General features: G+C 38.7%; 1 protein-coding gene across 1 annotated transcript; it reads right to left on the bottom strand.

The window, feature by feature from the left end:
• Positions 1–20,803: 20,803 nt before the first annotated feature.
• LOC111891511 (transcription factor HRS1) lies at positions 20,804–68,616 on the bottom strand. Its single transcript, XM_023887569.1, has 6 exons — positions 68,555–68,616; positions 66,204–66,409; positions 65,775–65,902; positions 65,392–65,641; positions 20,932–21,037; positions 20,804–20,822 (listed from the first exon to the last, which is right to left on the bottom strand). Exons 1-6 carry the CDS (start codon positions 68,614–68,616, stop codon positions 20,804–20,806), a joined length of 771 nt encoding a protein of 256 aa, XP_023743337.1.
• Positions 68,617–72,089: the final 3,473 nt, after the last annotated feature.

Here is a 72,089-nt window from a genome sequence, read left to right as displayed (position 1 = left end):
ATAATACCCGGTCTTCCCACACTTGTAGTAGGTCACCTCCTCGCTACATTTCCCGAAGTGCTTCTTCTTGCACCTCTCGCACCATTTTGCTTTATTTCCTACTCCGAACTTTCCTGAACCAGACATGCTCTTCTTATTGGGCCTCGTAGACCCCTCAAATTTCCTCTTTTCGCCAACCTCAATCTTGTTGGCAGCTCTTCCCTTAATCATATCCTCCACAGACTTGGCAGCCCAAATAGCTGCCTCCAGAGTACGTGCCTGACACACTGGCACCGCGTACTCCCATGGAAGTCCCTTTGCGTACTTGTCGATTTTTGTCAGTTCATCTGGGACAATATGCAAGGCAAACTCCATCTTCTCTGTGAAGTTGTTGGTGTATTCATCAATTGACATGCTTCCTTTCTTCGAGGTCAGGAACTGGTTCTCTAGCTCTAGTATGTTTTGGGCTGAGCAGTACTTGCGTTTGAACTGCACAAAAAACTCTGTCCATGTCAATTGTAGGGGCTCATTAGGGCTCAGAGTCTTCCCCAGGGTATTCCACCAGCGCACAACACCTCCTCGTAACTGACTTACTACAAAGGTGGTCTGTAACTTGCCTCTACAACCACACGTCATGAAAGCTAACTCCATCTCTGAGATCCAATCCATGAATCCGATCGGATCTTCCTTTCCAATGAAATTTGATTGTTTGCAAGTCAGAAAATCCTTGTAATTGCATCCATTCCTCTCGACTCCGTCATACTGGTTGTTTTGTCGAACTATTGGTGGGTTGGATTGACCAACGGTCCCACTATAGTTCCTTCCTTCTAACTGCCCATCGTTCAATTCGGGCTGTTCAACTAGGCATCATCAGTTCCCCTCGATGTTGTTGAAGTAAATATCTTGTTTCCTCCATTTGACGATCCAACATCATCTGGATCATCGCTTGCACTCCGGCCATCGTGATTGGCTCAGGATCGGCTACTACAATAGGTATTTGCTTTATCACTAGAGGTTGATTTCTGTTTCCATTTGCGTTCTCAACTCCACTTCGGGTTCTTTCCATTTTGATCTATACACCAGATCCGATGTTCGGTGCGAAATGATGAGAATTAAGATAGGAAAGATTTTATTCACGATTGACGTGTAAATCTCCTTATTACTCCGAAAAATTACATGCCAGTTCTAATACTGTAATTATACATTTAGAAACCTGAACACATAAAGTTTCCAGATCTGGTCGGCAATAGACCATAGATCCGTTCATATAATGCATATCATAAATCATTTAGTACATAAAAGCATGTTAAGCATTTTTCTAAATAAGCTAGTGCTTGTGTCTATTCAAGTGTATTACCTAAATCCATTAGACACACTCCTCATAATCATTGCTTAGAATTCTAAGTTTAAGTCTAGAAATAAATCCATATTCCTAGTTCGATTAAACTAATGCTCTGATACCAACTGCGACATCCCCATTTCCATGGTCAGAAAAAACCGATTTTGTTTATGCTTTATAAAAATCAAAGTACCTCTTTTAATAAAAATGTTACGGAATTTGTTCCCAGCAAAACATGATAAATACGTTATCAAAGCATTTCCGAAGAAAAGTATTTTTATTTATTTTAAAACATTTGGGATGTCATCATCAATACAGAAACATAAGCATAAACATAACTTACATTCATTATCACTAGTGATTTATATCTCCTTAATCTCTCAGTGTAATGTGACTTCATATCAACATCTGTAATATAAATAAACTGAGTGGGACAGGTTTGGAAACCTGGTTAGTACATAAGGTTTTCAACCGACAATAAACAAGTTTATTAACTTTATCAAACCAAACAAACCCGATTACCCGTTCCCGTTATCCTCACTTTACGCCCCTAAAACATCTAACACAAGGGACCTAGTCTAAGGACTTTCATCGGGGTGACAACACATGCTTCGGGGGTTCCTCAGCAATTCATGTCAAATAAGGCAACCATGTGAGGGATAGAGTACTACTGGTGAGCACACAGTTCAAGTAAGCACCTACAGTTTGCGAGCCTGCTAGCGTTCCACTGGACTGTCTAGAATAGTCCGTGGTCGTCATCTATACTCCGCTAAATGACTGGATAATCAATAACATCTATATCGAGGCTCTCATTACTTTATTTGGTCACACAACAACTATTACATCTACACATGTTTTACCCAACACGTTTTGTAGATATAAAATACATATACATTTTAAATCATTTAAAACGTGTATAAAAATATTTCACTTAGCATAGACAGCAAGTAATCAGACACTATGTACCCATAGCACGTAATTTATATTAAATACTTCATATCTATGTGTACGATGAAAGAGACCATGCACTCACCTGAAAAGGTGATGATTCCAAACTCAGACAGCGCTTCGCTTCTTAAAAATAATTTCCTTCGACGAAACCTAGTGTTATTACCACTAGAATTTAGTCTATTATTCATCGAGACTAATTAATAGTCTAGCTATTATTACTATTATATAAGCGTTAAACAATACTTATATAACCCATAATAATAGCCCAAGCACTTATTATAAGTTCCTAATAACGTTACTATAATTAAATAAAAGCTATATTAAAAATAGCGTAGGCGTAGCTCACTTACAGCGGGTTTTATAGAAAACCGGGCTTTGCTTGGAGCAGCGTTCCCAAGCCAAAAATCTCTTCTTCTCAGAGCCATCGAGCACTCCGTGGCTTCCGCCTCGTGCTAAGGGGCTTCCCTAGGCTTTTCGGGGGGTTTTGGGGCTAGAGAGAGGTTCTAAAGAGAGAGTAAAGAGAAGAAAGAATGGGAAAGGTGTGAAGAAAATGAGGGTGGGAGAGGTTCTATTTATAGGGTGAAAAATGGACGAACTTGGTACCACACGTCACCATCTAGTGGCAAGACTTGGGGAGAAAGCAATGGCCAAGATTGTGCCACATCACCCATTTTCGCACAGCACACTTCCGACTTCTAAAATCTGTAACTTTCACATACGACCTCCGTTTTTGACGTTCTTTATATCCACGCGTAGGTGAAAACAAGATCTACAACTTTCCTTTTGACTCCGTCGGCTAATTCTCGACCGATATTAAATTTAACAGTACGAGGAGATTATATTGTTAAATGTCCGCGTAAAATTCATAACTTCTACATACGGATTCTGTTTTCGTCTGTCTTTTTACTGTTGAGTTCCTATTAATGACATCCTCAATTCTCATTTAGGTCGCATAGGCCAAAAACCGCTCGATCTAAAATTCGAGTTTCGGGCTATGCACTGCTAAGCCAAATCTTATAAAATTCATAATTTCCTGTTAGTCTTTACTGAGACGATGGTAACGACATATTTGAATAAAACGGTATCAATTACTGGTTTCTTGGTAACCTTGTGACTTTCCCTAATGCAAGCGTGAGTCCTATGCTTCCGGTAGTATAGGCCTCTACTACCTTTCACACCAACTCATACTCGTTTCAAGTATTGTCTCGCAGTTCACCCAAGTCACCATACAAGAAAATCACATAACAACTTGACACATTAGATAACAAAACAAAGGTTTTATATTATTCCTTGAAACGATTACATAGGTGTTCAAGTTCAACCTATACTATGCCTCTAATAGGCTACACCACGTGGTACTATCTACACGACTACTTCATAGATCCTTATTCCTGATCTCTTTCATTGCCATCTGCTTCGTCAAGGATCATATGGAACGCTCTTGCCTTTGGTTTTGGTGTAATGTTGGGCCTTGCCGCCTCTTTCTTCTTTGGGAAATCCTTAGCAACATGCCCTTCTTCACGACATTCATAACACACCCTTTTGCTGGCGGTGCACTCGTTGGCATAATACCCGGTCTTCCCACACTTGTAGTAGGTCACCTCCTCGCTACATTTCCCGAAGTGCTTCTTCTTGCACCTCTCGCACCATTTTGCTTTATTTCCTACTCCGAACTTTCCTGAACCAGACATGCTCTTCTTATTGGGCCTCGTAGACCCCTCAAATTTCCTCTTTTCGCCAACCTCAATCTTGTTGGCAGCTCTTCCCTTAATCATATCCTCCACAGACTTGGCAGCCCAAATAGCTGCCTCCAGAGTAGGTGTCTGACACACTGGCACCGCGTACTCCCATGGAAGTCTCTTTGCGTACTTGTCGATTTTTGTCAGTTCATCTGGGACAATACGCAAGGCAAACTCCATCTTCTCTGTGAAGTTGTTGGTGTATTCATCAATTGACACGCTTCTTTTCTTCGAGGTCAGGAACTGGTTCTCTAGCTCTAGTATGTTTTGGGCTGAGCAGTACTTGCGTTTGAACTGCACAAAAAACTCTGTCCATGTCAATTGTAAGGGCTCATTGGGGCTCAGAGTCTTCCCCAGGGTATTCCACCAGCGCACAACACCTCCTCGTAACTGACTTACTACAAAGGTGGTCTGTAACTTGCCTCTACAACCACACGTCATGAAAGCTAACTCCATCTCTGAGATCCAATCCATGACTCCGATCGGATCTTCCTTTCCAGTGAAATTCGATGGTTTGCAAGTCAGAAAATCCTTGTAATTGCATCCATTCCTCTCGACTCCGTCATACTGGTTGTTTTGTCGAACTATTGGTGGGTTGGATTAACCAACGGTCCCACTGTAGTTCCCTCCTTCTAACTGCCCATCGTTCAATTTGGGTTGTTCAACTAGGCATCGTCAGTTCCTCTCGATGTTGTTGAAGTAAACGTCTTGTTTCCTCCATTTGACGATCCAACATCATCTTGATCATTGCTTGCACTCCGGCCATCGTGATTGGCTCGGGAATGGCTACTACAATAGGTATTTGCTTAATCGATCACTGGAGGTTGATTCCTGTTTCCATTCGTGTTCTCGACTCCACTTCGGTTTCTTTCCATTTTGATCTATACACCAGATCCGATATTCGGTGCGAAATGACGAGGATTAAGATAGGAAAGATTTTATTAACGATTGACGTGTAAATCTCCTTATTACTCCGAAAAATTACATGCCAGTTCTAATACTGTAGTTATACATTTAGAAACCTGAACACATAAAGTTTCTAGATCTGGTTGACAACAGACCATAGATCCGTTCATATAATGCATATCATAAATCATTTAGTACATAAAAGCATGTTAGGCATTTTCCTGAATAAGCTAGTGCTTGTGTCTATTCAGGTGTATTACCTAAATCCATTAGACACACTCCTCATAATCATTGCTTAGAATTCTAAGTTTAAGTCTAGACATAAATCTGTATTCCTAGTTCGCTTAAACTAATGCTCTGATACCAATTGTGACATCCCCATTTTCACGGCCAGAAAAGACCGATTTTGTTTATGCTTTATAAAAATCAGAGTACCTCTTTTAATAAAAATCTTACGGAATCTGTTCCCAGCAAAACATGATAAATACGTTATCAAAGCATTTCCGAACAAAAGTATTTTTATTTATTTTAAAACATTTGGGATGTCATCTTCAATACAGAAACATAAGCATAAACATAACTTACATTCATTATCACTAGTGATTTAGATCTCCTTAATCTCTCAGTGTAATGTGACTTCATATCAACACCTATGATATAAATAAACTGAGTGGGTCAGGTTGGTAAACCTGGTGAGTACATAGGGTTTTAAATCCACAATAAATAAGTTTATTAACTTTATCAAACAAAACAAACCCGATTACCCATTCCCGTTATCCTCACTTTACGCCCCTAAAACATCTAACACAAGGGACCTAGTTTAAGGACTTTCATCGGGGTGACAACACATGATTCGGGAGTTCCTCAGCAATTCATGTAAAATAAGGCAACCTTATAGGGGATGGAGTATTACTGGTGAGCACACAGTTCAAATAAACACCTATAGTTTGCGAGTCCGCTAGCATTCCACTGGACTGTCTAGAATAGTTCGTGGTCGTCATCTATACTCCGCTGGATGAATGGATCATCAATAACATCTATATCGAGGCTTCTCATTATTTTATTTGGTCACTCAACAACTATTACATCTACCCATGTTTTACCCAACACGTTTTGTAGATATAAAATACATATACAGTTTAAATCATTTAAAACGTGTATAAAAATATTTCACCCAACATAGACAGCAAGTATTCAGACAATATGTACACATAGCACGTAATTTATATTAAATACTTCACGGATCATTGGACCATCTGGTCCGTTCTCTGTGAGGACCCTCCGGTCTCACTACTTGTTGGACCCTCTGGTCCGGTCTCAGTGAGGACCTTCCGGTCTCATGGCGCGTTGGACCTTCCGGTCTGGTCTCAGGAATACATAATATATCATATATATCACACAGACAAGATGAATAATATCACATAACTTAAATAAACACATAAGTCCCTCTGATCACACAAAAGTTACCATTCTAGGTAAAGTATAGTGAGAAGACTCACCTCGACAACAAGCAAGCATCCTCGTACTCGAATCTCGAACTAGCCACCGCCTAACACATAGGGTAGTTATCTCAAAAAATACTCGATTCTCGACTCCAAGCAACCAAATGTTATTCTTCTCTCTTTAACTCTTGAATTGGGTAAAAGACCATTTTACCCCTCCATGGTCTCCATTACTCATGTTGACCAAGCCCTAAAGTCAACAAAAGTCAAACTCGAGTCAACAGTCCATGTTTGACCCGAGTCGTCGAGTGCACTCTTGCGACTCATCGAGTCCCCTTGTTTCCTCAGAAGTCTCAAGATAGTCCGGCGCAACTCGTCGAGTTGACACCCAACTCGCCGAGTTATCGCACAATCAAACCCATTGGGACAAACCCTCACCGACTCGTCGAGGCGGCTCCTTGACTCGGCGAGTCCATTCAAACTCATATCTCATTCAGTCGTTTTCAAGGCAGAGAACCTCCCCAAATTCTAGATCTACACTCCTAAGGCTCATCAATCACCTAAAGTCATAGGCTTTAAGTTCATGCATGGCCTTTTGAGCTTAAAATGCCAAAACACATCTCAAAAATGGTTTTTCACTCAAGATCACTATTTTGGTTGGATAAAGCGGGGACTTTTGGGCTCTAGGGACCTCACATGGTCCAGATCTGTAGTTTAACCCTCTCAATGAACATAAAATACTCAATGTCCTCATATTTGGGTGGAAAAACCCTAGATTCATAAAATCATGAGATCTATACAAAATAATGAGAAAATGCAAGCTCTATACATTTCCCAGAAGCTCTGAAGAGGAACAATCTCAGATCCAGTAGCACCTTCTTGACCCTTGGCTTGGAATTCTTCTCTCCTCTTCACAAGATGCACCAAACACTCACAATTAGCCAAGCACTCTCTGTCAAAGCTCAAAGGTCATCTAGGGTTGTTCTCAGGGGAGTGTAGCCGAAAATGAGGCTATAAGTGCCTTTAAATAAGGCCCAACCTCTGCCCAGCACCTACTCGGCGAGTCAGCTCTCTGACTCGTCGAGTCCACTCATTAAATCCACATGGCCAACCCGACCCTACTCGGCGAGTTGGACTCACAATTCGTCGATCAACTCCATAAATCTCAAAGATAAACACACATTAATGCATCTGAAAGTCTGGATGTTACACCGAAAAGGCCAAAAATGCACTTTACTCTAGAAAAAAATGAAATTAGGGTGCATTAATACACAAATAAATGAATGTATGTTGGTATTTCATTCATTTACTTCCATCTAAAAATCGAAAAAAAAAAATTGCAAACCTTTGAAGCCAGATTGTGAACATAATAGTTGTATACTGTGGATTATTTTGTGGAGCCTAAGACCATCATATGTACATTAAAGAAATGTTAAAATGGATATATTCATATAACAATATGAGAACATAGCATCCATATTTTGGCTAAAAAAATCTTGAAACTTTGTATATGAATTTTCACCTAATGTTACATTTGGTATCTGATTTATGTTTGTAATCCGATTCACCACCTTTCGTTGCACAGTTGCATCAAATTTCGGGTGAGGGGTAATAGAGTAATTTTACGCACCTGATGATAAAGAAATGAAACAAATCCAAATCCCCACGATCGCCAGGTTTTCTGATCCCACATAACTCTTGCATCACTTACCAACAAAAAAAGAGAATAAAATAAAAAAGTGTTCACCATATGTATCAGAAAGAGTCCTTAGTACAAACAAATTAACGATAACAAAAAAAAAATTAAAGGCCAAATTTTAAGAAAGACAAAGAGATGATTTATCTGTAAATTCAATTCCTTGTTTTTCGTTGCCATTAGGTAGAATCAAATGAGTGTCGTTAGATAGAAGATCCTAAAGCAAAGAAGTGAAAGCAACAGACGTAGAAGCAGCTATGATAAAAACTGTCAACAGTGAAGGGAAAGGTTATATTCTAGAAAGATGTTTCTCTTTGTTTAAAAAAAAATCGAGATTTAAGCAGGGTAAATGTGGCAAAGAAAGGAAAACGTCTCATTAAGAAAATAAGCCCAAAGATGTCGATGTTTTTGCCCTAAAAATATATTGAACAATCAGGTAAGGTTATAAACCCTAAATTTTGGTTACCGATTTAGGTGTAGTAGCCAAGAAACAAACCTTCAAAATGTGAGAAAGAGCAGTGCTTAAGAATTGGGAGGAAACACCTTCATCCCTTGAGTGATCGATACCGACTTAGGCGTAGTAGCCAAGAAACAGACCTTGAAAATGTGAGAAAGAGCAGTGGTTAAGAATTAGGAGGAAACACATTCATCCCATGACTGAGCCTTCCAAAAATGCGACAATTTCGGTGGAAAGAAATCACCGGTGAAGGTAGAGGTAGAGTGAATAAGGAAGGGATAGAAATTGGGAGGGTGAGAGATGGCATTGGTTGCAAAATATGGAAGTTGTCGAGGCGTCTTCGGTAGTGGGCATCTGCTTTCTCTATTGTTCGTTGAAAGAGTAAGCATACAGATGCAATAGAGGTTGATTTTAGACACATTTATGTTATATCTTATAGGCAGTGAGTCGACCAGTCAGCGGAAGCGGATGGAGTGGGGAAGCAAGACATGGGGGGATATAACCTTTGCGGGATCGATTTCCATACATAAGAGTATAAGAGAAGATAGGAAGAATGATCAGAGACACACGTATGTGTAAATCGCCGCTTATAGGGAAGAAGACACATATGTGTAAAACACCTACATGTGTAAGGGTAAATGATCGGAAAAACCCAAAGAGTAAGAGAAATACAGACAGATTAAAAAAAATTGACCAATGAACATAAAGTACTGTTAGTGTTGCAAGGACCAAATTGCAATTTCAATAAAGAGCTAGACCAATTCCAATCTACACCAAATAGGCCCAATTGTGCCAAAACCTTAGGAACTTTACTGTTCCTAAGGGTTGTCCTAGTTATATATATATATATATATATATATATATATATATATATATATTAATGCTATGAATAATTAATTTTTGGTATCTATAAAGCATAATATATAACAATATACAATATGTTAAATTTTGAATATATGAGTAGAAGATGGGCCAGAATGTACTAAACTCGTCGTCTTTCTTTACCCCGATCGTGGTCCATAACCCATTTTACTGAGAAAAACTTCCTAAACGGACTCCGTTTCCTCCAAATTTGAAATCATATTCTTATCCATCTTAGGACACCACCCACTAACAAAATTACCTCATTAAGAGCATTTGGTATGAGCAACTTGAAGTGGTGTTATAACAAGAAAAACAACAAGAAGAAGGGGTGGTGTTCATGGTGTTATAACACCCATTAAGAGGAAAGAGATAGAGATAGATAATGTGTGCAACCAATAGATGATCTTGTTTCATCTAGTCATGGCCACAACAAGAAGTAACACAACGTGATACAACAAGAAGTGGGGGGGGGGGGGGGGGGGGGAATGGTGTTTATCTTGTTATGACTAGGTTATGAGGTGACACATCAGCAATAATAGTATTTCTCGTTGCCCATACCATATGCTCTAAGGTGCATATAGTTTCGATTCCTTCGAGGTTATAATCCCATAAGGGTATTGATATTTCCAAGGAATGTTTTAATACTTCTAAGGAATAATCAGTAAATAGACTACTCTACCCTTCAATTAATTTTGAATAAAAGAAGGTAATGAATTATAAAGTGATTCACCTTTTTTACCTGCTATATAATGTCATATATATATATATATATATATATATATATATATATATATATATATATATATATATATATTGTAACGCCCGGGTTTCAGGGCTAAGCATTTTTAGACAATGTAATAGTCTAGTTCAACTCTTGTAACTCTTTTTGAAGTAATAAAGATGAAATATTTGATTATTATGTGAATTATGTGTATTTATGTGTTTACTATTTAATTATAAATGTATAATTAATAAAGAATAAAAATAAGCGACAAAATTAAAGTGTGAGATAAGCCCGATATCTTTATATAAAGTTGTAGTGGTCGAAAGAAGGATTCTGGGAATATAAAGAACGCCAAAATCCGAGTTATAACGAAGACGTTATGACCCGTCGAAGTTTCGCGACAGAACCGGCACGATACCGGGAAGCGTAAATAGTGAATTTACGATAGAGCGAGATTTAGCCTCAGCGATCTAAACAAAAGTCGTAGAATTGGTAGATGTAATAGGTGATGTGTGATAAAATGATGAGAGTCCTCGATGTTGATGTTGTTGATTCTGTCATCTAGCGGAGTATGGATGACGACCACGGACTCTTCTAGACAGTCCAGTGGAACACTAGCAGGCTCGCAACCTGTAGGTGTTTGTGAACGATGTGTTCACCGGTGTACTCCATCCCCCACATGGTTGCCTTTAGGACATTTATTGCTGAGGAATCCCCTTAGCAGTAGTGTCCATCCCGATGATTATCCTTAGGCTAGGTCCCTTATGATAGGTGTTTAGGGACGTAAAGTGAGGATAACGGGAACGGGTAATCTGGTTATTGTTGATTGATGAAATTAATAAACTTATTTATTGTGGGATGAAAACCCTATGTGCTCACTAGGCTCCCCAGCTTGACCCACTTAGTTTCTTGTATTACAGGTAGTGGCGAATGAGCATAAATGTGATGTTTTGGATGAGGGATTACGAATATAGGCCTGTAGATACGAAATAATGTAGTAAGGCTTATATTGTACTATTTATGCTTTTGATCTATATCGAACATGACATCCCAAGTCTTTTAATGAAATACATTTCCTTGGAAATGCTTTTAATAAATCTTTATCATATTTTGTTTGGGGACAAATTCCGCAACACTTTTATTTAAAATGTTACTCAGATTTTCAAACAAAGCATAAACAAAATCGGTCTTTTCTGGCCGTGATTTTGGGGATGTCACAGTTGGTATCAGAGCATTAGTTTAAGCGAACTAGGAATTTGTAGGATTTCTATACTTAAACTTAGAAATGTAAGCGATGATTGTGAGGTGTGAGCACTAGCTTATTTTAGGAATTGTGCCTAAAATGTTTTTATGTGCTAAATGATTTATGCATGATATGCTGTTATTTGTTCGGATCTATGGTCTGTTGCCGACCGGATCTGGAAACCTTATGTGTTTAGGATTCTAAATGTATGACTATGATATTAGAACTAGCATGTAAACGTTTCGGAGTGATAACGATGATTTAAACGTCTATCCTAAATAACGATCTAAATTCACCTTATTCGGTGTATAGATCAAATGGCAAGGACCTGTAGCGGAAACGTAAACTCAAATGGAGATAGGAACCAACCTCCAGTGATTGAGCAAATACCAGTTGTGGAAGCCGCTGCTGAGCCGATAACGATGGCCGGAGTACAAGCGATGATCCAGGCGATGTTGGATCGTCAAATGGAGGAAACTAGACGTTTGCTCCAGCAAAATCGAGAGGAAGCGACTATTCAAATCGAACAGCCCGAGTTGAATGAAGCGAAGACTGAGGAAGGAAACTACAGTGGGACTGTTGGTCAAGCTAACCCACCGATAGTTAGGCAAAACCACCAGGATGGAGGAAATGACGGACGTGGATGTAAATACAAGGATTTCATGGCATCCAAGCCATCGAGTCTATCCGGAAGCCCAACACCGGTGGAAGTCATGAACTGGATCTCTGAGATGGAGACGGTGTTTGAGAGTTGCAAGTGTAGCAACAGGCAGAAGAACGCTCTCGCGGTTCCTCTGTTGAAATCTGGAGTATTAAGATGGTGGAAGCTACTAGCTGATTCAATGCCCAAAAGTGAAGCAAGCAAGATGTCGTGGGAGGATTTTCTGGTACAGTTGAAGATGCAATACTGCTCTGAACAGGATCTTCTAGAGATCAACAACGAGTTCCAGAATCTGAAGATGGGAAGAATGAGCGTTACTGAATACGCTGCAAGCTTTACTGAGAAAATGAAACTTGTTCCTCACCTAGTCCCAACTGAACTCTCCAAGGTTAACAAATTTGCCCTTGGATTACCAGCGGACTTCGGTCCCATGATCACGCAAACTACCACTCTGAAAGCCGCCATCTGGGCTGCTAAGAATGTAGAGACCCAGATACGAGAGAAGGGTCTGGAGAGAGCGGAGGTGGGAGATAAAAGGAAATTTGACGGATCCTCGAGGTCCGGTAAGAAAGGTAAATTCTCGAAGTCTGGTTCGAAAGGAGGAGGAACCGAAGCAAAATGGTGCGACAAATGCAAGAAGAAGCACCAGGGGAAATGTGATGGAGGAGTCACTTGTTTTAAGTGCGGAAAGCTTGGGCACTATGCCAACGAATGCACGTTCACTAAGAAGGTATGTTATGAGTGCAATGAGGAGGGGCACATTTCAAAGGATTGCCCGAAGAAGAAGGACGTAGGAAGACCCAACATACCACCGAAGCCGAAGGCGAGAGCCTTCCAGATGATGCTCGAGGCTGCGAAGGAGGCAGTAGACATCGCTTCAGGTACCTTTCTTGTAAATGGTTTGCCTGGAAATATACTATTTGATTCCGGAGCCAACTACTCCTTCGTGTCGCATAAATTTGGTGGGAAATTAGCATTGCCTGTAGAAAAACTTGATAATGCCCTGATTGTAGAAGTTGCTAGTGGCAAATTCGTACCTGTTAGTGATCGTATTAGGAACATCGTCATCGACCTAAACGGAAACGAATTACACGAGAAGCTATTACCCATAGAATTAAACGGTTTCGAAATTGTTTTGGGTATGTATTGGCTTAGCGCCAACGATGCTGAGATTCAATGCCGAAAGAAGATAGTAAGGGTAAACCCACCCGGAAAGGAATCATTTATGGTGTACAGGGACAAACACATAGTGAATTCTGGAATCATCTCCCTCATGAAAGCCAGGAAATGTTTGTCTAAAGGATGTGCATCATACTTGGCATTCGTAATCGACGCTAAGAAAGAAAAGAAAGAGGTGCAGAATATACCGGTCATATGTGATTATCCGGAAGTCTTTCCCGAAGATCTTCCCAGATTACCACCTGATAGGCAAGTGGAGTTTCGTATAGACTTGTTACCAGGTACAACACCGATAGGAAAGGCACCATACCGACTAGCACCGACGGAGATGAAGGAGCTTATGACGCAACTTCAGGAGCTGTTGGACAACGGTTTTATTCGACCTAGTTCATCACCCTAGGGAGCTCCGGTGTTATTCGTGAAGAAAAAGGACGAAAGTATGAGAATGTGTATAGACTACCGAGAGCTGAATAAGGCAACGATGAAGAACAAGTATCCATTGCCGAGGATTGATGACATATTCGATCAGCTGCAAGGTTCGAGCTACTTCTCAAAGATCGATCTTAAGTCAGGATATCATCAGCTGAAGGTAAGAGAGCAGGATATTAAGAAGACTGCATTTAGAATGAGATATGAACACTACGAGTTCTTGGTTATGTCATTCGGACTAACCAATGCTCCAGCAACATTCATGGATTTGATGAACAGGTTTTGTAACCATTCCTCGATAAATCCGTGATAGTATTCATCGACGACATTATCATCTACTCGAAAAGCCAGGAGGAGCATGGCAAGCATCTACGAGAAGTGTTGGAAGTATTGAAGAAGGAAAAGCTTTACGCTAAGTTCTCCAAATGCGACTTTTGGATACAAGAATTCCAGTTCTTGGGTCACGTGGTTAACCAAGAAGGGATAATGGTTGACCTCGTAAAGATCGAGGCTGTGATGAAGTGGTAATGTCCAAAAAGTCCCACAGAGATTCGGAGCTTTCTAGGATTAGCCGGATATTACCGACGATTTATCCAAGGTTTTTCTTCGATAGCTGCTCCATTAACAACGTTAACCCATGAAGGAGCTACGTATACGTGGAGTGAAAAACACGATGAGGCATTCGAGAAGCTAAAGAAGAAGTTATGTTAAGCACCGATACTTTCTCTACCCGATGGAGTTGAAGACTTCGCGGTTTACAGTGACGCATCTGGAGTTGGGTTGGGTTGTGTTCTGACCCAAAGAGAAAAGGTGATAGCATACGCATCTCGACAATTGAAAGAGCACGAAAAGAACTACCCCACTCATGATTTGGAGTTGGCAGCGGTAGTTTTCGCTCTAAAGATATGGAGGCATTACCTCTATGACACCAAGTGCAAACTTTTCACTGATCAATAAGAGTCTTCAGTATCTCTTTAATCAGAAAGAATTGAACATGAGGCAACGACGCTGGCTAGAACTACTCAAGGACTACGACTGTGAGATACTTTACCACCCAGGTAAAGCCAATGTTGTCGCAGATGCTCTCAGTCGGAAAGTCTATCTTAAAAGGAAAAGGCTAAGAGCATTAAGAATTGAAGCCGTCTCGACGATTGTGGAAAGTATCAGGAAAGCTCAAGAAGAGGCTTTAGAGAAGAATGGCCGAAAGGAAGAACGTTTGGGCAAAACGTTAGTGTTCGGTACAAACAGTCGAGGACTGAAGGTATTCCAAGATCGGTTTTGGGTACCTAATATGGGAGGAATAAGAGACCTTCTGATGGAAGAAGCACACAAGACCATGTACTCAATTCATCCCGGTAGCACTAAAATGTATAGGGACTTAATACCCTACTATTGGTGGCCGACGATGAAGCTCGATGTTGCGAAGTATGTGGCCGAGTGTGTGACTTGTGCAAGGGTTAAGGCACAACATCAGAAACCATATGGGAGTTTAGAACCTTTACCTGTACCCATGGGTAAATGGGAAGACATCATCATGGATTTTGTGACTAAACTGCCCAGGACGAAGAACGGACACAACATGATTTGGGTAGTCGTGGATCGTTTCACCAAGAGTGCACACTTCATAGCAGCCAGCGAGAAGTGGTCTATGGATAAGCTCGCAAATGCTTATGTGAAGAAAATTGTAAGACTTCACAGTGTTCCTCTTACGATTGTATCAGATCGTGATAATCGTTTCACGTCGAGGTTTTGGAGGAGTCTACATGAGGAGTTGGGTACAAAGTTGTGTTTGAGTACTGCTTACCATCCGCATACCGATGGCCAGAGCGAAATAATGATTCAAACACCGGAAGATATGCTGAGAGCATGTACCCTCGAGTTCCAACGTAGCTGGGACGAGCACTTACCTCTGGTAGAATTTTCCTACAACAACAGTTTCCACTCGAGCATCAAGATGGCACCTTATCAAGCCTTGTATGGACAAAAGTGTCGTACACCGTCTTGTTGGCTTGAAGCCGGAGAGAAGCAGTTTATGGGCCCCAATATAGTCCATGAGACTGCTGAGAAGTTGAAGGTGATTAGGGAAAGAATGTTAGCAGCTCAGGATCGTCAGAAGAGCTATGCTGACAAGAAAGACGACCGATGATCTTCGAAGTTGGGGATTCGGTTTTGCTAAAAGTCTCACCGTGGAAGGGACTTATAAGATTCGGTAAACAAGGAAAGCTAAGTCCAAGGTTTATAGGATCGTTTAAAGTTCTTCAGAAGATTAGGAACCAAGCTTACAAGCTCGAATTACCCGAAGAACTAGATGGTATTCATAACACCTTCCATGTGTGTTATTTGAGGAAGTTCATGGGAGAAGTTCCCGACATAATTCCAATCTCAGAGTTAAGGATGGATGAGAATAAAAGGCTGATCGAAGAGCCTGAGGCAATTGTTGACCGTACGACTAAGAAGTTACGACGCAAGATGATCGACTTAGTGCTAGTCCAATGGAAACATTCGAATCGGGCGAATCTCACTTGGGAAACAAAGGATGACATGATGAGTCGCTATCCACATATGTTTGCTGATGCATGATTTTGGGACGGAATCATCCTAAGGGGGAGAGAATTGTAATGCCTGGGTTTCAGGGTTAAGCATTTTTAGACAATGTAATAGTCTAGGTCAACTCTTGTAACTCTTTTTGAAGTAATAAAGATGAAATATTTGAGTATTATGTGAATTATGTGTATTTATGTGCTTATTATTTAATTATAAATGTATAATTAATAAAGAATAAAAATAAGCTTCAAAATTAAAGTGTGAGATAAGCCCGATATCTTTATATAAAGTTGTAGTGGTCGAAACAAGGATTCCGGGGATATAAATAACGCCGAAATCTGAGTTATAACGAAGAAGTTATGACCCGTCGAAGTTTCGCGACAAAACCGGCACGATACCGGGAAGCGTAAATAGTGAATTTACGATAGACCGGGATTTAGCCTTAGCGATCTAAACAAAAGTCGTTGAATGCGTTAAACCGAGAGTGCCCATAAAAAGAACGCCCAAATCTGACTTCGTATGAAGAAGTTATGATTTTTTGAAGTTTCGACTTAGCAGTAAATATTAGATCGAGCGGTTTTTAGCCGACACGACCTGAACGAGAATCGAAGATCTCGTTAAGAGTAGCGTAACGAGAAAAAGATGGGCGAAAACGGACATCGAATGAAGATGTTATGAGAATTTAACAGACCAATCATGTCCCGGCCTGTTAATAATATACATTTTTAAAATAGATTCAAAATTAGCCGACGGAGTCTAAACGAAGGTTGTAGAGTACGTTCCCACCTTTGCGTGGATATAAAGAACGTCGAAAATGGAGCTCTAATGCGATAGTTACGAATTTTTAAAGATTTCATTCGAATTTGCGAAGCCTGTTGCTCAATCGATGATGTGGCAAGATCACAGCCGTCGCTTGCGGCTCACGGTGCTTGCTTCGGATGATGACACGTCGCTTCGGTACGCCCCGCGTCCGAGGCCTAGTACGCCCCGCGTACATTCGCTTCTTATCCACTTCGAGAGTAGGCGCGTGCGAGCCAGCTGGATCCGACCTAAAAGCCTTATCCGAGGACTACGCCCTGTGTAACCTCCTTACGCCCAGCGTACTTGCGAGGCCTCACACCTATAAAGGGGTGCGAAGGCAGCCAGTTTTCTTGCACCAAAACTCATTCTCTCTCTAGTTTCTTTCTCTCTCTAGGGCTCCTAACCTCCCCTAAACCCTAGATAAACCCCCTAGCTCCCGAAGGAAGCCCCGAGGCTCCCGGAGTCCCGAGAAAAAGGGTCTTTCGGTTTCGAAACGCTTCTCCAAATAAAGTTCCAGTTTTCTTTAAAATCCGCTGTAAGTGAGCTATGCTTATGCAATTTTTAATATAGCTTTCAAATAATTGTAGGAATGCTATTAGGTCCTTAAAATGATTATTTGGGCTATTATTATGAGTTATATTGAGTGTTATTTAACGCTTATATAATAACAATAATAGTCAGACTATTAATTTGTCATGGTTATCGTTAGACTAAACCCTAGTGGTATTGGTACTAGGTTTTATCGAAGGAAAAATTGTTTTGGGAGTATCGAAGCGCTGTCCGAGTACTGAGTCACCACCTTGCAAGTGAGTGCATAATTACTTTCAGCTTACACATAGATATGAAGTATTTTATATAAATTACGTGCTATGTGTGCATATTATCTGAATACTTGCTATCTATGATGGATGAACGTTTTTATACATGTTTTCAATGATTTAAACTGTATATGTATTTTATATCTACGAAAATGTTGGGGAAAAACATGGGTAGATGTAATAAGTGATGTGTGATAAAATGATGAGAGGCCTCGATGTTGATGTTGTTGATTCTGTCATCTATCGGAGTATGGATGACGACCACGAACTTTTCTAGACAGTCCAGTGGAACACTAGCAGGCTCGCAACCTGTAGGTGTTTGTGAACGATGTGTTCACCGATGTACTCCATCCCCCACATGGTTGCCTTTAGGACATTTATTGCTGAGGAATCCCCTTAGCAGTAGTGTCCATCCCGATGATGATCCTTAGGCTAGGTCCCTTATGATAGGTGTTTAGGGACGTAAAGTGAAGATAACGGGAACGGGTAATCTGGTTATTGTTGATTGATGAAATTAATAAACTTATTTATTGTGGGTTGAAAACCCTATGTGCTCACTAGGCTCCCCAACTTGACCCACTCAGTTTCTTGTATTACAGGTAGTGGCGAATGAGCATATATGTGATGTTTTGGATGAGCGATTACGGATATAGGCCTGTAGATACGAAATAATGTAGTAAGGCTTATATTGTACTATTTATGCTTTTGATCTGTATCGAACATGACATCCCAAGTCTTTTATTGAAATACATTTCCTTGGAAATGTTTTTGATAAATCTTTATCATATTTTGTTTTGGGACAAATTCCGCAACACTTTTATTTAAAATGTTACTCTGATTTTCAAACAAAGCATAAAAAAAATCGGTTTTTTCTGGCCTTGATTTTGGGGATGTCACATATATATATATATATATATATATATATATATATATATATATATATATATATATATATATAGATTATTTTATTTTCACTATCTATTGTGTGCATGTATGATTGATTATGGACCAATTATTTTAGTTATTTTAATAAAATAATTAATGCATATTACATGTTGAAGATACAATGAGTATTAATTACATCTTCAGCATTTAATATACATTAATTACTTTCTTAAAATAACTAAAATGATTGGTCTAGAATCAATCATACATGCACACAATAGATGGTGAAAACATTTGAACCTAACTCTCTCTCTCTCTCTCTCGGGCTTTTCGGTTTATATATATATATATATATATATATATATATATATATATATATATATATATATATATATATATATATATATATATATATATATATACACTTTCTTTTCATTATTATACTTACCATATACTATTATAGTAATTTATAAACTATTCATATATATTATAATTAATTTAACAAAATATCATTATTATATGATGATTTTTTTAGCAAATACAAAAGTTATTATGTTTTAAAACTAATGATTGTTTATGTAACCATATATTTTCATCGACTCAAATATTTAAGTAATCAATAGAATAAATTCATAGCATCTATTTTATTTATTTATTTATTTTTGCATAAAAAATATTATAAACATATTAATTGGAAAAAAAATATTACGCGTTAAACCAATTAAAAAAAATACTACTTCAAACTAATTCATACTAAATCAGAAAATTATAATTCTTTTATATCTTCATTTTTATGTATTCAAAATATTCTGTTGGTGTAGTTAAATAAAGTTTGTTTCTAAATTATTTTATTTACTTTGATAGCAAAAGATAACTAAATAAAAAAGAAGAATAAGTATAAGAGAAGTTAAGAAATCACATAAGATGTGTGCTAGCGTTCGAAGTTTGGAGAGATAATATATGTTAATTTAATATTGAAAAGAATAAATTATATGTTAAATTGGTAATGAAAGAAGCGTGTAATTTGGTCTCCCATCAATCAATATCAATATCTAAGAATAAAGAGTGTTAAGGGTACTATTGTCAATGTATTAATCTTTGAGTGGATGAATAAAAATTGGCAGTAGCTCCCATCCCATAAATATAACTTTATTATGAAACTAAAACAGATGTTTCCTTGTATAATACGGATAGAGATTAACTGCATGCCACCGACTGAGTCCCTCAACCTGGTTTTACATTCCTTATATAAATCTTCATCACATTAATTAATTATCTATACAAACCTTAGCTAATCGATCAGCCGTTACTAATTTTATGGATATATCTTTGTATTGCGTCGTAGTCTTGGGCTCTTTGGCTGCATGCGTTGATCATTTGTGCTATACTTGCATCTACTCGTGCTACTGCTATCAATGTTGTGGCTTCGTCTTCCAAGATATTAAAACCGGAAGAATACGATCAACAACCACCCATGTCACCCACCATCTTGTGGTGACGATACAACATGCAGACCTTGATCTTCAAACTTAAGGACGACCTTGATGAAATTGTGCCGGAGCAAATATACGATAATAGTACATGCAAGAAGAGCGACTGTGTGATATGTCTTAAGAAGTTCAAGAAGGAGGAGAAAATTGGAGTTCTGGTATCCTGCCAACATTCGTTCCATGGCCATTGCATCAACCCGTGGTTATTCGTTAATCGAAGTTGCCCAATTTGTCGAGAACCCATCATCAGATCTTAAATTTACTTTATCGATTGAGTGAATATGGACCTTTAATTTTAATGCTAAAAATAAATAATCGTGGTGGTTCTGATCATTTGTCTTCGTGGGCAAAAAATCAGCTCATAGTTAACAATTGTAAACAACAATGAACTATGGTTTTCTTTAGCTCCATAACAATGGAGCACTTAGCATTATTCATGGACATGGAAAGGGTTGGTCCTAGACAACTTGGGGCTCGGGCCAAAAAAAATAGGGGCCCTTATAATTTTTTTTTGTAAAGGAGTGTGGCACCTTTAGAAATTTTTATTAATTAATAAAAATAATACAACTGAAGGCTGGGGATTGCCCACCTATAAAAAGAAAAGACTCCGGGACAGACCCTGGAAGCCAAACAACCTAGCATCTAGTACAAAATAACTAAATTAAAAGGTGTGCTCTGAACCATAATGCATAAACATCACAAAGAAAAACTAAAGAAATAAGTGATAAAAGGCAACCAACAAACAAATAACATGCAACAAATAGAAGAAATTGTTCTTTTGTACCTCCTGTTGTTGGCTGCCTGTGATGCTGATGTTGTGAGCTTGTAAATAATTTCTAAGCACTTGCCAAATGCCAATTGAAAAACCTCCACAGTCACAGTAGAAAATTCTGAAGTTAAAAAAACCAAAAAAAAGGAAATAAACATTCTTACATTGAAAAAACTTAAATTAAACAAATGAATAACAAATTAACTCTAAAAAAATCAAGAGGCCACTTACAGTGAGAGTTACAGGGATTCACAGTCACTCGTTCAGAAGGTCATAAACTTGGATTTGGATAAGTTGGATTCTCAGATTCTATACAACATAAAATTCTGAAGATTAAAAAATATTCATAAAAGAATATCAGTATATCACAGATTCACAAAAAAATTAGAAATTTCAATTCAAATCTAGAAAGTATAACTTATAGAAACATAAGAAATTTATAGCATACCACTTAGCATAAAGCTAACTACCATACCACATATCTTTACTACAGCTAGTGTACCACATAACATAAAATGGGTCGGCCTTGGTGCCTTGGACCCATTGGTATGGTGAGAAGACTCACCTTGAATGCAGAAGCTTCCTGAGGAAATCCTTAGCTGCTGCCCCCACCAGTTACCCGAGTTGTCACTACCAGTCAACATACCCAATTAAAAATTGGGTCCCTTACCATAATCCTTGGTCCATGCATGGGGTAAAATGACCATTTTACCCCTACCCAATATGATCCAAAACTAAGGGTCCAAACCCAAAACAAAAGCCCAATATCATAAGGTTCATAAGACCATAAATGGCTCAATTTTCCAAATTGGGCCCAAACCTTTCCAATAGACTTTAAACTAAAGCCCAATACTTTCCCTAGTAAATAATCCTGACCCAAATGGCCCACTAAGGCCCCCAACAACCTAGTCCAAGAATTGGCCCAAACCTAAGCCCATAATGCGAAGTCCATTTCTATATTGGGCCACAAGGCCTAATAGGCCCAACTATTCTATTATTGGCCCAAAGATGCATTCAGGCCCACCTATCAACAATTCCAGGCCCAAAACCATTAGGGCCCAAAGGTCTGAAGTCCACAAAGGCCCAAGTCCTCCTGAGAGCGTACGCCCAGCGTACCTCGTCTGTACGCTTAGCGTACAGAGCAAATGGACTGTACGCGCAGCGTACTACATAGTACGCCCAACGTACAAGCAGTTCATGCACAACATCCATTAAGTGCTTAATACTTGATCCAATACATCCAAATCACAGATATGAGCTATACTTAACATCTAAACCCATAAAGTCACTGACTTGGTGACTTTGCATGCCCCAAACAAACCCAAAACTCCAAGAATGGCTTTCTACTTCCATAAAAGTGACCCTAACTCAAGCGTGAATCCATTAAGACCATCAAGATGGCAACTTTCTGCCTTAGGGACTCAAATATCATCAAGGGTGGCAACCCCAAGCCTAAAATCGGATTTGGAACCATAAAGCTCCAATCTTGGGACCAAAAGATCCAAAAACTCAACATAGTAGATCTAAGCATTCAATGGTCAAGTTCAGAGCTTTATACCTTCATTAAGTTGAGAATGATTCCTAAAGCCAAATCCATAAGCTCCTCCTTGATTCCCATCCTTGCATCAAACTCCAACTTCTTGAAAATGGGTTAAACACCCTAAAAATGGACTCCATAATCTCAAAATGCCACCATGGATGCTATATGACGATTTCTAATGTTTAGAGGGGTGGAGGCTGAAGATGTTAGGGTTTAGTTATGAAATAGGGGGTTTAAATAGGGTCCAAGACCCTAAAATAAGGTTCTGATCTAACGGAATTACGCCCGACATAATTCTTGTACGCCCAACGTACTCTAGAGAACCTTCGCGACCAATCCTGTTCATTACGCCCAGCGTAACCCAAAGTACGCCCAACATACTCCCTTTTTCCCTAGTACGCCCAGTGTACTCCTTGTGTACGCCCAACGTACTTGGCTAAGCATGAAACTACTTAAACTTACGAAAGCCATAACTTCTTCGTTATAAATCCATTTTCAATGATCCTTATATCCACGGAAAGGTGATGAGAAGCTCTACACTTCTAACAACTCAAACTTTCCTTAATACCTTCTGAACCAAAATCCATTATACATAAAAGCCTGAACTGACACTTTACCAAATTACCCCTAGACTCCAACACACAACTCGGACACCCGAAACACTTCTAATACATCACCCATACCCAAATGAGCCTAGATATTACCTTCTATAGAGCCATACTCCTTATGAAGACCAACCTTCGGTCCACAGCCTTAGACTAGAAGTCAATTCGGAACAGATCGTTACATGCTGCTATATATTTAATATAAGAAATATAAAACGGGGACCCTTAGGCATTTGGGGGCCCAAGGAGGTCGCCCAGCTTTCTTAGGCCCATGGGTCGGCCCTGTTCATGGAGGGAACATTTTTTACTTATATTGATTGGACAAAAATCAAATATCAAACATAATAGTGCATGCTTTCTAATTGGATGAGCTTTGTAGATTAACTAGTAAATCATGCATGTTTTAGATAAAAAAAAGGAAATGGTGTTCGAAAGAGGTAATGTTATGTCGCTTATACACCTAAAAACTTGTGTGGGAGAATTTCCATCCAAACCTTTTACTTGCCGCCGTTAATGCTACTTATATGTCACCGCTAATTTTTGTAGACCCATTCTCCTCCTCTTTTCTAGATTACACATTTTTTCTGAAAAAAAAAAACTCTTTGTCGGCGATAAATCCTTTGAACATGCAACAACATTTTCCTTTTTGGTTGTCGTTGACGACTCCCATCACTTGTGCTACCACCACCACTGGTACTGCATACCTCAACACACCATCACAATCACTTCTATGTTCTTCTCTATGTGGGAGACAAACACCAACGACGTTTGTAAAACTCGACTAAAAAATAAAAAATACAATCAGATTTTTACGATATTAAATTTTTTTTACAACCCGATGTACTTTCATATTAACAAGTAGCTTACAAGTAGTCATCAAAAGATATATAATACAATAAAAAAGGAAAATGTATCCAAGGATCTGATTCGGGCATAACAATCTATCAAAAAACAAAACTAAAAATTATACATCCAACTAGTAGCTTTTATCTGTCATTTACATCTCTTCCCCTCTCGTGGTTTCTTGATCTTGAAAAACATACAATAACAACAGGTAAGCTATACTAGCTTATTGAGAAACCAAACAACCATACAAGCATAATATGTTTTTTAAATAACATCTAATATCACATGATTATATTAAAATCAACAAAAATCACGTCGGTAAACACATAATGTATTGCATGAATAATCCAAGAACTAACAAATTCCAATGCATTCCAAGTATAACCTTCTTACATCTTTGTATAGTTTGTAACATCCCAAAATTCAGGTACATCTGTTTAACCCTTCTTCTTTACCAAGTTGTCAAGTTTAGCCCTTGAGTGGAAAATGTTGCAAATGAGTACGCTGGGCGTACTGAAGAGTACGCCACGTGTACTCATGTGCTTAATTTGGACGCGGACTCAATTAGGTACGCTGGACGTACCAAAGTTAAGTTGGGCGTAACTGGCTCAGATGCAAAACCCTAAATGAGATTTGAGGACTATAAAAGGAATGATAAGGCCCTTACCCCAACCACCATATTGCAATGAGTGAAACCCTAAGAGAGCAAAAACCCATTATAAGCTTGTGTGTGTGTTCTTAAGCTTGAAAGTGCCATTTTGTGGTGGTGAAGGAGAAGAGGAGGCCATTGTGGGAGCTAGAAGTTGGAGGACAAGTTTGGATCCAAGTTCTACAGAGTTTGGAGCTTCATTGGGAGGTAAAAAGCTCAAAGCTTTCCTTGCCATTATTGATTTGTGCTTTATGGACCCATTTTAAGGGTTTTTGGTACCAAGGTGGAGACTTTATGAGCAAAGAGTCTCCATAAGCTTAGATATGCCCTATTCCAGTGTAATATGTGTTGTAGGTTCATAAAAATCCAATCTTGGACGTGAATATTAAGTCATGCATGACATATAGGCTTAATAAGGAAAGAGGAAAGGTGTTTAGAGTGATTGGAGGCCTCTATAGCCATGCAAAGGCTTAAAGGTTTCGACTTTTTGGATTAAGTGGCCTTAGAATAGTCAGATCTGGAATTTGAGCTTATGTATTAACCGTTTAAGACCAAAAATAAAAAAGAGTATAAGACTGGAACTTACGCTAGGTGTAATCCGAGTACGCGCAGCGTAGGGGGTTGAGCTCCCCGATTCTGTGAAGTATCCGAGTACGCCCAGCGTACAGAATTGTTACGCGCCGCGTACTCCGGAGGCTGGACTTTTGTTAACTTTTAGGGTTTGGTCAATATTTGGACCTTTGAGCCAATTGAGGGGTAAAATGTTCTTTTACCCTTCTGAGGGAATTTAGAGAGGGACTAGTCTAGCCTTTGAGAGCCGTATTGATTAGGAGAATTTATTTTATGTGATTAGGCGGAGGCTAGATCAGTATTTCGAGTTCGAGATCATCCGAGTTACCCGAGGTGAGTCTTCTCACTATACTTTACCTAGAGTGGTAATTAGAGTTATGTGAGAGAGTATTTTGTATGCTTTCTGTAAGATGTGATTTCTATGTAATGTGTGCTATGTATGATTCAGAGTTTACAGAGTTAGGACAGGAAGGTCCACAGAGTTAGGACCAGAGGGTCCACAGAGCTATGGGACTAGAGGGTCCCACTGAGACACATTGACCAGAGGGTCATACAGAGTTATAGCCTCGAGTGGCTAATATGTGTTGTATGTGGTATTTTGGGGAACTCACTAAGTATTTATGCTTATATTGTTATGTGTTATGTGTTTCAGGTACTAGCGAGGATCGCGGGAAGGCGCCGACATGATTCGTACACGCTGACAGAGGATTATATTTTGATCTTGGGATATGTTTTATTATGATGACATTTTAAGAACATGATATTTGAGAATATTATATGAGTATTATGTTGTTTGAAAAATGAAAATTTGTTTTAAATTTTCATGTTGTTATAAGTTGGTATCAGAGCCTTGGTTTGAGGGATTCGGATGCACCTTCGGGCGTATCTGAACTAAAACTGAGGATTTGAGGAAATTTTTCACAAAAGAAACAAATTCTTTCTAAAAAAAAGTTAATGATTTTTTAGAAAGGCATAACGGAGCAGTGTGTACGATCAGCCAGCGCCCGAACGGTGATGTCCCAAAATACCCTTACATTATGTGTTATGATGAAATGAGTTATGCATGCTAGAGTAGGCTGGGTAATTCATATTTTAGGACTCGAGTGGCCTGATCAGTGATGCCTTAGCCTAGGAGTTCTGCTGCTGTGAGTTGCTTTGTATGCATTTAGGTATCAAAGAGTAGCTTATCAGAGGCTTGCTAGAGAGTAGACTGGATTCACAGTAGTATAGAGTACTTGTGAGTTGGGATCCTAGGAGGAGGACTTGGGGTGAATACTGATGTGGTGTGGAAGGTAGTATAGCGCCCGTACTACCGGAAACACCGAGTTAGTGCGCATTCCAAGTAATAATCCTTAGGGTACTAAGGAACAAGTAAGGTTGAGTTATCGAGTGCGAGTATACTCGAGCGAGTCTCTGATTTATTTATGTTGTATTTTAGAGGCATCATGGTTGGGACACGCAACACTCCAGAGAGTAGTGGTGTTAGCAATGAGGAGATTCGCCGATTGATTCATGAGGAGGTGGCCGGAGCCATCCGGGCGGAGATTTGGAGATGTTTAGGTCTATCAAGACAATTTTGATTGAGACGTTTGATGAGCAATATGCTGCTCTGTCGGAGGTTGCCGTTGTTGCAACCACCGCAGCTGTCACTGCCGCGAGGCCATAGGGAGGTGACTCGTTGTTGTACCGAGAGTTCAGCAACACAAAGCCACCAGAGTTTGATGGGATGCAGGATCCGATATCCGCGATGAGATGGATTTCTGACATTGAGGGTTTCTTCTACACGGGTTCATGTCCAGAGCATCTGAGGGTACGGTTCGCACTGAACCAGCTTCGCTTGGGAGCGAAAGATTAGTGGAAGTTTTTGATGGCGCATTTTACTTCTGGATATCTTACCTCGGTGACCTGGGACAGGTTCACCGCCATGTTTCGTGATGAGTACGTTCCCCCGATGGACAGGGAATGGTTGGCCCAGGAGTTCTTGTCCCTCAAGCAGGGAACAGAGTCTGTTACTGTGATCACTAGGATGTTTCACGATAGGGGGATGTTTTGCCTTGAGAATGTGTCTACTGAGCAGGCACGCATGAGTCGATATCTAAGTATACTGAGGTGAGACATTCACGAGCTCGTGGCGAACTCGACGTACCGAACATTTGTCGAGCTCCAGGAAAATGCTCGGAAGAGGGAGATTGAGCTCGAGACTCAGGCCAGGGAGGAGGCGAAGTCTCAGGGGAGGGATCGGCGACCGACACAGTCCCAGCCGACAGCCAAGCAGACAAAGCCCGCCAATTCGAGACCAGGGAACCATAGGGGCCGTACTTGTGGTTAGTGCGGCAAGAGGCATGAGTAGACTTGTCTAGCAGGGTCTTGCTACAAGTGTGGCAAGGAGGGGCACATGGCTACGGATTGCCCCAAGGGATTTGCAGTTTGCTTCCACTACAACCAGACCGGACATCGGAAGGTCGAGTGTCTGCAACTGCGGGGATCAGCATAGGGTGCACCGCAGGGATCTGCCCCTACTGCAGTACGAGCTACCGAGAGGCGCCAAAGGCTCGCGGTAGAGCCTTCCAGTTGACCGCAGAAGAGGTCCGCGCAGCACCTGACGTCGTAGCTGGTATGTGATTCTTGCTTACTCTTTTGTTTACGTATGGTGCTTATTTGTGTTATGCTTAGGTACTTTTCTCGTGAGTTCTGTACCTGCTTTGGTGTTGTTTGACTCGGGTGCGAGTCGGTCCTTTATATCGCTAGCTTTTAGTCGTCACATCAGTATCCAGCGAGAGGTGTTGAGTCGACCTATGAGAGTATCCATAGCTGATGAGCATGCAATTTTTGCGACTGATGTGATCCGAGGATGTGTGCTTGAGATATTTGGAGTCGATTTTTTGATATATTTGGTATCTATCGCTAAGGGGGATGTCAGTGTCATTGTGGGCATGGACTAGTAGAGTCGATTTGGAGCTATGATCGACTGTGAGCGTCAGCTGGTGACCATCCGAAACCCAAGTCGAGGAGTGATTATGGTGTTTGGTGAGGGTACCCGATCTAGGTTAGGATTATGTTCGGTAGCTCGCGCGAGGCAGAGCTTGCAGCAGGGTTGCATGGGTTTTCTAGCGTATGTGGTGGATATGCGAGATGTTTCAGATAGACCGAGTTCTGTTGCTGAGGTTCCGGTGGTGAGAGAATTTCCAAACGTGTTTCCTGAGGAGTTACCAGGTGTGCCTCCCGAGAGGCAAGTGGAGTTTTGCATTGATTTACTCCCGGGGGCGGCAGCTATCGCCAAGGGACCCTATCGCCTTACGCCGCCGGAGATGCAGGAGTTATTCTCGCAGCTCCAGGAGCTGTTGGGAAAGGGATTTATTCAACCGAGTAGCTCGCCGTGTGGAGCACCGATCCTTTTTGTCAAGAAAAAGGATGGTTCGCACCAGATGTGCATCGATTATCAGGATTTGAACAAGTTGACGGTCAAGAACCGTTATCCATTTCCAAGGATCGATGATCTGTTCGATCAGCTGCAGGGGGCGTCTTGGTTTTCCAAGATAGACCTGAGGTCTGGATATCATCAGATGAGGGTGCGGGAGGAGGATATCCATAAGACAGGTTTTAGGACTCGTTATGGGCATTACGATTTCATTGTGATGCCTTTTGGGTTCACCAATACACCGGCAGCGTTCTTGGACCTCATGAATAGAGTATGCAGGCCGATGTTAGATCGATCGGTGATCGTGTTCATCGACGATATTCTAGTGTACTCAAGATCCAGAGAGCAGCATGAGGAGCATTTGAGAGAGATTCTCGGAGTTTTGAGATCGGAGAGGCTTTACGCCAAATTCTCCAAGTGTGATTTCTGGTTACGAGGGGTCCAGTTCTTAGGGCATCTCGTCAACCAGAATGGGATATTGGTCGATCCGGCCAAGATTGAGGCTGTGATGAGATGAGAAGTGCCAAGATCCCCCACCAAGATCAGGAGTTTTCTGGGATTGGCCGGCTACTCTCAGAGATTTATCAAGGCTTTTTCCAAGATTGTCGTTCCTCTCACCAGGTTGACCCGGAAGGGCGTGACTTTTAGTTAGGGTCCAGAGCAGTAGGCCTCATTTGAGGCGCTTCGCTAGAGATTATGCGAAGCCCCAGTGTTAGCCCGTCCATAAGGGATGGGGGACTTTGTGGTGTATTGTGACGCATCGATATCGGCGTTGGGTGCGGTTCTTATATAGAGAGGGAACATGATAGCATATGCATTGAGGCAGCTAAAGCCTCATGAGACGAGGTATCCCACCCACGATTTAGAGTTGGGGGCAGTGGTGTTCACCCTCAAGATATGATGCCATTATTTTTATGGGGTTCGGTGTACCATATACACGGACCACAAGAGTTTGAAGTACTTGATGGATCAACCCAACCTGAACATGCGCCAGAGGAGATGGTTGGATGTGGTAAAGGATTATGACTGTGAAATCCTGTACCACCCGGGCAAGGCTAACGTTGTAGTCGATGCCCTGAGCCGCAAGGCGGAGAGTGTCCCGATACGAGACATTTGTATGAGGATGACGGTGATGACTCCGTTGTTGGATACCATACGAGAGGCCCAGGCAGAGGCTGTAAGACTGGAGAACCGCAAGAGAGAGTGGGTGATTGTGCAGGTATCTGAGTTCGTTACCAATATCCGAGGGCTTTTGACCTTTCAGGGTCAGATTTGGGTGTCGTTTGCAGGCGGGAAACGTACCATACTGATGGAGGAGGCACACAGATCGAGGTTCTCAATCCATCCCGAGGCCACTAAGATGTATTTGGACCTGAAGAGAGAGTATTGGTGGCCCTGTATAAAGAGGGATGTGGCGTGGTTTTTTGAGAGGTGCTTGACCTGTCGCAAGGTTAAGGCCGAGCACCAGCGTCCGCATGGCAAGTTTCAGCCACATGAGGTTCCCCAGTGGAAGTGGGAACAAATTTCTATGGATTTTATCACCAAATTGCTGAGAACTGCGAGGGGTGTCGATGCAATTTGGGTGATCATCGACCGGCTGACAGAGAGCACTCACTTCCTTGCTATCAATGAGAGCTCTTCCGCGGAGAGGCTGGCGGAGATATACGTGAGGGAGGTGGTGTCGAGGCTTGGGGTGCGAATCTCGATTGTGTCAGATCGAGACGTACGTTTCACTTTTAGGTTTTGGAAGAAGTTCCGTGAGGATTTGGGTACGAGATTACACTTTAGCACCGCTTACCACCCACAGACAGACGAACAAAGTGAGTGGATGATTCAGACGCTCTAGGACGTGCTTCGAGCATGTGTATTGAACTTCGGAGGAAGTTGGGACACATACTTGCTGTTGGCTGAGTTTTCCTACAACAACAACCACCATTCGAGCATTGGTATGCCTCCTTTTGAGCTTTTGTATGGGAGGAGATGTCGGACTCCCTTATGTTGGGGAGAGGTAGGGCAGCGAGTGATGGGTAGCACTGAGATAGTGCTTCAGACGACCGGGCAGATACAACAGGTCAGGTAGAGATTACTGACAGCTCAGAGTCACCAGAAGAGTTATGCAGATAGGCGATGATCCGAGTATGAGTTTCAGGTTGGAGACTTCGTACTCCTGAAGGTATCTCCTTGGAAAGGAGTGATCCGATTCAGGAAGAGAGGCAAGTTGGGGACCCGGTACATTGGTCCATTCAGGGTGATCACGAAGGTGGGTAGGGTAGCATATCGTTTAGAGCTACCCGCGGAGTTGAGCCACAAACATGATACCTTCCACGTGTCCCAGTTGAGGAAGTGTATAGCCGATGAGACGACAGTAGTGCTACTGGAGGATATTTAGATAAATGTGAACCTGAATTATGTTGAGAGGCCAGTCGCAATTGTGGATCAGAGGATCAAGGTTCTGAGGAACAAGGAGGTGCCCCTGGTTCAGGTCCAGTGGCAACATCAGAGAGGGTCCGAGCTAACTTGGGAATCGGAGTCGGAGATGCGGGAGCAGCATCCAGAGTTGTTTGCGGCTTGAGACTTCGAGGGCGTAGTCTGGTTCTATTAGGGGAGAAATGTAACATCCTAAAATTCAGGTACAACTATTTAACCCTTCTTCTTTACCAAGTTGTCAAGTTTAGCCCTTGAGTGGAAAATGTTGCAAATAAGTACGTTGAGTGTACTAAAGAGTACGTTGGGCGTACTAAAGAGTACGATGCACGTACTCATGTGCTTAATTTGGACGCGGACTCAATTAGGTACGCTCGGCATACCAAAGTTACGTTGGGCGTAACTGGCTCATATGCAAAACCCTAAATGAGACTTGAGGACTATAAAAGGAATGATAAGACCCTTACCTCAGCCACCATATTGCAGTGAGTGAAACCCTAAGAGAGCAAAAACCCATTATAAGCTTTTGTGTGTGTGTGTTCTTAAGCTTGAAAGTGCCATTTTGTGGTGGTTAACGAGAAGAGGAGGCCATTGTGGGAGCTAGAAGTTGGAGGACAAGCTTGGATCCGAGTTCTATAGAGGTTGGAGCTTCATTTGGAGGTAAAAAGCTCAAAGCTTTCCTTGCCATTGTTGATTTGTGCTTTATGGACCCATTTTAGGGTTTTTGGTACCAAGGTGGAGACTTTATGAGCAAAGAGTCTCCATAATCTTAGATCTGCCCTATTCTAGTGTAATATGTGTTGTAGGTTCATAAATATCCAATCTTGGACATGAATATTAAGTCATGCATGAGATATAGGCTTAATGAGGAAATAGGAAAGGTGTTTAGAGTGATTGGAGGCCTCTATAGCCATGAAAACGCTTAAAGGTTTCAACTTTATGGATTAAGTGGCCTTAGAATAGTCAAATCTGGAATTTGAGATTATGTCTTAACCGTTTAAGTCCAAAAATCAAAAAGAGTATAAGACTGGCACTTACGTTGGGCGTAATCCCAATACGCGCAGCGTAGGGGGTTGAGCTCCCCGATTCTATGAAGTATCCGAGTACGCCCAACGTACAAAATTGTTACGTGCTGCGTACTCCGGAGGGTTGACTTTTAGGGTGTGGTCAATATTTCGACCTTTGAGCCAATTGAGGGGTAAAATGGTCTTTTACCCTTCTAAGGGAATTTAAAGAGGGACTAGTCTATCCTTTGAGAGTCGTATTGATTAGGAGAATTTATTTTATGTGATTAGGCGGAGGCTAGATCAGTATTTCGAGTTCGAGATCATCCGAGTTACCCGAGGTGAGTCTTCTCACTATACTTTACCTAGAGTGGTAATTAGAGTTATGTGAGAGAGTATTTTGTATGCTTTCTGTAAGATGTGATTTCTATGTGATGTGTGCTATGTATGATTCAGAGTTTACAGAGTTAGGACCAGAGGGTCCACAGAGCTATGGGACTAGAGGGTCCCACTGAGACACATTGACCAGAGGGTCATACAGAGTTACAGCCTCGAGTGGCTAATATGTGTTGTATGTGGTATTTTGGGGAACTCACTAAGCATTTATGCTTATATTGTTATGTGTTATGTGTTTCAGGTACTAGCGAGGATCGCGGGAAGGCGCCGACATGATTCGTACACGCTGACAGAAGATTATATTTTGATCTTGGGATATGTTTTATTATGATGACATTTTAAGAACATGAGATTTGAGAATATTATATGAGTATTATGTTGTTTGAAAAATGAAAAATTGTTTTAAATTTTCATGTTGTTACATAGTTCATGTGGTTCTTAGCCACTATGTAACATCTTGTTTTTCTGGTATTCTATTTATGCCCTTGGTATGTAATTTGCATTTTGATCCCTTGTAGTATTTTTTTAGATGAAGCTTGTTTTCATCACATACGTTGGGCATATGTGGGTTGGAACAAACCTAAATATTTAGGGTTTCTGCACTATTTAAATATCCTTATAGCCCCAAAACACTTTCTTTCATCAGCCTCCACCCCTCATATCGACCCTTGCAAAGCCTAATCCATTTTAGAGCATATTTGAGCCTTAAGTGTGTATTTTGGTGATCTTGAAGGAGGGAGAACGAAGAGAATACCATCTTAGAAGAGTGAATCACTTTGGATCCAGGAGCACATAACTATTTTGCAGTTTTACTTAGATCTTGTCTAGCCATGGTTTGTGTTCATTTTGGTCCCACGAGCTTGATGTATTTGAGTATAGGTTACTCTAATCCATTTGAGCTGTCATTTCAGATTTTTTGGAGTGTTTAAAATCATAAAAATACAATCTTGGTCCCAAGCTTTCCTCCATGCATTAATTAGGATGTCTAAATGAGTTAAGAAGTTAGAGTTTTTGGTATTGAACACTTAATAGCCATGCAAGATCATAAAGTTGGAAACTTTATGATTAAGAACAACATTTCAGGACTAGATCCGGATTCTGGACAAAAGGGCTTAAGGGATTAAGCTCTTATTATAAAGGAAGGGTGGTAGACGCATACATCATGCATACAAATGGGGACGTTGTGCGTATGTTTTCCGCTCCCCAATTTTTGGTTAATGCATAGTATGCCATGCGTACGAGTTGAGTATGGCCAGCATACTCCGCTGAGTTGACCTAGTTGACTTTTGACTTTGGCCAAAATTTGACTAAGTTTGAACTAGGGGTATTTTTGGTATTTTGAGCTATAGTCTAACTATTACTGTTTTATGTAAAGGTTATCAGTAGAGTCGGTATTTAGAGCAACGTGTTGTTGCAACTATTTTGTTTATCCGTGAGGTGAGTCTCCTCACTATATCCATGGGTCGAAGACACCAATGTCGATCCGTTATTCAGTTACGTAGAATGCTAGATGTTATGTGGCATATATGTTTGTGTTGGTGTGATAGGGTTGAAATATACCCAGGGCTAGGCCCATTATGGAATTTCGGGTTGAATATACCCCAAGGCAGGGCCCATTATGGCATGTTAGGTTGAAATATACCCTAGGGCGGAAACCATTATGGCATGTCGGGTTGAAATATACCCAAGGGCGGGGCCCATTATGGCATGTTCGGGTTGAAATATACCCAAGAGTGGGGCCCACTATCGTATGATCGAGTTGAAATATACCCCATGGCGGGGTCCATATGTGCTTATTGGGTTGGAATATACCCTATGGCTTGGCCCAACAGTATGTTTGGTATGTTGTACTTTGGGGTATTTCACTAAGCCATGTGCTTACAGTTTATGTTTTGTTTTCAAGTACTTTCGGTACTAAGGGGAAGAGCCCGATGTGATGGCACAACATCCTCCCTCATGATTTTCGCCCTTTTTGGATACTATTACTTTGATGATTTTGATATTGTACTTTGTGAATGTTTTGGAACAATTTGATGATCAGAACTATTGATTTTAAAATGAAAAATTTTATCACTATTTTTGGGTTGTTACAAGTTGGTATCAGAGCCTTGGTTTGAGGGATTCAGACACAATTTCAGGTGTGTTAGGACTCAAACTGAGGAAATGATAATTTTTTCAAAAGAAAAAGAAATTATATTTTAAAAAGACTTTCACTAAGTGAAAAAGGGGTATGATGTGTGCAATCAGCCGAGCTCTGGTAAGTGGTTCCCAAATTACCCATACCTATGTATTATGATTAGTATGCTTGATATGAGGATTTCATGCTAGCTTAGAGCTAAGGATACCTTCAGGAATCATATGATAGAATTACATAATTTGTGTGATACCTTATAGCCTAGGAAGATTGGGTGTTATACTATTATGTATTACATGGAATTGATATTAGCGCAGTTAATTGCCAAGTGTATGTTTCAAAGTTGTATACGATTAGAATCGTATAGCCCTACAATGATCGATTTAGCCTCATTTCATGTTCCTTGTTTGGTTGTGGACTTATGGTAGAATCATCATTTGACATTCTATGTGATTCCATTTTGTGTATAACTTGCATGCATAAGGTAACTTGCGGTGTTGATTGAGGTTCTCGGTATTGCGAGAGGTGGGAGTTGAGGATTTCTAGGAAAGTGTAGGATATATATGATTTTTAGCATAGAATTGGTGTAGTTCTAGTGTGGTGACTTAGAGGAATCAGGATAGCTCTTGAGGAAGGTATAGATAGGTGTAAAATGTGGTATTGGGCCCGTACTACTAGAAGCACAGGATATGTACTTGAGACAAGAGCATTTCTGGACACTCTAAGGAGACATTTTAGTGAAAATTCCCTCGAGTCATATGTTGATTGTTTATATGTTTGTGTTTCCATTTGAGGATTGTGGTGATTACTCGAGGAGGAGGTTCCGATTTAGGTTCAGGTTCAGGTTCTGCTTCTGGCTCTGGTGTAGAACTAGATTATCAGAAGCGGCGAGAGCTCATAGCAACTGAGGTTACTCACGGTGTTTTGGATGCCACCCCCATGATGTTCGGTACCATCTAGGAGGGTATCATGGAACTAGATTATCACTAGCACACGACTTGAGGTTTATAACCTATTGTGTTGACATATTCTTGTTTTTGTGCCCATTCCAGTTAAAGTTGACTATGCATGTGAGTTTTATGAGTGCTCAATTGGTTGCATAACAACTTGGAAGCAATGGTAGGCCCTTGAGCTGCCAGGTGGCAAGAAATTAAGATGGAACAAGTTCAGTCCACATGAGTTTGGATTTTTCACTAACCTTGTCTTGTGATTATGGTTTTGACAAATTCACATGGATAGGAACACATATACCATAAAATCTAAGTGCCATAAGGTTTCTCTCCGATTCATGAAAATGATTGTGAGGAAACGCTTTCACTAAGTAGATTTTAAATAGTTAGCAATTGTGATATTTTCATTCTCAAATTCGATTATGATTACGACATCCCTTTCATAGTTCGAATTGTGAGAAATGGCAAAGGTCTAAACATTTGAGACTTATTGTTGTAAGTTCTAAAATTGTTTAGACACACATGTGAGCTATCTAAGGAAAGGTGTACGAATTTGACAAGCCTTGATAAAGTCTTATCAAAGAATCTCATATTAGAAATCTGAACTTTTGTAAGAAAATCAATAAGTATTGATTTCTAGAAGTCCAACTGATTTTTGGATACATGTAAAAGCTAGTGGGAGCATAAGTGTTATGCCAATAAGAATGTAATTATTATGCTAATGGGAGCACAATTATTATGTTAAGTGTTGTGAGTTAGCAATGTTAATTATAGAAAAAAAAAGTTTCAATTTGTAAAGTTGCAGGGTTTGAAAAGTTGTTTTGCTATAATCAAGGGAGAGGAATTTATACTTCATTTCAAATCTAAAATCTTAGATTGAGACTTTAATAAAATTTAGTCAAGGATATATATGAATGTTATGTTGAAAAGATTTGACATTAGGAAATTCTATATATGGAAATGTTATAGCAAGAGACTGGTAAAGTATTACGTCTTTGTGCAATACATTATGTATCGTATCGCATATGCTTCGGGTATAGGATCGATTACGTATGCTATAACATTAATCTGTTCTAATTTTCCAAATGCTTAAGGCATTAAGAGGAAAAAGGGACTAGAACGAGATATGACTAAAATGGTTAAGCAATTGTCGAGGACAATCTGAGGTTTACCAAAGATTGGTTGCTTATGGACAATTGGAAGTATATTGTAAATTTTGGAAGGATCATGTTGACATAATCTGAGAAGTGGTAACTCTTGTTCAGACGTGATAGTCAAAATGGGAATATGAAACTATTTCCACAAGTGGAGGTTATTCTTTAAATCTCTATGACTTTTGTGCATAGTCATTACAAGAGGATCATTGCATATAAGTTTAGAATTAAAACAAATTATAGCAAATGGAAAGAATTTGGTATTCTTACATTTATGATAAGGATTTGGAATTGTGAAATGAGCATCATTGAAATGCTTTCAATTGATCTATTTCACAAAGAAAGGACCATTGGCAAACATAGTAAGCATTCTTGGAGCATGACATAACCGTTGTTTTAATTCAAGTATTAAGTTGATTAATCAAAACATTATATAATGAATAATGTGTAATCAATATGGTGATTAAATAAAAGGTGTTTTATTTATATTCATAAGTTCTGAGACCATATTGGATTCGATTATTCTTGTGTTTCACTTTGCATGTTTTCACTTCCCGAAGAACTAGGTTATTCAAACTATCCACAATTGATCATACTTTGGAAGTAGGTATTGAGGCAAGACTGTCATGAATCTGACTGTAGATTGTCTAGTTGTTTTAGAGATATCACAAGTTTGCTGCAGTGGTCATGAGTACTCTTGGAATAAGATTCAAGTATTGGATTAAACCCATGCTAATTTGAATCACTTCATGAATTTTATCACGAGTGATTGTGAGACGATAATATCTTATATTCTTAAAATAGAGACATGTGAGTTGTAGCTTACAAATCGGTTGCACATTGATGATGCGTAAACGCACCAGTAACTTGGTGTTATAAAATGCATTGTTGTATGTGGTTTGATGAGTAAATATAGCAAGCATATGAGTTGAAGTTTATCCATTCCTTTTACTCTTATAGGGATAAAAGTGATATATGTGAGCCCCTCGATGATTTAGTGATGACACCCAAAGCGCTTGGCCAAGCCTGGACTGATCTGATTTGTTCAATTAGTCAGTTGTTATAAATCAGAAATCGGGAAACAACAGATGGACAGAGAGAATGATTATAATCCATGTCTCAGTCCATATTATATCTTGTAGAATGGAGGAATATATGATCCCTTATCTAATGGACGCGTCATTGACTAGGTCAGAGTTCGACAATGGCTTTTAAGAGCTACGATTACTAGTCGGGTTATGGAGTCGTACTTGAAATAATGGTTATTAGACTTATCCAAGTGGGGGCTGTTAGATTAAGTGCCTAAGCCTATAACTATAATTAGTATGTACTTGACCCGAGAGTATCATGGTCGATTTAGGTTGCCTTCACCAAAGCAATTTGATAGGATGGATTTTTGAGAAGAGGTTATTTATGATTTATTAATCGGTTATAATTTCTAATATATTAATATGAAGTCATGTTATTTAATTAGTATTGATCAAGAATTAATTTTGAATTAATTTATTGATCAAAAGAGACTAGGGTTTAACCAGGACTCTTAGAATCCTACAATATATATATATATATATATATATATATATATATATATATATATATATATATGTCACCCTATAGCTAAACTCGGTTACCCTAGTGTGTTCTTCGAGTTCCCACAACCGATTTGGAGTGCATAGAATCTCTCTCAAAAGTCCTCCTTTGTTCATGGAGTTTGTGAACCATTTGAGGCATCACATTTGAGGTGCTAAGCTCTTAAAGGCCAAAATTACAAGCTACAACAAATAGGTAATTCTATAACTCACTTTTATGTTGTTTATGTCAATTTTATGCTAGTTGTAGTCTTTATGCTTTGGAAACAATATTGCATGTATAATTAGAGAAAACATAGATCCAAATCATTTAGGGTTGTATGTGCACCATAGGATGTTGTAGTATACAAAACCCAACATTCACATCCTACCTGCTGATGGACCGAGCATGTGAATGGTGAGATGAGTTAGTCGAGCTATTGGATCTTCGACAGTGGCAGTCATGACTAGGGAGGATTTTGTTATGAGGCTCCAGAGGGAGTTTGCACTAGTGATCGAGGTACAGCAGCTGGCGAGGGAGTTCCAGGACCTTCACCAGACTATTGAGACTATGGTAGAGATTACTGCCAAGTTCTGGGAGAGGGCTCTTTTGGTTCCGTAGTACACTATAGATGAGGATATGAAGAAGACAAGATATCATGACATGCTGATGGATAATATCGGGGAGTTTGTGAGCTTTTTGGGGTACATGACCCTAAATGATATGATTGAGAGCGCCTATGCGCCAGAGAATAAGTTGGATCTTCGGACAAAGCGAAAGCCAGAGCAAGTGCAGACATCGTTGGGATAGGCTAAGAAGCCCAAGACTTCCAACTCACACATCAGAGGCCAGCAGGGCCAAAGCCGTTACGGTAAATGCGGTAAGTTGCGCAATGGGCGTGTCGATTGATGGGTTTAGTATGTTTTAGTTCTGGTCAGCCAGGTCACATGAGTAGGGACTGATGGGGTTTGAGCATTCTAACACTTCCTAAGTGTACATGAAACCCTAATAACCTTGGATCTATGTTCGTCTAATTATCATGCAAAGTTGAATTCCAAGGTTATATTCCTATCTAGCATACATGGGGAACAATTTTTAACTTGAATGAAAGATAGAATAACTTACCTTGTTGTTGCTTATGTTCCTTGAAACCTTGTGAGCCTAGCACCCCAAGTGTGATGCCTCAAATGCTTCACACAACACCAAATGCTCTTGGAAAGACTTTTAAGAGAACATACACTTCTTAAAATCGTCCTAGCCCTCTTGTTTCATATGTGTAACCGATTTTGGTGGAGAATGGGACTCTTATATAGTGTTGACACATCTAGGGTTACACCATGTAAACCCTAATGTGTCATGACTCTTCATTTCCATGACCCATGGGTTTGTAACTCCCATGGAGCATCCTATGGGTGGAACCCAACTTGATAATCCATGGAGCCTCTTAGTCCACTATACAAGATATGGATGATTTACATAATCAACCCATATATTTAATTAGTTATCTTTTGATCACTTAATTAATTCTAAATTAATTCTTGATCAAACTAATCAAATAATATTATTAATATATTAGAACTTATAATATATTAATAATCTCCAAGTGTTATTTTCTCTCATTTAGTCTATCTAATTTCATGTTGCCATGCAACCAAAATGGACCATGCCGGGTCGGGTCAAGTACTTACTAGAAATAGTTATGGACTTAGACACCTTATCCAACAGTCTCCCACTTGGATAAGTCTAATAACTATTACTGCAGTACTTCAGGAACCGATCGGCAATCGTAGCTCTTTCAAGGTCTCTCAGAACTGAGAAGTTGTTGATACGCCATTTAAGATAAGTGATCATATAATCCTCTGTTCTAGATATCAGCCAAACAAATACATGGAACAATGTCTTACTTATTGTCCAGCAGATTGTTTCTCGATTTCCGATTTGTTTGGCAAAGAACTTAATTGAACACATCAACTTAGTTCTGACCGGGCCCGATACATAGGTCAAAAAAAACATCGAAGGGCCCAGATATCAGCTTCTAATCCAAGAAGGAACAGATAAACTTCGACTCATATGTTTGTTCTACCACTCATTGAATTATACACAAAAGCATGTTTTATAACCTCGAGTTACCAATGCGTTTTCATACAATCAATGCATAACCAACTCGTAAGTAACAAATCATATCTCTAGGTTTGAAGACTTATATGATATTACCGTCTCATGATCACTCGAGATAAATTCCATGAAGTGATTCCAGTGAGCGTGGGTTGAGTCCAATGCTTAGAACTTATGAGCACTCATGATTGTTGTAGCCATGTCCAAAACCTTAGACCTTTGCAACCAATCATGACAGTCTTGATTCATACCTACTTCCAACATATGACCGACTGTGGAGATTTGAATAATATGATATACCAAACATAATTATTCTGGAAGTCAAAACATTCAAAAGAAATATAGTAAACGATCGACAAGAGAAAGCAACACTTTACTCATAAATAAAACACCTTTTATTCATCATCTAATGTCAATTACACTTTACAAATTTCGAGGTTATCTAACTAGTAAATCTAATATCATCCTTCATCCCTATGCTCCGAGCATGCTGGAGATGCTAAACCTGAGTCAGTCCCTTCGTGAGGGGATCTGCTGGACTCTCGTCCGATGATACCCTCTTTGCCATGAGGAGTCCTTCTTCTATTCGATGTCTGATAAAATGGTATTTTCTGTCGATGTGCCTGGATCTCCCGTGATCCCTTGGTTCCTTGGCTAAGGCAACAGTGCTTTCACTATCACAGAAAATTTCTATTGGCTCTTTAATAGTTGGTACAACTCCAAGGTCTCCAATGAAGTTCTTCTGCCAAATTGCCTCCTTTGCTGCCTCGCTAGCTGCAATATACTCTGATTCACAAGTTGAATCAGCCACTGTCTCTTGCTTGGAACTCTTCCAAGAAATTGCTCCTCCATTTAAGGTAAAGACCCAGCCTGACTGAGAGCGGAAATTATCCCTATCCGTCTGAAAGCTAGCATCACTATACCCTACAACTCTCAAGTCATCACTCCCACCGAGGGTAAGGACCCAGTCCTTAGTCCTCCGTAGGTACTTGAGGATATTCTTTACCGCAGTCCAGTGTGCCTTGCCAGGGTTCCCCTGATACCTGCTAACCATGCTTAGGGAAAAGGCTACATCAGGTCGAGTACACGTCATAGCATACATGATCAATCCTACAGGCAAAGCATAAGGTATTCGACTCATTTCTGCTATCTCAGCCTCAGTGCTAGGGCTTTGTGTCTTACTCAATCTGGCATTACACTAGATGGGTAACTCTCCTTTCTTGGAGTCCTGCATGCTGAATCTCTTCAGCACCTTATCCAAGTAGGTACTCTGACTAAGTCCAATTAGTCTTTTACTTCGGTCTCTCAAGATCCTTATCCCTAGAATATAGGCAGCTTCTCCTAGGTCCTTCATAGAGAAACACTTCCCAAGCCAGGACTTAACTTCCTGCAGAGTTGGGATGTCATTTCCTATGAGTAGTATGTCATCCACATACAATACCAAAAAGCTAACTATACTCCCTGTCACACCCCAAAACCGAGAACGGCGGAAACGTTCTGGGGCGGAGGACGTCATGTAAAGTACCACAACACAGTAATAGTAAACAAGCAAACAACATCATCCATTGCATTAAATATATAATTTTAATATAAGTGTGTTCTGTACAGTTATAGACACCAAAAATGTAAATCAAAATAAAGGGATGAGTCCTGAATGCGCTCCATCTTCTCAAAAGCTGGTCTCAGTACCTATCTACTGATGACCTGAGAATACAAGTTATTTTGAAAGAGTTTATCAACATTAAAGCTGGTGAGTTCATAAGTATTTAGTGTCAGTGTTTGTGTCAAAATGTTTAAACGTGATGTTGAAGTAAGAGTTTGTAATCATTTGTAGTAAAAGTATATGGATGTTTGTGGGGTTTGTAAAAGTTTGTAATCTCCTAGAAAATCCTATATTTTCTACCAAAAGTAGCCTTCTATCAAGGCATAACTATTTTGTGTGTTTGTTTCTTGTAAGCGTGTGTAATTTTCCCAAGTATAACTATCATTATAAAAATATAGTTTGTACAATATTGTTTAAGTGAAAAGATCACTAAATAATTGTAAAGGGTAAATTAATGTAGTATTATAGGAACTACTGCCGTACTAACTACCTTAAACCGGATTTATATCAAGGTATCATGTGATTAATTGTACCATACTATCGACTGGGTAACAACGACAAATGTAGGTCCTAAAAAGGTATGACGTTTGGCACCCGCAGACCTGCAGGTCCGGCTGTAGCTAGCAGCAAGGTGTAGGATAGTCAATCCAGTATAGATCTATACGCAAACTCACGCTCTCCTTCCAAGAGATTCTGGCTACAACTCGGGCCATGACATTAAAGGCATGCTCCGATACAGTGGATCACATTTATGTAAATGTATATATGTATATGTAATGTATTGTTACTCGTTCTAGTATCGTTGTGTATGTTCTCTTTCTAGTATAGTTGTATATGTTCTCTTTCTAGTATAGTTATGTGTTCTCTTTCTAGTATAGTTGTATATGTTCTCTTAGAAATATGTATTGACTCATGAATGAACTGACACATTGATCTAGCAATAGTAATAGTATAACCCTGTGCTACCCCGATGGTAGCTTACTAATGATGTAACTAGTATGCATGAATATGGAAGTACTTTTATGTCTATATATGTACGCATGATATATATAATTAATATTGAAACGACCTTCGGACGGCTACCCAATATCCCACCAGACCACATCCAAATCGAGGAAAAGGAAATAGGGCGGATGGCCTTCCTAAGCCTCTTAAACATTGCTTATATAAATATACATATACAGGCATGCAATTTATAATAAGTGTATCAAAGTTTAAATAAAAGTATTTGATGAGTACAAGGATTTGTAAAGCAGTTTGAAGTAAAATAGCTTGATAAACAGTTTGAACGAAAATAAAATCATTGGTTTGTAGTTATTAATCACATGTGATTAATGTAATAACTATAAGTATTCAACTTGTATTCCCCCCCCCCCCCCCCCCATAAAAGCATTTAAAACATTTAAATATTTGATTAATAGGGGTATGAACTCACCGATAATGAGTGGTTCTGATGACAATGTTGGATTCGTTGCTAGGTGTCAAGTGGTGACTTGAGTACACACGCGAATCCTATTTAGCATATATCGGCACATATATGAATATAATTAGTGTTATAAACAACTAATTAATGAATTTAGGACCATCTTAGGGACTAGTAAACACTTAAAATGAAGTGTTTGAATTATATATGATTGTATGAAGGGTTATAAGCGGCTGGAGGTGTGTGTGGTTGAGTGTGTGCGGCCGCACACACCTAACTTAGTGTGTTTGGCCCATTTTTCCAATGCTACACTCTATCTATCCCATCCTCCGACACGTATCTCAATTATATTGGGCTTTAAGCACTCATTTAGACTCAAAAACCTCATTATAGAATAGCAAAACGAAGCTAATCTTTGATAACAATGAAAAATGAAAGTTAGAAATTTCGGGTTGTCACATCATCCCCCTGCTAAAGGGAATTTCGTCCCGAAATTAGAATCTAAGTAAATAAGTTATTTACAGAAAACTAAGCGAATAAATGAGGATATTTCAATTTCATTTCATCCTCGCGCTCCCATGTGAATTCCGCCCCCCGCTTGGCGTTCCAGCAAACCTTCACAATCGGGATGCGGCTTTGTTTTGTCTGTTTGACTTCACGGTCCATGAACTCTACAGGTTCTTCCACGAAGTTGAGGCTCTCGTTGATCTCGATCTCGTCGAGTGGGATTACAAGAGTCTCGTCGGAAAAACACTTTTTCAAGTTTGAAACGTGAAAGGTAGGATGTATGTTACTAAGTTCGCTCGGTAGGTTGAGTTTGTAAGCTATTGGGCCAATTCTTGCGAGTATCTCGAAAGGCCCAATGTACCTTGGATTTAGCTTTCCATGCTTTCCGAAGCGTATTAAGCCCTTCCAGGGTGAGACCTTCAATAAAACACGGTCGCCCGCCTGGAATTCCAACGGTTTTCTACGTTTATCGGCGTAGCTTTTGTGTCGGTCTCTGGAGGCTTTCAATCGTTCACGGATCTGAACGATCTTCTTCGTCATTTCCCGAATGATTTCCGGGCCTGTGAGTGTACTGTCAGAAACTTGCCCCTTTGCTAACTGGGTGTCACCCACTTCAGCCCAGCACATAGGGGATCTGCACTTCCGGCCATAGAGGGCTTCAAATGGGGCAGCCTTGATGCTCGTGTGATAACTGTTATTGTAGGAAAATTCGACAAGAGGTAAATGAGTATCCCATGCCTTTCCAAAGTCAATCACGCAGGATCTCAGCATATCTTCCAGTGTTTGAATGGTCCTCTCACTTTGCCCGTCGGTCGGAGGATGGTAGGTTGTGCTCATGTCTAGCCTTGTTCCTAGGGAATGTTGCAACGATTGCCAGAATCTTGAGGTAAACCTACTATCTCTATCGGATATAATGGATATAGGCACACCATGCAGTCGAAGGATTTCTCTAATGTATGTTCTCGTGAGCTTCACCATCTTATCAGTTTCTTTGATAGGCAGGAAGTGTGCAGATTTGCTCAATCTATCGACGATGACCCATATGGTATCAAGTCCACCCGTTGTCTTGGACAACTTGGCTATGAAGTCCATAGTGATCCGCTCCCACTTCCATTCTGGGATCTCTGTTTGTTGCAGTAAACCAGAGGGTTTCTGGTATTCGACCTTAACCTTTGCGCAAGTAAGGCATTTACTTATGAAGGTAGCAATCTCTGCTTTCATGTTAGGCCACCAGTATAACTTCCTAAGATCCAGATACATCTTATCTGAACCTGGGTGGATGGAATATCGAGTTTTGTGCGCCTCGGTCATGACCAAGTCTCGAAAACCACCGTGTTTTGGGGTCCAGATCCGGTCCATGAAATATAGGGCTCCGCCACCCTTGGTTTCTAAGTTCTTGTCCATTCCTCTGAGGTATTCACTCACCACATGTTCAGGTTTCAAGGCTTCAAGTTGAGCCTCCTGAATTTGTGTAGACAAGTATGAATGGATCGTCATCGTCAATGATTTGACTCTTCGACCAGAATATTCTTTCGAACTTAGGGCGTCTGCTACTACGTTGGCTTTATCCGGATGATAACGAATGTCGCATTCGTAGTCATTGAGTAGCTCGACCCATCGTAGTTGGCGCATATTGAGCTCCTTCTGATCGAATATGTGTTGTAAACTCTTGTGGTCAGTGAAAATGGTGCTTTTTGTGCCATACAGGTAGTGTCTCCAGATCTTCAGGGCAAACACAACTGCTCCTAGTTCAAGGTCGTGTGTGGTGTAGTTGACTTCGTGTGTCTTCAGCTATCTCGAGGCGTAGGCGATGACCTTACCCCGTTGCATCAGAACACAACCGAGCCCTTGATTTGACGCGTCACAGTAGACAACGAAATCTTCTATCCCCTCGGGGAGGGATAGTATTGGTGCCGTGCACAAAGCTCGCTTGAGAGTTTGGAACGCTCTCTCCTGTTTCTCTTCCCAGTCAAAGGCCACACCTTTCTGGGTCAGTGTTGTAAGGGGTTTCGTAATGCGGGTGAAGTTTTGTATGAATCTGCGGTAGTAGCCAGCAAGACCTAAAAATTGACGAATTTATGTAGGCGTCTTCGGTGCTGACCAGTTCTCAATGGCTTTAATTTTGGATGGGTCCACATGGATTCCCTCTTCGCTTACCACATGTCCTAAGAATTCGACTCTTCGGATCCAAAATTCACATTTCGAGAACTTCACATAGAGCTTCTCCATTCGTAAAGTTCCTAGAACTTGTCGCAGGTGATCGCCATGCTCTTCCTTACTTCGGGAGTAGATTAGGATGTCGTCAATAAAGACAATAACGAACTGATCCAAGTAAGGTTGGCATACTCAATTCGTCAAATCCATGAAGACTGCGGGCGCATTGGTCAATCCGAATTGCATCACCACAAACTCGTAGTGTCCGTAACGAGTTCGGAAGGCTGTCTTCGGAACATCCTCCTCTAGTACTCGTAACTGGAGATATCCGGATCTCAGATCAATTTTGGAAAAATAATTCGCCCCTTGCAGTTGGTCAAATAAATAGTCGATGCGAGGCAGAGGGTAACGATTTTTGACCGTCAGTTTGTTGAGTTCCCTGTAGTCGATACACATACGGAATGATCCGTCTTTCTTCTTAACGAACAAGACCGGTGCTCCACAAGGTGAGAAACTCGGTCTTATAAATCCTTTGTTGAGAAGTTCGTTAAGTTGACCAGATAGTTCCTACATCTCAGCTGGTGCTAATCGATATGGCGACTTGGCTACTGGGGTAGCTCCTGGAATTAAGTCGATTCTGAACTCGACCTGTCGTTGCGAAGGTAAACTTGGTAGCTCTTCTGGAAAGATGTCTGGAAAGTCGCTCACTACTGGAATGTCTTTTATTTCTTTTGTTTCTAGGCTTGTATCGACAACGTGAGCAAGGAATGCACGATATTCCTTAGGAAGATATTTTTGTGCTTGAATACTGGAGATAATACGAAGACTTGTACCGGGTTTGTCACCGTAGACGACTAGAATTTTGTTAGACGGGAGGTTTAGACGGACTACTTTCTCATAGCACATGATGTCGGCGCGATGAAGACTCAATCAATCCATGCCGATGATAACGTCGAAGCTTTTAATTGGAACCGGCATGAGGTCGATTGGAAATGAATGGTTATCTAGAGTTAGAGTACATCCTAAGTATATGCTCCTGGTGCTTTCTATTTTCCCATTAGCCATTTCTACCGTGAATTGTTCTTTAAGTGCGTGCGGTTGTTGTTTAAGTATGTGAGCAAATTTATGGTTCATGAAGCTTCGCTCCGCTCCACTATCGAACATAATACATGCATAAGAGTTATCGAGAAGGAACGTACCAGTCACCACCGTCAGGTCAGCAACCGCTTCCCCATGGCCTATTGCCAGTACTCTCCCCGCTCCACCTGCATTCTTTGCTTTGGGGCAGTCCCTCTTATAGTCGCCCACATCGCCACAACCATAGCAAGCCTGGCTTACGCCCGTACCGGGGACTTGGTTAATCGGCCTTGCCGGAGATTTACAGAAACGGACAGTGTGTCCTTTCTTGTTGCAGTTAGAGCACTGCATTTCACGGCAGGGGCCGTTGTGGTGAAAGTTGCATTTGTTGCACTGAGCTAAACTTCCAGCTACTGCTTCACCGGAGCAGTAGCAGCTGCAGGGGTTATCGCAGCATGTACAGCCACAATTTGCTGCTTTTTGGTAGCTCGCTGCTTCTTCTTGTCATCCCAGAACTTCCGCTTAGTGTCAGCGGGTTTGGAGGGTTCTGCGATGACTAGGGTTGTTGTTGCTGTTGGGGATTGGACTCCATGCTCAATGAGTCGCTGTGCCAGTCGTTTGGCATTGTCGAAGGTAGCAGGGTTTGATGATAGGACATTTCCCTGATACGGAGGCACCAGCCCCCAGATGTACCTCTCGATCTTCTTCCCTTCAGTGGGAACCATATTGGGGCAGAGAGCCACTAGTTCGCTGAATCTGGCGGTATAAGCGACTATGTTGGAGCCCTTCATGGTTAGGCCCCACAGCTCCTACTCCAATTTCTGGATTTCATCCCTCGGACAGTACTCCTCAATCATGAGGTCTTTCATTGTTTCCCAGCCCATGTCGTTGGCTCCGACAAGAGTTAGAGCCTTAACGTGGCCGTTCCACCACGTCAGAGCTTTTCCTTCAAAGGTGCATGCAGCATATTTAACCTTGCTCGCCGCAGGGCGTGAACAAATTTCGAAGACCGATTCCGTCTTCTCGAACCATTGCGAGAGGGCAATGACTCTGCCGGTCCCATGAAAGGACTTCGACTTGCAATTGGTGAAATCCTTGTAGGAGCACTCTCTCGTGCGCACAGGGATCTCAGCGTGAGTAGATTCAACAGGGGTTCCACCTCAGCTGTTGTCAGTTGAGTGATATTGAGCCATGGCAGTTGCCACTACTGTAGCTACGGCAGCATTCAGGGCTGCTGTATCGATGACCGGAGGAGGAGGAGGTGGTGGTGGGGGTGGAGGATTACGTCTTGTTGACTTGCGAGGAGGCATCTTTCAGCTATAAGTTTATAAGGACAAATACAGTGGTAAGAATCAATTGTAAGTAGGGTGAGAGTGACACATGGACTAAACAGCCATCGTCCAACAGTTGAATGAGCGTACAAGTTGAGTTTACAATAGGGAATAATAGTAGGAAAACACAAGTGCAAGGATTTTCCCACAGAATAGATGGCTGTCAATATTACTGGTATTATTGATGTAATAAGTTCGGGGAAAATCGACCTAGCGGTAGGTCTTACATCATACCATACGGAAAAGTTGACAGTTTCTAGATTCCTAATTAGAGTACTGAAAGTTAGAAATATTTTACCGACAAGTGCTACTTAAAGCCCAGATACTAAAGGCTATTCCTTAATCAAAAGATAAAGATGTACTAGACATCTTCTAACGACGACGAGAATTCCTAGGGCGAATCCTCATATCTGCCAGTTGACGAACCACTTCTTGGAGGTGTCGTTCGTAAGCTCTCTGGCGAACTCGAAGTTCTGCGACTTCGGTGGTTAATTGTTATCGCAGTGCATCATTGGATCTCCTCGTCCCTTCGAGTGCTTCTTCCAGATGTCGAATGCGGACGGTGTTAATGCCTGAGTTGGCATCAATTTCCATGACCTGGTCGAGGGCTTCTCGACCTTGCTCGACGTTACGTGAAATTCTACGGACCATGACGGGCAGAGCTCTATCCGCAGAACCACCTTCGCTAACGTTGTAAAAGCTTCGGTCCCCAAAGTAAGGTAAGGGTTGACCCTGTTTGTCGCTCCAACGATTCAAGTTGTTTACCCACAAGGGTGTGGGACCTGGAAAAGCTGGTCGGAGATTGTTGTTTGGGGCTTGACCTACGGGAGGTAGATTGTTGACTTCGGGTTCCGAGTCAGAACCATCAGAAAAGCCTTCAGCTTCATGATCATCCAAAGGAATCGGGTGATCATCTTCTAGTTCCTCTTCTAGCCATCCTACATTGCCGTGGTTAGGGAAGTACGGGTCTCCGGGGATATGGAATCCAACCATTTAATCTATGCGAGAATAGGGATAAGGAAGTAAGTAATAGACAAACTAACTCGATAATTATTAGATGATCTTTATCGGTTACTCCAATACTTGTTTAGTGCATACCAGCTATATATACTCATGACAAGATAGCCCTTCGAATAAGTGAATCCTAACTTTAAGCCTACAATCAAACAAGAACAGGAAATAAAGCAAATACAGATTCTTAGGCAATGACATCCTAGGCAAATATACCCATAATGTATCCACTAAGCAACAATTGACATACAAATAAAGATCTTTAATCCTCAGATAAGTGATTATTGTAATCACAATACTCCTAAAGTATTTTAAACCTATGCTCTGTTCTAGTGTTCCTATTGTAGTAGTGTTGGTAAGTTTTTAGACTTGTTACTATATCACAACCATTCTAGGTCATATTCTAATCACTCCTCGGACCAGCATAGTTGATCAGACTATGCCATTCCCAAGACTGACCATACATCCTCGAGCTCACTTGTGATATCTAACAATCGCAATACTTTTGTTTTTGTCATTGTGACACTGATTTTAGTATAAATGCAGACTTGTATACTTAGTTAAATATTTTAGTATTTAAAGTATAGACTCTTGGTCAGAGTGTTTTAATCCCAAATGGGTTTATAGTTAGTATATCTTTTATGGATTGATATACTCAATTCACTATAAACAATGCTCTGATACCAATCTGTCACACCCCAAAACCGAGAACGGCGGAAACATTCTGGGGTGGAGGACGTCATGTAAGTACCACAACACAGTAATAGTAAACAAGCAAACAACATCATCCATTTCATTAAATATATAATTTTAATACAAGTGTGTTCTGTACAGTTATAGACACCAAAAATGTAAATCAAAATAAAGAGATGAGTCCTGAATGCGCTCCATCTTCTCAAAAGCTGGTCTCGGTACCTGTCTACTGATGACCTGAGAATACAAGTTATTTTGAAAAAGTTTATCAGCATTAAAGCTGGTGAGTTCATAAGTATTTAGTGTCGGTGTTTGTGTCAAAATGTTTAAACGTGATGTTGAAGTAAGAGTTTGTAATCATTTGTAGTAAAAGTATATGGATGTTTGTAAGGTTTGTAAAAGTTTGTAATCTCCTAGAAAATCCTATATTTTCTACCAAAAGTAGCCTTCTATCAAGGCATAACTGTTTTGTGTGTTTGTTTCTTGTAAGCATGTGTAATTTTCCCAAGTATAACTATCATTATAAAAATATAGTTTGTACAATACTGTTTAAGTGAAAAGATCACTAAATAATTGTAAAGGGTAAATTAATGTAGTACTGTAGTGTTGTATTATAGGAACTACTGTCGTACTAACTACCTTAAACCGGATTTATATCAAAGCATCATGTGATTAATTGTACCATACTATCGACTGGGTAACAACGACAAATGTAGGTCGTAAAAAGGTATGACGTTTGGCACCCACAGACTTGTAGGTCCGGCTGTAGCTAGCAGCAAGGTGTAGGATAGTCAATCCAGTATAGATCTATACGCAAACTCACGCTCTCCCTCCAAGAGATTTTGGCTACAACTCGGGCCATGACATTGAAGGCATGCTCCGATACAGTGGATCACATTTATGTAAATGTATATATGTATATGTAATGTATTGTTACTCGTTCTAGTATCGTTGTGTATGTTCTCTTTTTAGTATAGTTGTATATGTTCTCTTTCTAGTATAGTTATATGTTCTCTTTCTAGCATAGTTATATATGTTCTCTTAGAAATATGTATTGACTCATGAATGAACTGACACATTGATCTAGCAATAGTAATAGTATAACCCTGTGCTACCCCGATGGTAGCTTACGAATGATGTAACTAGTATGCATGAATATGGAAGTACTTTTATGTCTATATATGTATGCATGATATATATAATTAATATTGAAACGACCTTCGGACGGCTACCCAATATCCCACCAGACCACATCCAAATCGAGGAAAAGGAAATAGGGCGGATGACCTTCCTAAGCCTCTTAAACATTGCTTATATAAATATACATAAATAGGCATGCAATTTATAATAAGTGTAACAAAGTTTAAATAAAAGTATTTGATGAGTAAAAGGATTTGTAAAGCAGTTTGAAGTAAAATAGTTTGATAAACAGTTTGAACGAAAATAAAATCATTGGTTTGTAGTTATTAATCACATGTGATTGATGTAATAACTATAAGTATTCAACTTGTATTCCCCCCCCCCCCCCCATAAAAGCATTTAAAACATTTAAATATTTGATTAATAGGGGTATGAACTCACCGGTAATGAGTGGTTCTGATGACAATGTTGGATTCGTTGCTAGGTGTCAAGTGGTGACTTGAGTACACACGCGAATCCTATTTAGCATATATCGGCACATATATGAATATAATTAGTGTTATAAACAACTAATTAATGAATTTAGGACCACCTTAGGGACTAGTAAACACTTAAAATGAAGTGTTTCAATCATATATGATTGTATGAAGGGTTATAAGGCTATACAAGAAAGTGTATGGCCAAAATACACACTACATGTGTGTGCGGCCATGTGTGCTGCCAGCACATGTGTGCGGCCAGGTGTGCTGCCAGATGGTGTGTGCTGCCAGAAACATGGTGTTCTTGGTGTTCTTGGTGAAAGTTGTTACCTTTTGGATGATACTTGAGAGGATTTTGAGTCCTTGCTTTGAAGAAATGTAAGAAATGATCAAGAGACCAAGGATTTCATATATATAGGAGGTGAGTGCGGCTGGAGGTGTGTGTGGTTGGGTGTGTACGGCTGGCTGGCCGCACACTCTAGTGTGCGGCCGCACACACCTAACTTAGTGTGTTTGGCCTGTTTTTCCAATGCTACACTCTATCTATCCCATCCTCCGAAACGTATCTCAATTATACTAGGCTTTAAGCACTCATTTAGACTCAGAAAACCTCATTATAGAATAGCAAAACGAAGCTAATCTTTGATAACAATGAAAAATGAAATTTAGAAATTTCGGGTTGTCACACTCCCACTAGCCTTGACATACACACAAGATTCATCTTCACTCCTAGAAAAGCCAAATTCCTTGACTTTCTCATCAAAGCAAAGATTCCATCTGCGAGGTGCTTGCTTTAATCCATAAATGGATTTCTCAAGCTTACACACTCTATTAGGATACTCGTTGCTGACAAAACCTTCTGGCTGACTCATGTAAACATCTTCAACCAATTTTCCATTAATGAAAGCGGTTTTGACATCCATTTTCCATATTTCATAGTCATGAAATGCAGCTATGGCTAACAGAACCCTAATAGACTTAATCTTGGCCACTGGAGAAAAGGTCTCATCATAATGAACTCCTGGAGTTTGTGAGAAGCCCTTTGCAACCAGTCAAGCCTTATAAGTGTCTACATTACCATCCATGTCGGTCTTCTTCTTGAAGATCCATTTGCACCCTACTATCTTACGACCTGGTACATTCTCAACCAAGTTCCAAACTTGATTGTCATACATGGATTGTATCTCACTGTCCATTGCCTCTTTCCACTTGGCTGACTCAGGGCCTGCCATGGCTTCCGCATAACTGTTAGGTTCATCCAGACCTATCAGTGTCTCATCACTGATAAGTGTATCACCTTCTGCAGTAATATGGAATCCATAGTAATGCTCAGGTGCATTCCTAACCCTTGTGGAACGCCTCAAAGGTACGGACTTGTCAATGGGCTCAACAGGAGTTTCCTCCTCAAGTTGAGTGCTAGGGTTTGAAGTTCCTTCACCGCTTGACTCTTGAATTTCTTCAAGATCAACTTGCCTCCCACTGTCTCCTTGGCTTATGAACTCTCTCTCTCTCTCTAAAGAAAGCCCTCCTAGCTACAAAGACCACATTTTCACTAGGTCTGTAGAAGAGGTAACCCAAGGATTGTTGTGGGTAGCTGATGAAAATACACCTCTCGCTTCGAGGTTCGAGCTTATCATGAGTCTCGCGTCTCACGAAAGCCTCGCAACCCCAAATCTTAATGTGGTCTAGTTTGGGTACTTTACCAGTCCACATCTCATGAGGAGTTTTTGCAACTTTCTTTGTAGGGACTAGATTAAGGATATGGGCGACAGTCTCTAAGGCATACCCCCAGAATGAGATTGGTAGCGAAGCTCGACTCATCATGGAACGAACCATATCCAACAAGGTTCGATTATGCCTCTCAGCCACACCATTCAACTGCGGTGTCCTGGGAGGTGTCAATTCAGAGACAATCCCACATTCCCTAAGATAGTCGAGGAACTCTGAACTAAGATACTCACCACCTCGATCGGATCGAAGCATCTTAATGTTCCTACCCAATTGATTCTCGACTTCCTGTTTAAATTCCTTAAACCTTTCGAAAGTCTCTGACTTATGCTTGATTAAGTAGACATATCCATATCTACTATAATCATCAGTAAAAGTCAAATAATAACGATTAGCATCCCTTGTGGCATGTTTGAAGGGCCCACACACATCCGTGTGTACAAGATCCAACAAACCTTCACCCCTCTCACATGAACCTGTGAAGGATGACTTTGTTATTTTTCCAAGTAAGCATGATTCGCAACTATCATCTGACTTTAGGTCAAATGACTCCAAGACTCCATCATTTTGAAGTTGGCCTATGCGTTTCTTGCTTATATGTCCAAGACGAAACTGCCATAATGATGCTTTATCCAAGTTATTATTAATAGAATCAATACACAATACATTATTTCCTAAGTTATCAACCACAGATATTGTTTCATACACGCCATCACAAGGTAATGCTTTAAAATAAAGAACATTATTAAAGAAAGCATTAATAGAACCAACTTCATTATCAAATGAAAAGGTGAAACCTTGTTTATACAATGCATGAAGGGAAATAATATTTCTTGCCATTTCTGGCGAATAACAACACTTATTCAAATCTAAACTAAACCCACTACTTAGCGATAAAGAGTAAACTCCAATCTTGGTGATAGGTAAAGCTTTCCTATTCCCCATGATTAAGTTTATTCTTCCTTGCTCCACATTCTCACTTCTTCTTAGTCCCTGCAAATCAGAACAGATATGAATACCACAACCGGTATCAAGGACCCAAGAGCTAGAATGGGGTGAGTTATTAGATAAGATAGTGTAAATACCTGCATGGTTGGGTTTAACTTTCCCATCCTTCACATCCTGCTGGTATTTTGGGCAGTTTCGCTTCCAATGTGATTTTTCATGGCAATAGAAGCATTCAGCCTCTTTTGGGTCAGAAGAAGGAGTGACGAAACCTTTCTTGGTTCCACTTGAAGAAGAGCCATCAAGGGTCCTAGCCTTGGTACCCTTCGAAGAGCTCTTTCTCTTCGTCCCTCGACTTTTCCCGATTGCCAAAACCGGAGCGGAGTTTGTAGTAGGAGTGTTAACAACCGACTTCCCCTTAAGACTTGTGTCTGCGGTCTTGAGAAGACCCTGAAGTTTGCTGAGTGTGACCTCTTCCTTATTCATGTGATATGTCATGCGGAATTGATCATAGCACGACGGTAAGGAGTGCAAAATAATATCCATTGCAAGCTCCTTAGGGAAGTTCACATTAAGCTTCAGCAACCGATCCACATACCTTTGCCTTTTCTGCATGTGGCTCCTGACGGATTCCCCGTCCTTCATCATGGTTGTTATCATGGAGCAGATGATTTCATACCTCTCTTGTCGTGCACTTTAATGGTATCTTTCCATCAGATCTTGGTGCACTTCAAAAGGGTAGAAATCCTCATAGGACTTTTCGAGTTCCACTGTCATCATGGCCATCATGATGCATGCCACTTTGGTAGCATCCTTTTCATGTGCCTGGAAGTCAGCGATCTCCTGAGGAGTTGCAGTGGTCTCATCAATCTCCTTAAGCTCCTTATCGAGGACATATTATTTGTCCTCGTAGCGGGTAACCATCCTGATGCTTCTGATCCATTCATTGAAGTTGGATCCATCAAAAGTGACTTTCCCACACAAGTTCATAAGGGTAAAGGAGCCATTAGGATTAGAGCCAGAAGTAGCATTATTTGAAGACATCTGAAGGAAGAGGACAAGATTAGTTTAGATATTTAAGAGAGTCCTTAATAAAACACCCAAATGTAATATTAAGGCTAGGATCCAATCACAATATATTATAACTTAGAAGAGGTATGTCGTAATCCAAGCTATAACATATTTGAAAGGTAGGTGAATGACGATTCACCAATTTCCACCACGAAAACCGAAATATTAAATATTAGGTTTTTGATTGGTTCTTAGAAATTCCTTGATTCTTTTGAGATTCAATGAACTTTTCAAAGGCATGTTTCAATCTCGAGTGTGCCCTCCAAGTTTTGTGACTGGGATATCGAGGATCACAAAACGAGGTGTGAAGTAACCATGCAAATCACGTGGTACCCTTAAAGTTTATTACTCAATCGATGTACCGGTAAACCACGCACGCTTCACTGATACTATGATAAACCTTAAGTCACTCTTTACCTACCTTGTTAAGTCCAAGTTAGTGTGCCGGTTAACCACACACGCTCCACCAACGACTTAAACAAAGTGTAAAGTGCAATTTCATGGATTAGCACCTTATTCACATTTTTCTTAAAGTAACTAAGATTGGGAATTTAATAAAAGTATTTAGTTACTTTATAATATTCATCATACTTTTAATGAGAATTTATAAGTCCTTGTCCTACCCGTTCGGCTAACGACCCTCCACCAATCAAGCAAGCGGTGGGTGAGAGTGGACACCCATTAAGTTGCCATTTTATAGGCAACAACCTTATACCCACCTTATACACCGGCTTCGTGAATGAGGCGTACTAACGGTAAGACGACTTTGATCTTATACATATATATTATTATTAACTTATAATATTATAAGTATAAGGGTTGAATTTTAACTTTTAAAATTCTAAGGGTTGGAACTAAAGTTTTAATCAAGACTTTACTTGTTCCAAAACTTGAGGGCAATTTTTGTAAACTTTCAAAACTTTTCATTTCTTGTAACTTATGAGTTAATTAGGGTATTAAAAAATGAAGACTCTTCATTTTTATAACCCATGTGTTCTTTTAATGGTTTTAAAACAAAGTGACTTTTGGTTTTCCATAACTTGAGGACAAGTTATGGACTCCATTAAAACACATAATGATCAAGAATTAATCTACCACATAGGTTACAAACAATTCATATGATCATCTAAACATCATAAGATCAAGAACATGAATATGAACACTTTCATGAATCAAAATTACACTTAAAACTTTGTAATTTTGATAATTGTCATTGTAAATGGATTAGCAAGAACATTACACCATCTAAAACAAGTTTTCAAGTACCAAAACAGTTTAGGGTAATGTTTCTAGTACATTTCCAGCAACAAAAGTCGAAAAACTGCATTCTGAGGCTCCTACTCGCCAAGTGCACGAACCTACTCGGCGAGTAGGTTGAAGATACACATGAACTCGGCGAGTCCCCCCATGGACTCGGCGAGTTCATCAGGAAGATTGCACAAAATCGACTTTTTTCAACCATTTAGCACAAATAACAAACAAACAAGCCTAGGCTCTGATACCACTGATGGGTTTTGAGCATTCTAACACTTCCTAAGTGTACATGCAACCCTAATAACCTTGGATCTATGTTTGTCTAATTATCAGGAAAAGTTGAATTCCAAGGTTATATTCCTATCTAGCATACATGGGGAACAATTTTTAACTTGAATGAAAGATAGAATAACTAACCTTGTTGTTGCTTATGTTCCTTGAAAACCTTGTGAGCCTAGCACCCCAAGTGTGATGCCTCAAATGCTTCACACAACACCAAATGCTCTTGGAAAGACTTTTGAGAGAACACACACTTCTTAAAATCGGCCTAGCCCTCTTGTTTCATATGTGTAACCGATTTTGGTGGAGAATGGGACTCTTATATAGTGTTGACACATCTAGGGTTACACCATGTAAACCCTAATGTGTCATGACTCTTCATTTCCATGACCCATGGGTTTGTAACTCCCATGGAGCATCATATGGGTGGAACCCAACTTGATAATCCATGGAGCCTCTTAGTCCACTATACAAGATATGGATGATTTACATAATCAACCCATATATTTAATTAGTTATCTTTTGATCACTTAATTAATTCTAAATTAATTCATGATCAAACTAATCAAATAATAATATTAATATATTAGAACTTATAATATATTAATAATCTCCAAGTGTTATTTTCTCTCATTTAGTCTATCCAATTGCATGGTGCCATGCAACCCAAATGGACCATGTCGGGTCGGGTCAAGTACTTACTAGAAATAGTTATGGACTTAGACACCTTATCCAACAGGGACTTCCTCTGGAGTGCTCTAATTTTCTTTCATTGCAATTAGACCGGCCATAAGAATGCTGATTGTCCAAAATTGATAGGTAGGGCAGTGGTGGCGCTTGCACCAGCCACCTTGAGGATTATTAATGGCTATCAGGGCAAGGCGGAGACACCTGTGGTGAAGAGTAAGGCATTTTAGTTGATCACCGATAAGGCCCGTGCAACACCAGATGTGGTTACTGCTACATGACTTACTCATATCTTTTATTACTTTCCTTATTGATACTAATGTTATGTCTTATCTTGTATAGGGACCTTTTTAGTAAATGGTATGGCTGCTTACGTGTTGTTTGATTTGGGTGCTACCCGATCTTTGCTATCTCTTACACTTAGCAAGAGTTCATTGATGTTCCCGGGGTTCTGGATTACCCGTTGGAAATGGAGATTGATGATGATCATTTTGTGAGTGCTTCGTAGGTTCATCATGAGTGTGTCCTGGACTTGTTTAGTGAAAGATACTCTATTGATTTGGTGTTGATTCCTCTGCGGGGATCGAAGCTTATCATCAGGATGGACTGGTTGGGTCCCGATGGGGCTATGGTTGACTGTGAGTGCCGACTACTGAGAGTTCGAAAACCAAGTGGGGGTGAACTAGTCATTCCTGGCAAGGGAGCTTCGCATGGGTCATCTCTCTGTTTGGTTACGAGGGCCATGAGATATCTTCAGCAAGGTTGTTGAGCTTTTCAGACGTATGTCCGAGACACTCGAGTTGTGGGCACGGCGGCATTGAGTGAGGTGCCCATTATTCGGTATTTCCCTAATGTATTTCCTAAGGAATTACTAGGAATGCTTCCCGAGAGGTAGGTCGAGTTTCAGATTGATCTGGTTCCTGGTGCAGCTCCAATAGCCAAGACATTGTATCACTTGGCACCACCAGAGATGTAGGAGTTGTCTGTGCAGTTTTAGGAGCTGCTAGACAATGGATTTATTCGGCCGAGTAGCTAACCTTGGGGAGCACCGATCATGTTCGTGAAAAAGGACGGTTCATACAGGATGTGAATACACTACTGGGAGTTAAATAAGCTAATGGTAAAGAACCGATACCTCCTCCCAAGGATCGATGACTTATTTGACCAGCTTCATGGTGGATCTTTGTTTTCCAAGATTGATTTGTGATCAGTTTATCATCAAATAAGGGTCAGGTACGAGGACATGTAGAAGACGCCCTTTAGGAATCGTTATGGTCATTAGGAGTTCATGGTGATGCCATTCGGGCTCCCCAATGCACCGACGACGTTCATGGATCTCATGAACCGGGTTTGCAGGATGATACTGGATCGATCAATGATAGTTTTCATAGATGATATCCTTGTCTACTCCAAGACCAAGGAGCAACATGAGGAACACTTGCGAGAGGTATTGGAGACTCTGAGGAGAGAGAGTTTATATGTGAAAATTTCCAAATGTGAGTTCTGGTTGCGTGAGATACGGTTTTTGGGGCACATCGTCAACCAGAAGGATATATTGGTTGACCCGGCCAAGATCAAGGTCATGATGCGATGAAAGGTTCCTACCTTTCCTTAGCTGATTTTTCATACAACAACAACTATCACTCCAGTATCGATGCGCCGCCTTTTGAGCTGCTCTATGGGAGGAAATGTTGTACCCCAGTCTGTTAGGGAGAGGTCGGTCACATGGTCATGGGGAAAAAGGAGGTGGTTCTTCAAACTACAGAGCTTATTTAGTAGATTAGACAAAGACTGCAGACAACACAGAGTCGGCATAAGTGTTATACCGACATGCGTCGATCCGAGTTGGAATTTCAGGTTGGCAACATGGTTTTCCTGAAGGTATCATCCTGGAAGGGTGTAATAAGCGCTTTAGGAAGAGGGGCAAGTTGGGTACCCAATATATTGGACCGTTTCGACTGATTTTCAGGGTTGGTAGGGTAGCTTACCGGCTGGATTTTCCTGACGAGGTCAGTTAGATTCACAACACCTTTCATGTTTCTCAGCTTTGGAAGTGTGTGGCTGATGATTTATTTGTTGTTACTTTGGATTATATTCAGGTTGATGATTGCCTGGATTATGTTGAGAGACCAGTGAGAATCTTGGATAGGAAACCGAAGGCCTTAAGCAACAAGGTGGTATCTTTAGTCAAGGTCTAATGGTAATATCGGAAGGGTTTCAAATGGACTTAGGAACCTGAGGCAGAGATGCGAGAGCACTACCCTGATTTATTCTCGGCAACGGACTTAGAGGACAAAGTCTAATTCAAGTGGGAGAGAATTATAACATTTTGATTCAGCTAATTTATAATTTTGACACTTAATATCGATTTGTTTGCAAAATTGGTTCCAATGAGCCTTAAGTGAGAAACGCTCCTTTACCTAATACATTGGGTGAACTCTTTGTACGTTGGGCGTACATGGTTGAAGGCCAAACCCTAATTTTTAGGGTTTGGGCCCTATTTAAGCATCATTAACTTCCCAAGACTCCTTCCCTCATCAGCCTCCAGCCCTATTTCGTATCTTGCAAATACTAATCCACCTTTGTGAGCATTTTGAGCCTTAGAGTGTGTTTTTGGTGTTTTTAAAGGAGGAAGAAAGAAGTGGATTCACCTTAGAAGCTCAAGACCTCTTTGGATCTAGATGCATCTTGCCCTCAAGCTTCATTTAGAGGTATAAAGCTCTGAACTTGTTGGTTATTTCATTAGATCTTGCTAGGTGTGGAGTTTTGTGCTTTCTAGCCCCATAATCTTGTTCCATTTGAATTTGAGCTACTCTAGATCAAATGAGTTGTCCTTTTGGATGTTTTAGAGTGTCTAGAGTGATAAAAATGTGATATTTGCCCTTCTAGTCCTTCAATTCAAAGGTTATGATGTCTTATTGGGTTAAGAAGTTAGGCTTTTAAGGTTTGGGCACTTAATAGCCATGCAAGATCATAAAGTTGGAAACTTTATGGTTTAGAACAATATTTAGGACTAGAACTGGGTTTTGGACGAAATGACTAATTAGATTAAGCTCTTATTAGAAGGAAAGGTTGGTAGCAGAGTACGTCGGGTGTACTTTTGAGTACGTTGCGCGTACTCCCTTAAGCCCCCGTATCTGGATTATGTGTACACCAAGTGTACATGCTGAGTACGTTGGGCGTACTCAACTTAAGTCAACTCGGTTGACTTTTGACCTTTGACTTTGACCAGGATTTTGACCAAGTTTGACCTAGGGGTGTTTTAAGATATAGTCTAAGATTTGTTCACTATTTGTTCTAAATGTGACTGGTAGAGTTGGTATTCGGAGTTATGTTGTGTCCGGCTATCTTTTCAAACTAAGAGGTGAGTTTTCCTCACTATACTTATGGGTCGAACGCACCAATGCTGGTTCATTAGATTGTGTATTATGGTTTAGTTTATTGTTATGCTATGGTGATTTGTTAAGACTCACATGATTATCTAGTTCTTGTTATGTGTCTTATATATATATATATATATATATATATATATATATATATATATATATATATATATATATATATATATATATCGAAATAGTTTGATGGGGTTGAGACTGTACTGCTCTGTGTTGTTAGTCAACAAACCCGAGCAATCCAACCGAGAGGTTATGGGTCAAGGGTAATCCAACCAGGAGGTTGTGGACAATGTATTAGACAATCCAACCGAAAGGTTATGGGCCAGGGAAATCCAACCGGAAGGTTGTGGGTCAGGGGTAATCCAGTCAGGAGGTTGTGGACCCAATATGTGTTTTGTATATATGTTTTGTTTGTGGTATTTGGGGGAACTCACTAAGTTTTGGCTTACAGTTTAAATTTTATGTTTCAGATACTTTAGATGATCGGGGAAAAACAAATGCATGATCGTACACTACCTTATGATTTTATGACTTTTGATTTTGAGATACTCTGATATGTGACTATTATCTGTGTAAACAATTATGACTTTTGGTTGGGTTTTAAAAATAAAAATTTTATCTTCATTTTCTGGATTTTACAGGTTTTTAGGGCATATTAATTGATAAGCATATTATAATAATAATAATAATAATAATAATAATATTATTATTATTACTAATAATAATAATAATAGTAATAATAACACCAATAATAATAATAATAATATTACTAATAATAATAATAATAATAATAATAATAATAATAATAGAAATAATAACACTAATAATAATAATAATAATATTACTAATAATAATAATAACAACAACAACAACAGCAAAAGCAACAACAACAACATCATAACAGCACTAGTAACAATAACAATTTTTTGTTTAAATAAATTCTATATAGACGCCACATCAAAGCTACATGGACAAAGTTGGTCAGAATTAACCTACACGACATGCCACCTAGTAGCCTGCTAACTTCTTATAGCATATCCCAATGGCTAGATTGTGATAAATTGGGAGTTGAAAGATTTGAGCATATATGGATAAATGGTGACATTTTCGTAACTTATACGTTATGTAAGTCAAAAGTTTAGCTAAATTGACAATCTTTACAAAATAAACTCTCGTCGGTTAAACGTTTATACTACTTTAAATAATTTGTTTCAAGGGACTCTAATGCTACGAGTTTGACAATTAAATTATTTTGGCTACATTCATGTATTATGTATTATATTTTTCTACCTATTTTACTTTGATATTTGTCATATTTAGTTTTTCTAAAATTAATTGTTTTAGGATTTAGGGTCCCAAGTAAATTGCTAGTCCTCAATCAACCGACCGACAAACAATTTTACAAACTTGGTTACAATGAACTAGTTTCTAAGTTTAAACTTAGTAAAAAGACAACAATATACATCGTGAACTCCAAGATTCGAACTTTCAATATCAAATCTAAAAAGTGGAAACCAATAACTTAGGATTGAACTAAAATCTCCTCTAACATAATTTGGCTCACCAAAGTCCATACTCAATACTGATTCAGTGATTCTGCATATGATCAAATAATTATTTTGGCTCTTACAACAAAATCACCTGACTTAACACCCTCTAGAAATCGATAAGTTAACTACATGGAATTAGAAGGGAGTATATGAGATTATTAAACCTAAGAGCTTCCTGCATCCTAGCTACTACTTAATAACTGACGCCAACTTACACCAATTATAATGTTTCATGCTTAGATACATCATATCCACGATCCATCAATGCACGTATACATTTAAACTCCAAAATCCAACCACGTCTAAATCGTCATAGCAAAAAAATCTAAAACTTTAAAAGTAACCTCAAAATAGTCTAAATTATGAAAAGCAGTTTTTAGTAAAGCTTAAAGAAAGATGTCTAGTAATTAACACTAGCATGCATGCATGCATGCATGAATTATTGGTCTTGAAGAAAATACTTAGGCCCATTAAGTGAGTAACTTTTAATCGTTGGTTGATGCTCTTGTCATATTATTGTTGGATGACTCGCCAGGCTGCATACATAAAAGAGAGAATCGGGTTCGAACAAGCGTTGAATTTTCATTCTGCATGTTTTGACTGAATCCCATGACTGAACGTTGACCCCTACAAATAGAATTGAGGTGCTTCCTATACCTCTGAAGTCATTAATAAAAATAAGTAGGTTGATATGTCATGACAACATAGAAAATATAAGTATTTGGAGATATATACCTGCAGATGACTTTTGATTTGTTCAGTGGTGAGGTTATCGACTTTCAAAAGGTCATGGATTTGCTTTGGTTTGGCTTCTACCATGTTCCCAAACAACAAACGACATGAATATAGAGAAGGAACAATCAAACTTTATTAAAATGGAATGAAAATATAATTTTCATTATAATTCTACTTATCATTCCTAATAAATCAAAATCTTTTTGCTCATCTTCTCATTCACTTAAACACATGACATTTTCTAGACTTTTTTAATTTTTTATTTTCCACTTGTCATTTTATTGTATTTTTTATTTTATTAAATTAAAATTCAACATTTATTATGTAAGGTATTCATTAGAAATGATTTATATATGTAATGTATTCAATGTATTAAAGTCTCATTAATTTTAATAATTCAAAAAAAATTCTCATTTTTTTTATAAATTCAAACTTCTCAAATTGTTAAAATTTAATATATATATATATATATATATATATATATATATATATATATATATATATATATATATATATATATATATATATATATATAAGTAAACACATGTAATACATGGGTCTCACACCTAGTATCATCATAAAACATAAATTCTCGTCCTCGTGATAGGAGTCTAGTGGCTTAGGAATGTAATTCTATAGAGGAAGTCCAATGTTCAAACCATGACACTACCAAAATATTGCTAGTGTTCCCTAATTAGCCTCTCAAGTGAGCCGATCAGATGATATAGTTTACTATTTTTAGAAGATAACATTTTCTCCAACTAATTAAATTGTAAGGTATATAATAGATATTAAAAGCATTTCGATTTTGAATTCAGAAATACAAGCAACAATGTCTTTATTTGATTTTAAATTTTGTAAACAAAACAAAATTGCAAATGTTCGAATTAAAGCAATTAGCTTTAATATGGTTCAATTTGATGGTTTTAGTTATTAATTCTCATTAATAAATAAATTAAACTAATTTGGTAACTAAATTATTATAACACGAGAACGACAATTAATTCCGTATCTTTCAGAAAAATATTATTGATATTCATCTGAGCAATTTATGTATTATGAGTAAGTTAATAAATAAAATCAGACCCTCCGAGTAAATGTACGTATCTTCTTATTCTAATAAAAGAATAATTTTATTTTCTTTTTGATATGGGTCATCCTATTAGGATTTTCCATTTTAAATTTCAATTTTTAAACTTGTCACTCTAATTATATTAAATTAATAACAATATGATAAAAATTAAAATAACATTAATACAAATTATAAAATGATATAATTTCACATATTTATTTAATCAATGATTATAGATTTATATAATTAAAAATATCTTAATGGATAATTTATTTAAAATAATTGATTAATAATTTGAATTTTTTGTATAAAAGTTTAATTAATTTTTCAGCCATGGCTACCAGGTTATAAACTAGTATAATTATGAATTTATGATATGCACGTAGAATTAAGTATCCAAAAAATATAACATCTTCCTTATGAATTGTCATAAATATATAAAATATATTTTTAATAAGAATTAAATCAAAATTTAGGCACTTGCCAATTGAAAATTATATGATCAGGATGGTAGTATCTTGATTATGGTCCAAGGTTTCCTGAATATGTTATATTAAAATATATTCCATATAACTTTTAGTCAAATACTTTGATTATATATTAGAGCTTCGAATTGTGTATCTAAAAAGGACAATTTGGGTTTTATTTCATATTAAATTGATCAAATAGGAAAATCAACCAAAGTTGGCAAAAAAAAGGGGTGTCGAAAATCATTAAAACATTTTTGAATTTGTCATAACTCCTTATACAGTTTATTTATAAAAATAAAATTAATATAGAATTATACATATTATATATAAAACTTTACACAACCAATATTTAATAAAAAAAATATTGAAATGACCAGATTAAAAGTCTAAAACCATTGTATTTATTTTTGAAAATTATAGCACGTAAAAAATAGAAAAAATAAATAAATAAATAAATAACATGAAAATTTTAATTACGCTTAGATTGGTGTTACCTTTAGGCCCACCAAGCGCCTCCACAGCAAACCTAAACTTTCTATGAAGATTCGCGGACCAAACCATCCTTTGCCTCCGGGTCACTTCCAGGACAACATTTGGGTCGGGTCTAATATATTCGGGTTGAACAATTGGTTCAAGCACCTCGTCTTGAAGAGATGACTCGGATCTTATTAGATCCAAAGTATCTGACGAGGCCTCGTTTTCGAGAAACGAATGAGCAGATATATCATCAATTTGTTTTTCATTCTGACATAAATAAATACCAAAACTCATTAAACGACTGATATACATAATTTAATCGCATGCGAGAATTCGAGTTACAATTTAAAAGAATTAAAAAAACATAGAAATTAAATATTAATGATTTAACGAAGTTTACCATGTTTTTATTTTCATTGTTGTCCCGGGTGCCTCTTGCTATATCTAAATTACTCTCTAGCAATTTGGTTTCTTTCTTTTTAATTCTTCTTGCACACTTCCATTTCTCATTTTGAAGAGTAGCAATAGCTATAATCACAAAAAAATAATTAAAAACAAAATGAATAAATAATAAAGTCTAAGCCAATTAGTAAGAATATAGAGATTAAGTTATCTTAGAGTGGCTAGTTTTATACTTATAAATCAAACAACACCATCAAGATACATTTGTGAGTTCAAATCTACAAACATATAAAGTTTGTTTAGCAATAAAATTTACATCGAATGTAGATGTCAATTAGCATCTATCACTAGATCTCACAAGCAATGAAAATCCCTTTCAGAAAAAGTGCATGGCAACTTCCTAATGTACATAAAAACAAAAGATTACCATCTTTTAAAAAGCGCATGCAGTTGGGTAACTGATATTCTGAGGAAGCTATAGTGCGCAATTCTTCTTCTAAATTAAGAATAAAGTCAACGACCTCGTTCACTTTCTTGGAGTCATTATCCATTGTTGACAGATGCACAAGAAACTCAGAGAGACTCATGTCTACAGGTTCCCCATTCAGATCAATATACAATGCAAACGATCTCCTAGACATTATTTTTGTAGCAAACACACTTACTTTTTTATTTGTAGATGCCGGTTAACATATATACGTTGATGTATTTATTTATGAGAAAGCATTGGCAAAACTAAGATACATGAATTCCATATATAATGGGTCAAGTTTAAGGACATATATAGAAATCGGGGAATTCAATAAAAAGAAAATCATGTCGTCATATACATAAAAACGTCAACCTATTTTCGTTTTATTAGTCAAAAACAGATAAGATAATTAAATTGATATAATTATAAAAAAGTAACTTATTTTAAAAAAAGTATTCTTTCAAGATTCATAGTGAAAATTTTGTGTTTTTTTATAAATTTCAGAATAGAAAAGTTATAAATATAAGATGGGAAAATGACTTATCAGGATCATATATCATTTTTATCGTTTTGTTTATATTTAGACAACTTTTTTTGTATACGTTTCCCCATTTAATTTGTTATATTTGTTCAAATATTATCATTGTCACCAGCTATAGCAGATGATAATGGTAATATGTGAACACATTTAATAAGTTAAATATTCAAATATGTACAAAAAAAGTTGTCTAAATATGAACAAAACCAAAAGTTAATTATCTTGATAAGTCATTTCTCTACTTTTGTTTTGAAGCATATACAATATTTTTTAAGTAAATAGTATTTAACAATAATATTAAATAAACTAAATATGTAACAATAAGTATGGAAAGTCTTTTAATATTACAACTTTTTAATACATTTTAATTAGAAGTTTATAAACTTTTTTTTAATACAACGTTTCAAACTAGTATTTAACGAAAGTATTTTAAAATGATATAAAAAAAATATTAATAGGTCATACAAAATCTGTAAAACAATTTAAAAATTTTGTAAAAGAAAGTTAATTTAAAAATAATTGTATGAAGTTATAAAAACAATTGTATGAAAAAAAAAATTAAAAAAATAAAGTAAAATACTTGTAAGAAAAATTTAAAATATTTGGTTTAAAAGCACTTGTATTAAAATTATATGAAATTATAAAAAACATTAGAAAAAACTTATAAGAAAAGTTTAAAACATTGTGTTAGAAAAAACCTTTAGGAAAAATATCATAAAAATGTTGTAACAAATTATAAAAAGTTTTAAGAAATTTGTAAAAAATAATGTTTACATTTAAGCAAGTTTCTTTTTTTGTACACATTTAACCATTTAACTTGTTAAATGTGTTCATATTTTACCATTGTCGTCAACAGACGACAATGGTAAAATATGAACACATTTAACAAGTTAAATGGTCAAATGTGTATAAATTTTTTTTACCTAAATGTGAATAAGGCAAAAAAGTAATTACCCTGACAAGTCATTTTCCCATAAAAGATATATGTAGAGTCCAAGATTATTTATACAAAAAAGTATTTTTTTTTTTTAAGTGAAAGGAGACTCCATTATAATATAGAAACATAACAATCGTGTCGCAACGTTATCAGATACACTAACAATCCTCCTCCGAGATAAAGGCTCGATGAGGTCGGACAATGATGTTTAAACAACTAAACTATGGATGCCAACTCTCATATCATGATAAATATATAAAGAATCCAAGATTTTCTCTGTAAAACAGTTTTTATAGAAAGACACGTAACTCCAACATATATAAACGTAGGAGACCGTATCACACCGATTTAAGATATACTAACAAAAAACAATGACATATATACTAATGTTTATAACTTAATATCCTAAACATCCACATAAATAAATAAAAGACAAAACTGCAAAAATAGTCCTTGTGGTTTGCATTTTTTCAGGAAACAAGTCCAAACAGTGACTTTTTTTGATTCGTGGTCCTTTTGGAGTGGTTTGTATGTGAAAATGGTCCCTCCGAAAATTGAAATGACTATAATACCCTTGGGGTATTTATTTTTCATTTTTCTTTCATTATTCTTAAAATTTAATATTTATTTATTTATTTTAGCAATTAAAAAAATAAAAAGGGCCCACCTCTCTCTCTCTCTCTCTCTCTCTCTCTCTCTCTCTCTCTCTCTCTCTCTCTCTCTCTCTCTCTCTCTCTCTCTCGGGTTATGTTTTGATAAACACTCAATAACTGAAGAGCATTAATCGTCTTCTCAGGAACAACTTCTGGGTTTGATCTTCAAAACATATACCCCATAACCACCGATTTTGACAACCATCCATCACCACCACCATCTGCCACCTCCATCTCCATCTATATTTTTCTATCGCTCAAGAACATCCCTCTCCATTGTCAGATCTGAAGCATCTCTCATTCACCGGCGTCGTCACCTACCCAAAACCCAAAACTTCACCGTCGGCATCTATCGGAAAACCCAAAACCTTTGTTGTTGATCTGAAAAACTTCACATTTACAACTGATCTGAAAACCCTCACCTCCACCGCCGATCTTAAAAACCTCAAGAAACCTTTCGATTTCCCACGCTCATACGTCATGTCTCCATCTTCGAGCTCCGATTGTTAGTCACCATCACACACTAGAGATTGAAGAAACATGTTCATGGTTTTCAGTACTGATTTATAGTTTTTGAAGAAAACTCGTTGAGGGTGTGTTCTAAGTTTCTGAAAGTTTTTTAGATTGTTTTGGATTTAAACAAAGAAAGCTTGTTACTGACTTTTGGGTTTACTCTATATATTGATTTGATACTCTACAATTTGATTTGTAGGTTTAGTTTACATTTTGATTTTCTGCATTGTGTTTATCATTATATGTATGTGTACCAAATCAGGTTCGTATGATCTTAAATTTTTTTTTCTTATTTTCTACTTCAGGTTTACATGATTCTACTTCTGATTTTGCATTCTTTGATTTATTGACTTTTGATTGTGTGTTATTGGGATATTACAAAGAGATGTATATGTATGTTGAATATGAACCCAGATCTTCATACGTTCATCCCAAGATCAGAGAGAGAGAGAGAGAGAGAGAGAGAGAGAGAGAGAGAGAGAGAGAGAGAGAGAGAAAGAGAGAGAGAGAGAGAGAGAGGTGGGCCCTTTTTATTTTTTTAATTGCTAAAATAAATAAATAAATATTAAATTTTAAGAATAATGAAAGAAAAATGAAAAATAAATACCCCAAGGGTATTATAGTCATTTTAATTTTCGGAGGGACCATTTTCACATACAAACCACTCCAAAAGGACCACGAATCAAAAAAAGTCACTGTTTGGACTTGTTTCCTGAAAAAATGCAAACCACAGGGACCATTTTTGCAATTTTGTCTAAATAAAAATCTTACTTTTTAGGATCGTGTTTATTGATTGTGTTTATTGATGACTAAGACATTAATGGTATTGACATTCTGTTTGTATTATTTATATATAAAAAAAAATAATAAATAAATAAAAAGCATACCACAATTAGTAATATTTTATACTATATCCAATAATTATCACTTTTATGTTTTAAAAAATAGCATCCATAACAATATACAAATGAGATACAAGTGGTTTTTGTTCTAATAAGATCGGTTTTATTTGAACTGTTATACATACATGCACACACACGTATGTGTGTGCAGTGTGTTTGTGGGTTTTTATGAGCAAACCTCCAATCTTAATATCGCAACCGATAAAATTCATCTAATGGTCGTGACTTTAATAATTATCATGCACTTACCTTTAATCTTAGTCATTGATAAACGGTTCAAAGCACCATTTAAATTAGTTAGTTATGGTTTTAATCTCTCTCTCTCTCTCTCTCTCTCTCTCTCTCTCTCTCTCTCTCTCTCTCTCTCTCTCTCTCTCTCTCTCTCTCTCTCACACACACACACACATATATATATATATATATATATATATATATATATATATATATATATATATCCTAGTCGTTACCCGCGCACAGCGGCGGAGACAAATAGCTTCTTTCAACGATATTTTTTTAAAGAAAAATGTTATGTTCCAAAAGAAAGTTCATGTCGTGGGTGAGAGGAAGGGCGGTAGTCGTGATAGTGGTTGGTTGAAGGCGGAAGGAGGCAGAGCGGCTGTGGTGGTGGTGGTTATACTGTCTTGGTTACTGGTTAGGGTTCTTCGAGAGAGTGTGCGTATATTTCTTACTTTGAAGGGATTACGAAGATAGATATTATCAGATGGTTTGTTACCAATGTGAGAAAAGAGATCATCTATAAATTGTTGACATTGACCGCTTCAAATGACTGAAGTGTTGAGATTGACGGGTTCAATTTGCAAATGAATTCTTCTATTAATTTGATACGAGACTTTTAAGGGATAAAGGATAGGGTTAAAGTTTTAATATTATTATATTATAAATGTGTTGTACTTCAAGCTTAATAGTTTGGACGTCTTAAAAAAATAATATTATTATATTCAATCTATTTATAGAAATAGTTAGATTTCTTTTATAAGTAGTAAAGATATATATATATATATATATATATATATATATATATATATATATATATATATGTATATATATATATATATATATATATATATATATTAAAGAGAAAGAGTTCAATTGAGAAAAAAAATGTCGAGAACGAGGAAAGAATATAGGTCACACATTTCGAATTTGCCGCTTAAGTACTCCAACGTACCGGACTGACGGAACAGATCATATTCATTTATGAATATGTATATGCATATATGAATAAGTATCCGGAATTTATTATTCATATATGAATATGGCGGTGGTGGGTGGTGGGGGGAAGTGGCAGTTGTTAATGGTAGTTGGTTGTGGAGGTGGTAGTGGTGGTGGGGGTGGTTGGTGGCGACAGTGGTGGTGATTGGTGGCGGAGGAAGGTAGTGTATTCATATATGAATACACTTATATTTATATTCATATATGAATATTATTCATCATTCATCGACCCGGTACGTCGGAGCGTTTTGCGACAAAAATAAATGATTGACTAAGACTGATTCTCTCATTCTTAACCTTTTTTTTTTATTTTTGTAACACTCCAAAAATCATGACATAAAATTTTTTGTTTTTAGATTAATAAATCGTTAGTACATCTTATTTCCATAAAACCAGGATAACCAATATTTAGCAAAACATCATCAAATCAGAGTAATTCACAGAATGTGGAAACATGTGGTGTGTGCTCCGCAATCATCCCGAACTCTTCCATTTGAAAACCGGAGTACCTGAAACATAAACTGAAAACCGTAAGCACAAAGCTTAGTAAGTTCCCCAAAATACCATACAACATACAACCACAAATTATCATGCAACATACATATAGTTGCCATGAGCTCCCCCCGTGGTCTTTATCTGGAATGTCATGGTCTCCCCCATGGTCTTTACCTGGAATGTCATGGGCTCCCCCCATGGTCTAATATCCAATTGTCATGGGCTACCCCCGGGGTCTTCCATGCAAATATCATAGAGACAAATAGCATACCACATAACACGTAATGGGTCAGCATTGGTGCCTTCGACCCCTGGATATAGTGAGAACACTCACCTCGCACTACCGAATCAAACAGAAAATCCATGGTCACTAGCTGACAGATCCCCGAACTAACAAAGTCAAAACAACACCCAATCAACAATTGGGTTCCAATCCATAACCATAAATCCATTACCAGGGTAAATGACAAATTTAACACTCACCTACTTTTGGACTGTTGTGATATTTTAGAGAGGAGTGGGTTGGGACTGTAGGTGAGACCCGTGTAGGTATCTTCTCGTTATATCACA

This window comes from Lactuca sativa, chromosome 4 (genome assembly GCF_002870075.4).
Source record: "Lactuca sativa cultivar Salinas chromosome 4, Lsat_Salinas_v11, whole genome shotgun sequence".
Lineage (NCBI taxonomy): Eukaryota > Viridiplantae > Streptophyta > Magnoliopsida > Asterales > Asteraceae > Lactuca > Lactuca sativa.
Note: the sequence above shows the minus strand (reverse complement) of the source record. Positions and strands in the feature narration are given on the sequence as shown.

What these genes read in the sequence shown, in the direction of transcription:
- LOC111891511 (XM_023887569.1), bottom strand. Translation starts at nt 68,616, where the DNA reads ATGGAGATGGAGGTGGCAGATGGTGGTGGTGATGGATGGTTGTCAAAA. An exon ending in CATGCGCTTTTTAAAAGATG is followed by an intron (nt 65,903 to 66,203) that starts GTAATCTTTTGT and finishes TTGTGATTATAG; the next exon opens with CTATTGCTACTCTTCAAAAT. An exon ending in ACAATGAAAATAAAAACATG is followed by an intron (nt 65,642 to 65,774) that starts GTAAACTTCGTT and finishes TATTTATGTCAG; the next exon opens with AATGAAAAACAAATTGATGA.